General features: G+C 44.1%; 4 protein-coding genes and 1 pseudogene across 4 annotated transcripts; all 5 read right to left on the bottom strand.

Moving 5' to 3' along the window:
* Window positions 1-14,667: 14,667 nt before the first annotated feature.
* LOC148121042 (olfactory receptor 1f45-like) lies at window positions 14,668-15,606 on the bottom strand. The gene has a single exon (XM_087910788.1). The coding sequence runs from the start codon at window positions 15,604-15,606 to the stop codon at window positions 14,668-14,670; it is 939 nt and encodes a 312-aa protein (XP_087766914.1).
* A 9,845-nt stretch (window positions 15,607-25,451) lies between these two features.
* Window positions 25,452-26,390, bottom strand: LOC148121041 (olfactory receptor 1f45-like). Its single transcript, XM_087910790.1, has one exon. The coding sequence runs from the start codon at window positions 26,388-26,390 to the stop codon at window positions 25,452-25,454; it is 939 nt and encodes a 312-aa protein (XP_087766916.1).
* A 7,943-nt stretch (window positions 26,391-34,333) lies between these two features.
* On the bottom strand, window positions 34,334-36,671 carry LOC146892840 (olfactory receptor 1f45-like). The gene has a single exon (XM_085694671.1). The coding sequence runs from the start codon at window positions 35,304-35,306 to the stop codon at window positions 34,368-34,370; it is 939 nt and encodes a 312-aa protein (XP_085550797.1). The 5' UTR covers window positions 35,307-36,671; the 3' UTR covers window positions 34,334-34,367.
* Window positions 36,672-45,900: 9,229 nt separating this feature from the next.
* LOC148121040 (olfactory receptor 1f45-like) lies at window positions 45,901-46,964 on the bottom strand (annotated as a pseudogene).
* Window positions 46,965-63,267: 16,303 nt separating this feature from the next.
* Window positions 63,268-64,206, bottom strand: LOC146892837 (olfactory receptor 1f45-like). Its single transcript, XM_085694673.2, has one exon. The coding sequence runs from the start codon at window positions 64,204-64,206 to the stop codon at window positions 63,268-63,270; it is 939 nt and encodes a 312-aa protein (XP_085550799.2).
* Window positions 64,207-72,089: the final 7,883 nt, after the last annotated feature.

The following is a 72,089-nucleotide window of genomic DNA, read 5'->3' as shown; positions in this document are numbered from 1 at the left end:
ATTCACTCTGAGGATTTTGTATAGGTAAGAACTAGTGACTGGCTGCTCTGCTTCTTTGATTTTTCAGCTTCCACGTCCTAATATCTGACTTCAGGTTTTTATTAAGACCAATTAGAAATCACACAACTTACAATTCTCAGTTCTACTTTGTTGGGGACAAACATCCTGTCCAGGAACATTTGGTGAATCACATCCAAATTACACAACAAAGGTCTTCAGCTTAGAGAGGAGCCCTTACTATACAAAAGGTTCAGTTTACCCACACCTGCTCACACACTGTGGGTCCCCAGGAATGGACCCAGTGCACACACACCTGCTCACAGGCTGCTGTTCTTAAGCAAAGGGCTCAATGCATCGGCACCTGCTCACATGCTGCAGTCCCTAGTCAATCTTACTTTTTTAGAGGATATCTAGATTGGAAATCATACTTGGCTAGTCTGTCTCTATCCCTAGAAGTGGGAGCCTGGAATCCCAAGAGCCCATGACCCAGCCGAACTGCAAATCAGGAAGCCAACGGGGCAGAACCCAAAGGATGTAGGACAGGTGGAGTGGAGAGGGCTCATGGAACCTGTTGGTTAACCGGGTTGGTGGTCACAAGCTGCTGTACTGAGCCTCACTTCACGCTGGGATTCCGATCCTGCGGTACTTCAGAGAAGAGGGTGGAGGCTGGAGTGTTGTCTCCTTGGTGGAGGCAGGGTCTTCTTTCCAATAGGGGCTCTAGGCTCTAGCTTTTCCCATTTAACAATACCACCTTGAAAGCGCCCAATCTCATCTGATTTCTGAAGCTAAGTAGGGATGGGACCACCAGTCTAAGGGATGACTTCATTCGTGGTACTGTTGAGGATCTCTTCATCACCAGCGCTGATCACTGCCCAGGTCACTTGCTGAGGTTAGTGTAGACTCCTCTGGGCAGCAGCCGGAACCAAGAGGGTCAGGATGACCAGTAGCTGGAATACCGCCATCTGCACCATCTGCAATTGTTAGAGAGCATAACAGGTTCTCAACGGCTGGGTGCTCTTGGGAGGGGTGAGTTTTTATCTTCTGGGCTCTCCCCTTTTTAAAAATGAAATGTGATCACCATGGCCGTTTTTTCTCTTTATTGGTCATTTTGTCCTTGGGCATCTTCCTGTATAGAAGTAAGGGGTAAGAACTTAACATTCCTAGCTGGAAGCCAAATTGGGGCTGTCTCCCCTGTGGAGAAGGTGCATCCGAACCCTCTATTCATGATGATTAGGGAATCTGGTTCTCTCCTTTGTTATGTCAAAGGGTCCTTCCATCTAACTTTGACTTGGGGTCTGGGGTTCAATTGACTCCAGTGTTTTTGAAATCTAGATTCAGTTGCCCCTTTGGAGAAATTTAGAATATTGATGGCAAACATGGCCATTTGTAGTTGAATATGGGGGCGAATTCCCCCTTTTTGTTTTAAAAGTTGTTCCTTAAGGCATTGATGATTTCTTTCTACAATTGCTTGGCCTTGGGGGTTATAAGGAATTCCTGTAATGTCTTTAATATGCCATTTATTAAAAAAGTCTGATATCATTTTTCTAATAAAACAGGGTCCATTGTCTGTCTTAACATGTGCTGGCAGGCCTAAAGTGGTAACACATTGGAGGGAGTGTGTTTGTGAATGTTTAGTTTTTTTATCCTGCATGTGCTGTGGCCCAACAGGCCCCTGAGCAAGTATCTTTAGAGACGAAAATATATTTGAGCTTACCAAAGACTGGAAAATGAGTAACATCAGTCTGTCAAAGAGTGTTGGGTTTGAGGTCAACTCCAGAGTTTACCCTCTGTACTTGTAAGGGAGGCACCTTCAAAACTGGCTGACGTGTTTTATAAGTGTGTACTATCCTTTTGAGGTCTTTCATAGGGATCTGGGGGAATCTGTGTTGTAAGCCCCTCCAATCGATATGAGTCAGATACTGTAGTTGGGTGGCCTCTTGGAGGGTCAGTGCTTGTGGACCATTAGCTAGTTGATCAGCCCAATTATTTTCCATTGATAGGAATCCGGGGAGTTTTGAGCGTCTTCTTAAATGTTGGATATGAATGGGAGCCCCTCATACTTTCAGCAAGTCTCTGAGGGTAAACATAAGGGGGAAGATAGGGTTATTATCCAGTTTAACATGTGTTTGGGGAAGGTGAGGAAGTAAATTAATCATATATAAGCTATTAGAATATAAACTATAGGGCTCTTGGATATCCTGAAAAACCTTGATTAAAGCAAGCATCTCTTTATATTGAGCTGACCCCTGACAAGGCTAGAACCCTTGGTAGCTTGGTGTTTCTTGTTGGTCCCTAAAGGCTGCATATGCAAAACCTGCCAACCTCCATCAGTAAAAACATGAAAAGCACCAAGAATAGGTTAAGTGAGAACAGAGAAGACTTCTTCAAGGGAAGTTGCCATAGCATGATGGTCCATTTAGATGGTACATAATGGCAATCAATGTGCCCTAGAAACCCCTCCAGTGAGAGAGCAAGATGAGTATTGGCCTGGGTAAGCCATTCAACACCTGCCATTCCAAAGGGAAAGATAATGGAATGGGGGTTGAGGTCATAGTGCCTCTGGGCTTGAGCTCTGCCTTTAGTTATTGCATCAGCAAGCTCACCAGATTGGGAGTACACCAAGCTGTGCCTCCCAGGGGGTGTGGATTCATTCAGTGGTTCCCCTTCTTGGGTTAAGACTGCAGAGATTAGAGTAATACCAGCAAACAACCAGAGAGAAAGGAGCCAAGAAGCAGAATATGTCTTTAGGGAGACTTTAACTAGAGCTTCTGGGGACTGTAGGAATATTGCCTGATGATCATCTGTAATTGTGACAGTGTCTTGTGGCCTCTTATCCTTAAGCAGAGCAAATAGAAGCACAAGACTGTCCTTAGGAACAGGAGTCCATGGTAGTAGATAATTAATTTCTCCCAGGAGACTCTAAAAGTTTATGGATGCTGGGATATCCATCAAGGGCTTAAGGGGACCGGCTTGAGTCAAGGTAAGATGAGACCCAAGCACCTTAAATGGGGGGGGTACTTTTTGGACCTTATTGGGGGCAACATTAAATCTGTCTTTTCTAAGTATTGTGAGGACCTGGGTTAAAAGACCCTCCAGATAGGTAGGGTCCCTGTGCCCCAAGATGATATCATCCATATAGGCATAGGCAAGAGAGGTATCAGACCCTCCAGATAGGTAGGGTCCCTGTGCCCCAAGATGATATCATCCATATAGTCATAGGCAAGAGAGGTATCAGAGCCCAGCACAGGCCCCAAGAACATAGACAGGTATTGTTGGCAGAAGGATGGACTATTGGCCATCCCTTGGGACAGTACTGTCCATTTGAATTGTCAATCAGGTTGGGGAAAATTAAGGGAAGGAATGGAGAGGGCAAATTTTTCACAATCATTCAGATGTGATAGGATAGATAGACTTTAATATCAATCATAACTAGGGTATACTCTGAGGGTATAGCAGGGGTCTAGAGCATGCCCCTTAAGGGAGCGTCCACTAGCTCCATTATCTCATTTACTTTGCCTAAGTCCTGAAGCATACGCCAGGCTCCAGACACCTTTTGAATAGCAAATACCAGCATGTTCCAGGGGCTCATGGAAGGGCATGTATGTCCAAGGGTTATCTGTTCTTCCACCAGAATAAGGAACATCATAAGTTTAATTAATGGCCACTGCTCCACCCAAATGGGGCTTCCCAGCTTCAACCTGATAGGGGTCCCGGTGTCAGTGGCCCCTCAGATTGGGTGTACACCTGAGTGGGCTTTTTGGGTTCATCCCAGTAGTTGTTGAAAAACCCTTTTAAGTCACATCTTTGACCCCTTTTAAGTCACATCCCTACCTTTGTGTTTCTTTCTCATCTGAAATGTCCTCATAAAAGGCCCGGTGATCCGTGGTGACATCATCCATTAGTCCTAGCATGTCCTGTCCCAAGAGGTCGGCTGTGCGGTTTTTGGCCACCAGGGGATGTATCTTTTCTCACTTTCTATCTGGCCTAGTCCAACTCATGAGGGTAACCGTTTCCTTGGATCAGGAGTTGCCTCCTATCCCCAATATTGGGGTCCAGCTGCAAGCTCCCAGTCAGGAGATACCTACTCTTCTCAGAGCACTGTTCTATATGCCCCAGGTCAATTATACAGTGAAACCTTTTTTCACCTATGAAGGCACTCATTTCAGGATGGAGTCCCTCCACCAGGGGGACAGTTCAGTTAGCCTGGGTCACCCTGGTATGGGCTGCTCTTGTCCTCCCTTAGGAGGGGATTCATCCTTGAGTTGACAGGGCTGGAGGATGTCCCTCCTCTGGTTTAAAGGCTTTCCCTCTAGACCAAATTTGGACAGACAGTCCTTTTTCCAATGATACCCCTTTCTGCATCTAGGGCAGGGGGTGGGGGTGGCTTTGATCCCCCGGCTGACTGGCAGGAGAGTGTTGTGGGCATTCTCTCTTCAAATGCCCCTCAGGTCCTTCTCCCCAAAGGCTAATGCCTGGGTAATAGCCTCAGTCATCGCTGATGTCTGGGCTTGTAGGGCCAGGGTCAGTGATTGAGATTGAAGCTGTTTGTACCCATATCCTGGGAGGCAACTACCCATCTGCTCAAGGAGCCTTCCCTCAGTCCTGCACAAGCCGTGCCGTGGTCTGTGTTCATACCTTCCCAAACGAACAGCTTCACAAATTGGTCCCGGAGGTCTCCCACCAACAATTCATGGTGGATCCTCTGCTGGTCTGGTCTTGATGTCTGTTAAGGAACCACCAGGTTTCTGCCTCACTCCAACTATGGGGGACTTGGTCGGCTCTTCATCCCATTTGTATCATGAATTAAGTCTGGCCTGTCTCACATGATCATGATATGGGCCAGGTATGGCTGCCTACTGCAGCCCAGTGGAGTATCCCTCCCCCGTCCCCGCCAGCATAACATAAATGATGAGTATCATGGGCTGGGCTTGCCGGTTGGCCGCCACCTGTACCTTGCACTCCTCTTTAAAGAAGGCTTAACATTTGATAAACTGAGAGCTAATGAGGATGACCTTAGCCACATCCAGCCAGTCCTTCAGGGCACATGGATGGTAGGCAATGTTTTGCAGTAGGGTCTGGGCCCAAGCAGAGTTTAGGCCATCCTCAGTTACTGCTTTACAGAGCTCTTTGAGATCTTTAGCCCCCCATGGATACCATTCTAGAGGCCTACCAGCTCCTGGAGCCAGGTTAACTGGATAAACTTGGGGGATTAGTCACATGGTCCAAGATTTGAGTACCCTCATGATTCCCCCTTAACAAGATAAGCCTCTTCATAGGTCACCTCTCCCACTCCCCATCCCTTGGTCGAAGGCCGGTCATAGGAGTCCAGGTCATGCAGGTCCCTCCGCAAGGCCGCATAGAGCATTCTCCCTCCCAAGTCCCAGGCACGTAAGGCAGGGGCCTGGGATCCTTTGGGGAGCAAGAATCGGGAGGAGTGATTTTTGCTTCTATCTTAATCTCCACAGTGTGCACTTCAGTTTGGTTACTGCACTCTCTGTTGAATTTAGTCCATTCCTTTTCTTCTTTGTCTTTTGTGTTTTCTCTTATCTCCCACGGGCCCTGCACTGTCCTCTTTCCCTCTGTGGGTCCCCGGGGTGGGGGGTCCTGGAGGTGGTATTATATCTGGGTGGAAGGACATTCTAAGGGCAGTGATGGTGGGATAGAACCTCAGGGGTGGCTCAGTACCAAAACGTTTTTCCTTTCTACAGCTATCTTCTCCACCCGGGCCCAGGTAGTCCAGGAGAAAAGGTTGGAGCTTGAGACTCAGGGGGCCAGGGTAACAATAGGGTACCAGGTCTTTACAGCCTTACTATCAGATAATTCAAGACCTCTGGCCTTTAGCATGACCCGCAAGGCCTTCAAGCTGGCTCTTCTTTAGGTGAAATAGAATTACCCATACTAAGGGTTTCACTTTGGTATAGGAGGATCTTCTTTCTATGTGCTGCTTTCATTGGTTGAATAAAGAAAACTGCCTTGGCCTTTTGATAGGGCAAACCTTAGATAGGCGGGGAAAAGAGAACTGGATGCTGGGAGGAAGAAAGGCAGTGTTGCAGATGCCATGGTTCTCCTCTCGGAGACAGATGCTGGTTAGACTCATGCCGGTAAGCCACAGTCAAATGGCGATACACATTAATGGAGATGGGTTAAACAAATATGTAAGAGTTAGACAATAAGAGATTAGAATTAATGGGCCAGGCAGTGTTTAAATGAATACAGTTTCTGTGTAATTATTTCAGGCATAAGTTAGCCGGGCAGCAGGATGCAGGCCCGCCCCTCATACTACATCACTTACCCTGAGAGACCGCTGAACCTGGCAGAAATATTATTCTGCATGCCCCACATTGGGTGCCAGGTGCTGAGTCTTAACCTGAGGAAAGGTTAAGTGGACTGCTCGCCCATTCCCCAGCCTCCCTCGATCCTGGAGACAGTCAGACACAGAGGGGAGTTGAGTCAAGTAGGAACTCATTTATGTTTGTGCAGTAAACATCTTTTAAAGCAAAAAAACTGCAGGGCCAAAGGGGGTGGAAAAGGAGCCAGCCAATCATTTTAAAGGTCAACCTATCACACACTCAGGAATCCTACATTTACTCTCTCATCCACGAACTGTTCACAAGCTGACATCATCTTGCCTGGTTCTGGTGTCTAGTCGGGTCTTGGTGTAAACAACTCAGGGTCCACCTATCTGACTTTCAATCGGCACCATCCTGGATGCCCATGTGCCCTTCACTTCAGAGAAGAGGGTGGAGGCCGGAGAATTGTCTCCTTGGTGGAGGCAGGGTCTTCTTTCCATCAAAAGATGTTATGTCAGGAAAGACATCATAGAGAAGTCCCTGGCACTGACAACAACACCAGCTTCTCAAGTCGCAGAACTCAATGAGAAAGAATAGGCAAGAGAGGGCCTGCTGAACTCGGCCCATAGGAAGGCCAGGAAGGCACACTGCTCCTGAACAATTAAAACGTATCAAAGTCAGGTAGACCATGCTGCACCTATAACTCATAAGCAGATGCATGACTTTCACAAAATCCTAACATGGTTCCATTGACAAATGAGTGCAGGGACCTCTGTCAACAGCTGACGTGAGACCCCACAGCAGCAAAGCCGGTGCGACTTGGTGGAGATAGCTGGTTTGAGGGCTATGACTCGGTTTCTACCCCTGCTGTGAAGGCGGCTCACAGCTACACCAGCTGTCTATGGCAGTGTTGATGTGTGCACCGTCCTGTAAGCCTGATGTTTTACTGCAGAGTAATACATGCTTGTAGGGGGAACAGAATTTGTTCAAGGTTGGGAATCAGTCAAAAAAAAAGTATAATGCATATCATGGAATACTGGACAATAATAAACACCACACTACTAAGATGGAAAACAAAGAAGTAGAAAAATCAGGATGCAAGACTGTAGCAACCAGGCTGGAGATGGAGTTTGGGTGACACACACTTGCTTCATTGCACGAGGCTCTGGGTCTAATGCCCAGCACCACATACATCAGGCAAGATGACTCACACTTGTAACCTCAGCCCTTTAGCAGTGAAAGGAAGGGAATCAGAGTGTAAAATCAAGGTGGAGTCAGCCTGGGATACACAAGACCCTGTGTCATACACACACAAAAGAATTGCAGTGACAGCCAGACAGGTGGCACATGCCTGAGGCAGAGACAGGTGGATCTCTGTGAGTTTGAGGCCAGCCTGGTCTACAGAGCTAGTTCCAGGACAGTCAGAGCTACACAGAGAAACCAAAACAGAACAAGGAAAGCAATGCAGTTATAGCATGTATTCATTTCCTTTCTGCTGCTATGACAAACACCACGGCCAAGGCGACTTATGGAAGAAAGGCCTTATTCGAGCCTACAGTTCCAGAAGGATAGGGCTCATTTTGGCAAGGTACAGCAGCAGGTAGCAGGCACAGCAGCAGGGGCAAGTATCTGGGAGCTCACAAACATGAAGCAGAAAACATGAACTAGAAGTAGGCGAGGCCCTGCCCCACTGAGCCTCCCTCCAAGAGACACACAGCAAGACTGAACCTCCTAAGCTTCTCCAAACACCACCGACTAGAGACCAAGTTACAAATGTCTGCGTCTATAGGGAGCATTTCTCATTCAGACCATCATACAACCTGAGGCCAACGTTATTTAAAATAACTTTCATAATATTTTATATGTTTTCACAGCTTACTTTCATTTTCTTCCTGTATCTTATAAAAATATTTTACTTTGTATATTATATTGTGATCCTAAAAATGGATTTTACCTTTTCAGCATTTTTTTATTAGATAGTAAATTAAGCAGCAAACTCTGTCAACCTTGTCTTTTTTATTAGGCAGTTTAACAGTTAAGGGCATTCACAGTTTTGAGTGTTTATCTTCAGGATTTTTTTCATTTTCATTACTGAAATTTTATTCCAATTAAGCAACGCTACATTCAGGAACCCTAAAGGAGGGAAAGGTCAGTTAGTCTTGGTAAGAGGTCTCTGAACCCTTAGGCTGTCAACATCTTGGGGGAGGAAGTAACAGTTGCTAGTCTCTGTGCATACTCATACTGAGACTCCCAAGGGCTCACACTGATCAATAAACACTCATACTGAGACTCCCAAGGGCACACACTGATCAATAAACACTCATACTGAGACTTCCAAGGTTTGGCATCCCTCGTGAGTGCAGACCATATGGGTAACAGTTTTGTCAATTGTTCATGGGTCAGTTGACCTTGGAGTCCTCTGCAAGCAGAACTCACGTCAAAATGCACACGACTTCTTTGGGGTTTCCTCCAATCCCTATAAGTAACAAATGTTTATTTCCCTCTCCTTGGTCATTGCATTCTGTTTCCTATCATGAGTTTGACTACTGTAAGCCCCTCACATAAAGGCAGTTATGTGGTATCTGTCTTTTTGTGACTGGCTTATTTTCCTCACCATGATGTCCTCAGGGTTATTTGCCTTGTAGCACATTGTCGAGGCTGAATGATATTACATTGTATGTTTGGGCCACACTTTCACATTTTGTTTGATTTGATCATTCATTAGTGAACATTGTGTATGGTGTGTGTGTCTGTATGTCTATGTGTCTGTGTGCATGTGTGTGTTTGTCTGTGTGTGTAGGTGTGTGTGTGTGTGTGTGTACCAGTACCATGGAACTCATGTTGAGGTCAAAGCATAACCCCAGGTGTGGACCATTGCCTTCTATCTAGTTTGAGACAAAGTCTTTGACACGTGTTCTCCAGACTAGCTGATACAGGACCTCCTGGGGATTCACCTGCCTCCATCCCCTGTAGGCAGAAGTTTCTCTCTCACCCAGTCCTGCAGCTGTTCAGTCACAAAGAAACACACAGAGGCTTATGTTAATTTTAAACTGTTTGGTCAATTAGCTCAGGCTTATTATTAACTGTTGTCTGGGTTTCTGTCCTCCTACCAGGTCCCACAGCCATTTAGTCCTAAAGAAATCACATAGAGGTCTATATTAATGATAAACTGATTGGCCCATTAGCTCAGGCTTCTTATTAACTCTTAAAACTTACATTATTCCATTTTTCTTATCTGTGTTAGTCACATGGCTTGGTACTTTTTTCAGCAGGGCAGGTCACACCTTTCTTCTTCCGTGTCTGGACAGGACTGTAGAGAGAGCTTCCCTCTTCCCAGAATAACTCATTGACCCACCTCTACTTCCTGTCTGATTGTCCTGCCTATACTTCCTGCCCGGCTACTGGTCAATCAGCGTTTATTTAAAACATAATTGACAGAGTATAGACAATTGTCCAGCACCAATTAACTAGCTCTTACAACTTAAATTAACCCATAATTCTTGTCTATGTTTAGCCACGTGGCTTGTTACTTTTTTCAGTAGGCATACTCTTCTTGCTTTCTCTGCATCTGATTGGTGACTGCATCTTTATCTTTTCTCTTTCCAGAATTCTCCTAGTCTGGTCACCCTGCCTATAATTCCTGCCTGGCTACTGGCCAATCAGAGTTTCATTAAACCAATACAAGTGACAAATTGTTACAGAGTACAAGAACATTATCCCACAGCAATGGGATATCTCACTGCACTGGCACTGTAATTGCAGACTCGTGCTACTGCATCCAGCATTACACGGTTTATTAGGATCTGAACCAACGTTCTCAGCCTGTGTGGTAAATGCTTTAACCACGAAGCAATCTCTGAAGCCAAACAAAGACAGTGAAATTATTGTTATTATTATTGTTGTTGCTAGTAATGCTAAAAATACAAGTACATGAACATGCCCTCGAGACTGTGCTCCCAGACTTTCATGCTTAAACCTTTAAGTTAATGGTTGGAGTATTCAATCCTTCTATTTGTTTTGAAAACCACTGTGGTGTTTTCATGGTGGCTTCATGATGTGCCACTGTATTGTCCTCTCATTATTTTTAACATATACCCCTGGATTAATTTCTCTACACCCCCCCCACACAACATTCAGCATTTTTTTACAGCCATTTGAGGAACACAAAGAAGTTCTCTATTATTTATTTGCTGGTGTGTCACTATAAATTTTAAAAATCTTAATGAACAGAGAAGCTAAATAAGAAGGCGAACCTGAAGAAAATCATATAGCTATCCTCCTGGATATTGGAAGTAGACAAGATTGCCAGGCAAACTTGGGTGCACGGGGAGTGGGGGGGTGGAAGTAAGGGAAGATGGTTAGAGTGAAGGGAGAAGGGGAGGATTGGGGGTAGCTTGGGGGAATGGGATGGGGGGAGGAAGGATGGATATGGGAGCAGGGAAGTATATATCTCAACTAAGGGAGCCATTTTAGGATTTGCAAGAGCCTTGATTCTAGAGGGATTCCCACGTCCAAGGAGAGGTCCCCAGATTGTTCCCTGGGCAGCAGAGGAGAGGGGGCCTGAACTGGCCTTGACCCATAACCATACTGGTGAATATTTTGCATATTACCATAGAACCTTTATCTGGCAATGGATGAAGATAGAGACAGACATTGGAACACTGGACTTAACTCCCTAGGTCCAAATGAGAAGCAGAAGGAGGGAGAACGTGAGCAAGGAAGGCGGGATCAGAGGGAACCTTCATCCAACGATGGATGGAGATAGAGATGGAGACCCACATTGGAGCACTGGACTGAGCCCCCAAGGTCCAAATGAGGAGCAGAAGGAGGGAGAACATGAACAAGGAAGTCAGGACCACGAGGGGTGCATCCACCCACTGATACAAGGTGACTGATCTAATGAGAGCTCACCAAGGCCAGCTGCACTGGGACTGAACGAGCATGTGATCAAACCGGATTCTCTGAATGTGGCTGACATGGGGGCTGACTGAGAAGCCATCGACAATGGCACTGGGTCTTGTTTCGTCTGCATGTACTGGCTTTTTGGGATCCTAGTCTTTTTGGATACTCACCTTCCTAGACCTGGAGGGAGGGGGGAGGAACTTGAACTTCCCACAGGGCAGGAAACCCTGACTGCTCTTAGGACTGGAGAGGGAGGAGGAGAGGGAGTGGGGGGAGTGGGAGGGTATTGGGAGGAGGGGAGGAAGTGGAAATTTTTATAAATAAATAAGTAAATTTTAAAAAATCTTAATGAACAATAAAAATGCTTTTATTTTCTTTTTGGTGAATGTATGGTGTATGTACATGTGTGTACATGTGCATGCGTGTATGTGTGTGTGTGCCCATGTGCCTGTGGGTTCCATGCAGAGATCAACTTCCTGTGTCTCCCTTCATCACTCTCTCCCTTAACTTTGAAGCTATTCCACCTGTGTCCGACTCTCCCCCCAGCACTTTGGTCACAGATGTGTGCCACTCTGCCTGGCTTTTATAAGGGCGTTGGGGAGTCACACACAGGTCCTCATGTTTATATAGCAGGAACTTTATGGACTAGCTTTCTCCCCAAGCCCCCTCCCCCAAAAAGGTCTCATTTTCTTTTTTTTCTTTTTCTTATCTTTCTTCCTTTCTTTCTTTGTTTCTTTCTTTTTTTTTTTGAGACAGGGTTTTTTTGTAGCTTCGGAGTCTGTCCTGGAACTAGCTCTTGTAGACCAGGCTGGCCTCGAACTCACAGAGATCCTCCTGCCTCTGCCTCCTGAGTGCTGGGATTAAAGGCATGCACCACTGCCGCCAAACTTAGGTTTTATTTTATAAAAATGGACTAAAAGCATAACTTTTCCTAAACCTAGCATTGTTTTCTATTATAGAACATGATGTAATTATTTTGGATGCAATAGTAATTTTGCTCAAAATATACTCTTTCCCACTCAAAAGAAATTAAAAGAGGGCACTCATTTGTGTACTTGTTTACCGAAATCATGTCTCCAATATAACCTGTGTCAGAATCCTAGCTTTGCTGAGGGCACCCAAGGTGCGCAGTGTTGGCCTACGAGTCCCAAACAACTCATGTCTGAAGTGGACGCAGCGGGAGTCTGGGAAGGCCTACAGCGGACTCCGTGGCCTCCCGTGCACAGTGACGCCAGGGATTTTCTCAGAGGGTGGGGAAAGAAGGGGAGACTTGCTTAACCTAAAAGACTCCAAAAAGCTGAGAAGTGGTGGTACAGGTCTTTAATCCCAAGCACTCAGAAAGCAGAGGCAGGTGGCTCTCTGTGACCCCAAGGCCAGCCAGGCCTATAGAGAGAATTCCAGGACAGCCAAGGACACACAGAGAAACCCTGTCTCAAAAACCCACAGGAAAAAAGGTTCCAAAGAGAGGGAGACTTTGACTTTTGAGGGAAGTTTGAGTGCCTAAGAAGAGGCACGCAGCCATCTTAGGCACATGGACCTCTCCAATAGAGCAATGCCCTCAAACTTAAAGGCACATCTTCTACTGACGAAGCCCCATAAGGTGGAGCTATCTAATTTATGACAAGAGACTGGAACAGTCCCGTGTAACCAGGATTCCGTGCGAAGCCTGGACCAGCCTTTCCAGCAGGAGTTTCAGGTGTTAGCCCACAGAGAATGCTCAGCGGCACCGCTCAGCCCCGCATATACAGGAGTTCGGATTTGCCCGGGACTTTCCAGCGTACTTCGTGACACTAAAACGCTAATTAACCCAATTAAAAAATGGGGTACTGAACTGAACAGAGAATTCACAACAGATGAACTTCGAATGGTCAGAAGACACTTAAGGTCATGCTCAACCTCCTTAGCGATCAGGGAAATGCAAATCAAAACCACTTTGAGATACCATCTTACACCTGTCAGAATAGCTAAAGTCAAAAACACCAACGATAGCCTATGCTGGAGAGGATGTGGGGTGAGGGGAACACTCATCCATTGTTGGTGGGAATGCAAACTTGTGCAACCACTGTGGAAATCAGTGTGGCGGTTTCTCAGGAAACTGGGAGTCAACCTCCCTCAGGACCCAGCAATTCTACTCTTGGAAATATACCCTAAAGATTCCCTAACATACTACAAAAGCATTTGTTCTACTATGTTCATAGCAGCACTATTTGTAATAGCCAGCACCTGGAAACAGCCTAGGTGCCCCTCAATAGAAGAATGGTTAAAAAAGGTGTGGAACATATACACATTAGAGTTTTACTCAGCGATAAAAAACAATGACATCTTGAATTTTGCATGCAAATGGATGGAAATAGAAAATGCTTTACTGAGTGAGGTAAGCCAGACCCAAAAAGAGGAACACGGTATGTATTCACTCATAAGTGGATTCTAACCATAATTAAAGGTCTTTGAGCCTATTATTCATGATCCTAGAGAAGCTAAATAAGAAGATGAACCTGATGAAGATTATTTAGCTATCCGCCAGGAGGTAGGAAATAGACAAGAGTCCCAGGTAACCTCGGGTGCATGGGGGGGGGGGGTGGGAGGGTTGTTGGAAGGGGAGAGGGTTATAGAGAAGGGAGTAGGGGAGGAATGGGGAAAGCTCGGTGGCCTGGGATGGGGGAAGGGAGGGAGGATGAATATGGGATCAGGGAAGAATATATTTCAACTAAGGGAGTCATTTTAGGGTTTACAGGAGACTTGATTATATATGGGATCCCAGGTCCAAGGAGAGATCCCCCAGATTGTTCTCTGGACAGAGGAGAGGGTGCCTGAACTGGCCTTGGCCCATAACCATACTGATGAATATTTTGCTTATCACCATAGATCCTTCATCTGGCGAAGGACGGTGATACAGACGGAGACCCACATTGGAGCACTGGACTGAGCCCCCCAAGGTTCAAATGAGGAGCAGAAGGAGGAAGAACATGAAAAAGGAAATCAGGACTGCGAGGGATGCTATCACCCACTGATACAAGGGGACGGATCTAATGAGAGTTTACCAAGGCCAGTTGGACTGGGACTGAACGAGGACGTGATCTAACCAGATTCTCGGAATTTGGCCGGATTCTCTAAATGTGGCTGGCCCGAAGTCTTTCTGAAAAGCCATTGACTATGATACTGGGACTTGTTTCCTCTGCATATACTGGATTTTGGGGATCCAGTCTGTTTGGATACTCACCTTCCTGGACCTGGAGGGAGGGGGGAGGAACTTGAACTTCCCACAGGGCAGGAAACCCTGACTGCCCTAAGGGACAAAGAGGGAGGAGGAGAGGGAGTGGGGGGAGTGGGAGGGTGTTGGGAAGAGGGGCAGAAATGGAAACTTTTATAATTTAATAAAATTGACTTTAAAAAAAATAAAAATAAATTGTACCATGCCCATGATGTAGAAATTATCTACTTACATGGGAATGATCGTAGACCCAGTATCCATTAATCAGAAAGAGAGTATCTTCCTATGAACCACTTTGTAGAGAGCCCCCTTCAGGTCCCTGTTCCTCAGGCTGTAGATGAACGGGTTCAGCATGGGGGTCACCACTGTGTACAGCACGGTGGCTGCCGTGTCCTTCTCAGATGAATGTGCAGATGTGGGGTTAAAATACACGGCGATGATGGTGCCATAGAAGAGGAAGACCACAGCCAGGTGGGAGCCACACGTGGAGAAGGCTTTCCATCTTCCCCTTGGGGAAGAGACTCTCAGGACAGCAGATGTGATGTGGATGTAGGAGATCAGGATGCACACAAATGGGGTGACCGTGGTAACAGTTCCCTCTTTAAGAATCAGCAACTCATTGAGGTGTGTATCAGAGCAGGACAGTTTCAGGAGGGGAGTCAGGTCACAGAAAAAGTGGGGGATGATATTGTCCCCACAGAATGAGAGCCTAGCCATTAGCAAGGTGTGAAACAAAGCATTCAGGCTGGCTACCACCCATGACCCGAACACAAGGAGGGCACAGAGCTGATGGGTCATCTTTGTTGTGTAGTGTAAAGGGTGGCAGATGGCCACATACCGGTCATATGCCATCACAGCCAACAAGAAATTGTCCATGTCTGTAAGTTCAAAAAGAAAATACATCTGTGTGAGACACCCAGAGAAAGAAATGGCTTGAATACCAAGTATGTGGTTGGCCAGCACCTTGGGGACAGTGGTGGAGGAGAAGCAGACATCCACGAAGGACAGGTTGCTGAGGAAGAAGTACATGGGGGTGTGCAGGCGGGAGTCTGTGCCTATGGCCAGGATGATGAGCAGGTTCCCCAGGACAGTGGCCAGGTACATGGTGAGGAAGAGCAGAAAGAGGAGCCGCTGCTGCTGGGGATCCCTGGAGAGTCCCAGGAGGAGGAACTCGGAGACACTCGACTGGTTGCTACCTACCATTGGACTATGAGCAGGCAAAGATGATTAAATCCTCAAACGTGTGAATGCTGGTGAAGTTGGACAACTAGAATTACAGAGAAATAGGTCAGAGGTCTTGGCAAAATCACAAACGTTTTGTTCGCCACAGTGGCTTCAACTCTTCGCTGGCACAGCAAGCAGGCTTGTGAATGGATTGTGTGTGGTGTCTCAGGAAGGATGCTGAACAGTTCATGGCAGTGAGGTTCTGGTCAGCCATGTGTGCTGCTTGCACTTTCTGCCATTGTTTTCCCTTTGGATCTGTGAGACAGGGTCTCCATGTGTTGACTAGAGTGACCTTGAACTTAGAATCCTCATGACTGGCTATCCATAGTTCATGGGTGACATGATCACAATGCCTGACCAGCTAATGTTTTTAAAAGTGTAATTTTCTATTATGTTTATTTCGTGTACATTCGTGTTTTCCTGCATAAATGTCTATGTGAAAATTTCCAATACCCAGGAACTGAAGTGAAAGACAGTTAAGAGCTACCCTATGGATACTGGGCTAATGGACGAACAGCCAGTGCTCTTAACCACTGAGCCATCATTCCACTTTCATAAAATTAAAAAAAGCGTCATTTATTAAAAAACAATACAGACATATCCTGGAGGTGCTGGTACCCACTTTCAGTCCCAGCAGTTGAAAGGCTGAGTCAGCAGATCTCTGAGTTCAATACTGCCTTGATCTATAAACCAGATCAAGGACAGTCTACATGGCTACACAAAGAAACGCTCTCTCCATAACAAAGATAAATTACAGACATAAGAATCCTAGCAGACTTAGGAGGGAGGGTGTAGCAGTAGATGCCTTGAATCTCGGTGTTGAGAAGGTAGAGGCAGGAAGAGCAAGAGTTTACGGTCATGAGCTACACAGTCAGTCTGAGGATAGCATGCAATTTCGTTTAGATGTCTCTCAGTGGATTCACGGCTAAAAAAAAAATTGTGTGTGCGGGGGTTCTTTATTTAAAAGTACAAATATTAGATAATTTGAAGGAGAATTGATGGGAATTATATTAACTTGATAAGTGAAATATGCCAGACTCAGAAAAACAAAAACACAGTATTTCTTTTTGGTTTTTTGCTTGCTTGTTGCTTTTGGTTTCTGGGGGTTTTTGATTTGTTTTGGTTTGTGAGATTTGATTTCTCTGTGTAGCTCTGGGTAGTGAGGAACCTGCATTGAGGACCAGGCTGGCCTCAAACTCATCGAGATCAACCTGACTCTGCTTCCCGATTGCCTTCTACTGCCTGACTACATTTCTTTCAATAGGGAAATATTGAAAATTTTTAATAAAGCGTAATAAAGAAACATGCTCCAGATTGGTTGCAACATCTACAATCACACTAATCAAAAGGAAGAGGCTGGAGGATCTCTGTGAGTTTAAGGCCAGTTTCATACATAGAGACTATCTCCATAGAAATTCTCAGCAGCTGGAGGGATGACTCAGCGTTAAAGACAAGGCTCACAACCAAAAATGTAAGAGTCTCAGGACAGCCAAGATATAGAGAGACTGTACCTGTTTTTTCAATTTTAATTAAATAACATTATTTTTAGTAATTAATACATAATAATAAAAAAACCATTAAGGTATAAGGGGACCTACTTCCAGGGAGAACAAAACCAGAAGGGAAGCCAAAGACAGTAAAGGATGAGATGAGTTACATGGGATCACAAAATTTACATATGTGTGAAACTGCCATGATAAAACCATCATTATGTACAATTAATCTATATTGACAAAAGATATAAACCCATCAAAGCACACAAACACACCGAGATGCTAACACCCACAAGCATTTAATACCCAGTATTATAGACATCATCACCATGATTAACAATGTGGCTTTGGAGGAAACATGGATTCTCCATTCTCTCCAATCTGAACAAATCACATATTCCTGTTTGCTCTGTGGGCCAAATTAGTCCTCATCCAAAGCCACCCCCAGAGTGATAATCACAGTGTGCTGCTCTCTAGACTCATACAGAGCTCACCTCGGAGTTCTAGACCACGACTTCTTGGCTAGGTGCCCTGAGCTGAACTTGTAGAACTAAGGCAGAAAGGATGAACTTGTAGAACTAAGGGCAGACACTTAGCCATCCTGGACTCCCCACAGCCAGGATGTCAGAACCTGGCAAGACAGGCGGTGGTTATAATAGATAATTACAAAGAATGGTCTGTGAGCTCAGAACTGTTTATGTTGCTCCATTTAAGAGGAAAAGGTGTCTTTAGAAGGTGTCACCTATAATATGCAATATGTAGTCCTACTGACCTGACTTTGAGAGCAGATGGCAGTCCTCGATGTCACCAGAAGTGTTGGGTTTGCTTCACATTTCTTTTCCTTGGCCAGAAGTTGTTATTCTGAGGGAGGAGAAATGTCATTGGTGTTGTTGGGCTGTATGCAGGATGCTCTGGAGCCTGGGCTCAGCCCTCAGGAGCAGAAGGACATCTGGGGAGTCACAAGTCAAGCTCTTCAGAGGAAGTGTCATGACCACGAGGGCCATAGTCCCTGAGAGCCTCATTAGAGACAAGCAGAGAGCAATTTGTCCTTTCTCCTACTTGGTGTCTTTGGGGTCCAACACTAACAATAAAGACTGTCACCTGCTTCTCTTCCTCAGGACTTAAACTACACTGAAAATTGTGGAGTAATGATTGCAACTACAGGCAACACCCTTCTGGTACAGAGAACGTCAGAATCCAGCATATTCTCCTCCTCACACCCAGTTCCAGTTAATATCACTGTTGAGAATGTAAAGTGTTGTAAGAATCAAGAAACTGACTTCAAGAGCCTATGAGATAGCTCAGTTATGGGCACAAACCAGCAAGCGTGATGACCTCAGCTGATCCCCTAGGACCCACAAAGTCCAACTGGCTCTAGCAGGATGTTCTCTGACATCCACAAGTGCTCTATAGGTCCCCGGTGCAACACATACACACACACATACACACAAACTGTGCTGGTAGGAGTGAGAATTATCTTTATTGGCTCATATTTGAATATGCGGCTCCTGGTTGGTGAACTGTTTTGGGAAAGATAAGGAGGTGTGGTCTTTGAAGGAAGTGTGTCACACGTGTGTCACACTAGGTTCAGTCTTTTACCCTCAGCCTCCAGTTTATGGATCAGATGTAAGCTCTCAGATGCGGCCCCAGTGCCATGCCTCCCACCCGCTGCCAGGCTACCCACCGTGATGGTCATGGACTCACCCTCGGATGTCATAAACAACCTCCCAATTAAATGCTTTCTTTTATAAGTTGTCTTGGTCATGGTGTCTCCACACGGCACTATAAAAGAAACTAAGACAAGTACATTGTAATTTATAAATTTAATCCCAGCACCAGGGAAGCAGAGGCAGATAGATTTCTGTGAGCTCCAGACTAGATTGTCCTATATAGTGAGTTCAGGGCAGCCAGAAATACATAGTGAGATCATGTCTCCAAAAGAATACAAATAAAATAAAATAGGAAGATAATAAGCTTCTTAATTTCACGGAGCTGTGCACACTTTCTAATCCACTGCTCCCAGTTTGCTGACTTTGGGAAGCATCTGACCTCCTTCCTTAGAGTTCCAAATCCTCATCCTCTGCTTAGTGAGGAGGGAAGTCCCCTCAAGGAGTTGTGACACATGACTAACTGAAACAAATTGTATTAAATGTCTCATGACTCTTGACTTTGTCAGAGCTCTTGTCCACCATGCAGAGCCTGTGTATCAAGTCATATTCCGTCCTTCACTCTGTTTAGTCATCTGTATCCGGGTGGATATCACCTAGAGATCATGCCCCGTGCACATGCAATTCATATGCTATTAATCAGTTTGAAAAGGGGTAGTGGGATAAGTAATATGTTTTTTTTTTCCATTTTATAGAAAAAGAGAAATTGAAACCATTGAAGAATCTATTTACAAACTGGTAAAAAGGGGGTTCTATTAGGTAAAATTCTTGAGACCCATGGATTCTTTAAGAATTTTTGTCAGGGCTGGAGAGATGGCTCAGGAATTAAGAACTCTTCCTGCTCTCTCACAGGCACCAGGTTCGAATCTTAGCACCCACCGGTGGTGGCTCACCCGAATGGTGGATCACAATCATCCATGAATCTAATCCCAGGGATTTCAATGCTTTCTTCTGGCCTCTGCAGACACTAGGTATGTGTCAGGGAATCCACTCATACACTTAAATACTTTTTTTAAGTTTAAAAAAAAGGAAGCTTTCTGTATAAAAGAGGCACGGTGGAAAATTCTGTAAGCTCAACACTTGGGAGGTGGAGGAAGGAGGATCAGGTTTTCAAAGCCAGCCTCAGCCACATAGAGGAGCCAGACTTAGTCACAGGAGACTCTGTCTACACACACAAACTCACACAAAATACACATAGACGACGATGAATTCAGTAACAGTGTGAGCTCTATAGAAAGACCGTATCTCAAAGCCAAATAGAATGAAATCTCTAATTTTTATGAAGTAACCATCCTTGAGGAGCACAGCCATTTTGGGTTTCCAATGCAAGAACTTCTATCCTCTCCTGTTCATTGGCCTGCATATCACCTGTGTCACCAGGACTTGGCGTCCCCTGCTGTCTCTCATACTCCCTCTTGTGTTCCTCTTGGGTCTCAGCAGGCAGGGTCTGCCTCTAGGGAGTAGGCTCTACTGGGAGCATCAGCAGGCAGAATCTCAGGACTCACAGCACATCTTCCCTTTGTAACTTATGTGGCCAAATACAAGGTAAAGGGTCAAGAAAGGAAAACATTTATCAGGATCCACAACAGACATGGAGACATTGTTATACAGGGCAGTGCAGCAGAGAGGTCTATGTGTCAGTTTACTGTAAAAACTAACAGCAGCAGTGCCGGAGAAATCACAGACTAGAGCTGGAGAGTTGGCTCAGCTAATAAAGGCATGGCTCACAACCAAATATAAGAGAAATCACAGACCTCGATTGCACTGTTTACAAATTGGAAATGTTTTGTAATGGGAACTCATGCAGCAGAAGTGGCCTCAATCATGATGAAACTGCAGCTGAAAAAAGCTCTTAATCCTTCTGCATTTGCCTTATCAGGCCTGGGACTACAGGTAAGGATCATCACACATCTTTTTTTTAAGGCAAACATCAAAGTGTCATGGCACAAGACTGCAATCCCGGTAATCAAGTGACTAAGGGAAGAAAATCATGGGTGTAAGGGCAACATGCAATGTACAGAAAATGCAACTGAGAGGTTGGGGAGGAGAAAGTAACATTATGAAAGGATAATTATAACAGTGGGCTGGAATGTAAGTCCTGGGCAGAGTGCTCAGCACACCCAAGCCCTTGCGTTTGAACAAAGCCAGGGTTTCAGTCAGACTTCCGGGCTCAGCTTCTCTTACAGTGTCAGATCTCACTGCAGTCAAAATGTTAGATGTGGGCTGGAGAGGTGTCTCCATGGTTACAGCACTTGTTGTTCTTGCAGAAGACCTGGATTCATCTCCTAGATACAGATGGTGGCTAACAACAGCCTGTAACTCCAGGTCCAGGTTCACATACATATATGCAGAAAGAAAACTTGAACAAGTAAAGTAAAAAATTCCCCGAAAGATTTTGTTGAAAACAAATATATAATAAAATATTAAGTGGAAAAAGTAAGTGGATACAGAAGTTATTTTATGTACAGAATTATTTTAGAAAAGCAGAAGAAGTTGTAATATGAGTGATGGGTTTGCTTTCTGTTTCTCCTCCAAATGATCCAAGATGAATATATTATTTTCATCGACAGTGGTCATATGGACATCATCCTAGGACACACAATTTTTGAAGAAATTTCAAACTCACTTCTCTAATGTTAAGCAGACGTGAGTTGTTCTTCTTTTTGGTCAAGAAGAAGAACAAGGGGGTGAGTCTGTGCTATCCGGGGTGGACTGTCCTGGTAGAGAGCACAGTAACCTGCCCAGCTTCTACTGCAGGGTCTTCTGTGTTCCACTTGACTCTACCCTGCCCCCATGGTCGCACTTTTGTCTCCTGTGTCCTTGGAATACCAGCAATCAATATTTCAGTGCCGAGGAGTTCCATCCAGAGGGCTTTCCTTGTGTCTGTGTTGAGGAGTTCCATCCAGAGGGTGCTGAGGAGTACCATCTAGAGGGACAGAAACAGTTCCTGCTCCTGTACTGAAGAGATCCATCCAGAGAGTCAGTCACAGCAAAAACTGAACCAAGACACCAAGACTCTCCGGGATTCATTTAAAGGAAGAGATGGGCAGGCGCCAATGCAAGAATTCCTCCAACAACCTGAAAGGCAACATGACATCACCAGAATCCAGGGATCACCAAACTAGAAATTGAACACCCTACTCCAGAAGAAATAGAAGAAATCGACTCTAAGTGGAACTATATGAAAACAATAGAGGAACTTAAACAGGAGGTGAAAATCTGCCATAAAGAAATGGAGATAACAAACAAAAAAGTAGATGAAATGAATAAATCAAACTTTCATTATTTGCAGATGATATGATAGTGTACATAAGCGACCCCAAAAACTCTACCAAAGAACTCCTACAGCTGATCAACACCTTTAGTACTGTGACAGGATACAAGATCAACTCCAAAAAATCAGTTGCCCTCCTATACACAAAGAACAAAGATACAGACAGGGAAATCAGAGAAACATCACCTTTCACAATAGCCACAAATAGCATAAAGTATCTTGGGGTAAATCAAACCAAGGAAGTGAAAGATCTATTTGACAAGAACTTTAAGGTTTTGAAGAAAGAAATTGAAGAGGATACAAGAAAATGGAAAAATCTCCCATGATCTTGGATTGGGAGGATCAGCATAGTAAAAATGTCAATTTTAACAAAAGCAGTCTATAGATTCAAGGCAATCCCCATCAATTCCCAGCGAAATTCTTCACAGACCTTGAGAGAACAATAATCAAGTTTATATGGCAAAACAAAAAAAAAACAGGATAACCAAAATAATCCTATACAATAAAAGTACTTCCGGAGGCTTTACCATCCCTGACTTCAAACTCTATTACAGAGCTACAGTAATGAAAACTGCTTGGTATTGGCACAAAAACAGAGATGTTGACCAATGGAATCGAATCAAAGACCCAGATCTTAATCCACAAACGTATGAACACCTGATTTTTGACAAAAGAGCTAAAATTATACAGTGGAAGAAAGAAAGCATCTTTAACAAATGGTGCTGGCATAACTGGATGTCAACCTGTAGAAGAATGAAAATAGATCCATATCTATCACCATGCACAAAACTCAAGTCCAAATGGATTAAAGACCTCAACATTAATCTGACCACATTGAACCTGATAGAAGATAAAGTGGGAAGTAGTCTACATGACATGGGCACAGGAGAGCACTTCCTAGGTAGAACCCTAGTAGCACAGACAATAAGAGCAACAATGAATAAGTGGGACCTCCTGAAACTGAGAAGCTTCTGTAAAGCAAAGACACTGTCTTTAAGACAAAAAGGCAACCTACTGATTGGGAGAAGATCTTCACTAACCCCTCATCAGACAAAGGTCTGATCTCCAAAATATACAAAGAACTCAAGAAACTAGACACTAAAACTCTAATTAACCCAATTAAAAAATGGGGTACTGAACTGAAGAGAGAATATTCAACAGAAGAAGTTCGAATGGCCAAAAGACACTTAAGATCATGCTCAGCCTCCTTAGTGATCAGGGAAATGCAAATCAAAACAACTCTGAGATACCATCTCACACCTGTCAGAATAGCTAAACTCAAAAACACCAATGATAAACTATGCTGGAGAGGATGTGGAGTGAGGGGAACACTCATCCATTGTTGGTGGGAATGCAAACTTATGCAGCCACTGTGAAAATCAGTGTGGCGGTTTCTCAGGAAACTGGGAATCAACCTACCTCAGTACCCAGCAATTCCACTCTTGGGAATATACCCTAGAGATTCCCCAACACTTAATAAAAGACAGGTATGAAACCAGGGGAAAAAAAGAAGAAGAAGAACACAATGAGAAGAAACACAAGGACACGCAACTTGGCTCTGGGACTTTACAGCACCGTTTGCCCTTTGCTCATTAAGAGGTCTTCATTTTCTACAGAAGATCATTCAGTGAACATTCTCAGGAGCTGGGAGAGGACAGATGAAGCTCAGAAGCAGAGTGTGTGCCGACACGGCCATCTGAGCTGTCCTCAGCATGAAAGCAAACTAAAGCTCAGTCCAGACTCTTTCATCCCTTGGCCTTTCTCCTGCTGTTTCTCCTCTTCTCTCTAAAGCTGATTGTTGCCTTTGCTCAAGGACAAGGAGGAGGGCAACTCATCAGCTGAAGAAAGTCTTAAGGGGAAAATGAATAACTCCAAGAATAATCGAGATGAAAGAACACAAAAGAAGAAATGTCACAGAGAAGAAGAGCTTGGTTCACAAGGGATTAGGAAGAGACCTGGCAGTGGGTCTAAGCAGAGGGAGCATTGAATGTAGGTTTCCTGACCACATGCCACACTTAAATTCATGCACACTCCAAGGTTACATAGAGCCAATCAGAATTCCCCTAAAGGGTCCAGAGTTTGTTCAGCTCATCCCTGGGAGTCTGAAGCCCTGTCTGCTCTAAAAGCTTTTCCTGAAGGTAGCAGTCACATTTCACAGAGGACCTTTTGTGGACCAACCTCCAGAAAGACTATCATGGGGGACAATAAGAACACTGCTCATCGGAGACAACTCAGATGTTTTCTTCATCTCCATGTCACCCCACCCTCCAGAGCTCCCTTACCTGTTCTGTATGGAGATTTTACACTACAGTAGGTTCCTAGGTGATCACAATGTTCAAATGCATGTGTTACCACATCTTCCTACAGACTCTTAAACAAGGACTTCTCTTAGGGGAAGGTGGGATGGCCCAGGGGAGAAAGGCACTTGCCACAGTCTTGTCTGTGAGTTGGTTCCTGGATCTCACAATTCAAAAGAGATAATTCACTCCTGAAAGTTGTCCTAGATCCCCACTTTACATACTGTAACATGCATGTGCACACACACACACGTACGCTCATACACACATACACCAAAAACCACATTTAAATATAAACAAATTTAAGCATTTTTTACTTGTTGGTTCTTGGGGCAAGGTTTCACTATGTAGCATTGATTGCTCCGGGACTCTCTATAGACCAGACAGGTCTCGAAGTCACTGAGATCCACCTGCCGCTGCATACAGAACCAATCTTGGCTCACAAATACATCTTTTTTTAATTGGGAGATGGTTCAGTCTATAAGGTGCTTGCCTTCTAAGTGTGAGGGACTGAGGAAAACCCTCAGAACCAATGCAAAAACAGGACACAGTTGAGGGAATTTGTAATTCCAGTGCTTGGCATGAAAACTAGAGGATTCCAGGGGCGCACAGGCCAGCCAATCCAGACTAATTCATGAGCCTAAGGTCCCATGAGTGACATTGTCACACAAAAGTAAGGTGTATGGTTCCTAAGAAATGACACCCAAGAATGACTTCTGTCGTCTGTTCACTCATTCACAGACATACACCATTATATGAGCAGGAAGTTGACAGACCGACAGACAAAATTAACAAGTTGAAGGGCACATAGAATAGTTTTAAAGTCAGTATGAATGGATGCAGAATATACTACAGAGTAGAGATCTTACTTAGCATGGGCTGAGACCGGAGTTCATCCCTTGAACAAACAAAACAATCAAAACAAGGCAAGGTGGAGTCCCATTATTTGGTAACTCCATTATGGCAACTGTTGAATCAGAATCCCCTAACTAGAAAGAAAGAATTGTGTTGTAACTTAGCATAACACACACAGTTCAGTTGCTGAATTGTGCTCAACTCTGAAACATGACCTGGAACAGTACAAATCTACTGGTTAAACAGAAAAGGTCCTTCTGTGGAACACTTTGTAGAGAGCCCCTTTCAGGTCCCTGTTCCTCAGGCTGTAGATGAACGGGTTCAGCATGGGGGTCACCACTGTGTACAGCACGGTGGCTGTCGTGTCCCTCTCAGATGAATGTGCAGATGCGGGGTTGAAATAAACGGCAATGATGGTGCCATAGAAGAGGAAGACCACAGCCAGGTGGGAGCCACAAGTGGAGAAGGCTTTCCATCTTCCCCTTGGGGAAGAGACTCTCAGGACAGCAGATGTGATGTGGATGTAGGAGATCAGGATGCACACAAATGGGGTGACCGTGATAACAGATCCCTCTGTAAGGATCATGAGCTCATTGAGGTGTGTGTCAGAGCAGGACAGTTTCAGGAGGGGCGTCGCATCACAAAAGAAGTGGGGGATGACATTGTCCGCACAGAATGAGAGCCTAGCCATGAGCAGGGTGTGTAATAGGACATTCAGATTGGCAGTGACCCATGATCCGGCCACCATCAGGACACAGAACTTTTGGGTCATCTTTGTTGTGTAGTGTAAAGGGTGGCAGATGGCCACAAAACGGTCATAGGCCATCACAGCCAGCAGGAAATTGTCCATGACAGCAAACATGAAAAGAAAATACATCTGTGTGAGACACCCAGAGAAGGAAATGGCCTGAGTCCCGAGTGTGTGCATGGCCAGCACCTTGGGGACAGTGGTGGAGGAGAAGCAGACATCCACGAAGGACAGGTTGCTGAGGAAGAAGTACATGGGGGTGTGAAGGCAGGAGTCTGTGCCGATGGCCAGGATGATGAGCAGGTTCCCCAGGACAGTGGCCAGGTACATGGTGAGGAAGAGCAGGAAGAGGAGCCGCTGCTGCTGGGGATCCCTGGAGAGTCCCAGGAGGAGGAACTCGGAGACACTCGACTGGTTACTGCCTCTCATTGGACTATGAGCAGGCGAAGATGATTAAATCCTCAATCTTAGGAATGCTGGTGTTGTTGGACAACTAGAATTACAGAGAAATAAGTCAGAGGCCTTGGCAAAATCACAAACGTTTTGTTCTCCGCAGTGGCTTCCCCTCTTCAGTAGCACAGTGAGCAGACTAGTGGATGTATTGTGTGTGGTGTCTCAGGAAGGATGCTGAACAGTTCATGGCAGTGGTGTTCTGGTCAGCTATGTGTGCTGCTTGCACTTTCTGCCACTGTTTTCCTTTTGGATCTTTGAGACAGGGTCTCCATGTGTTGACAAGAGTGACCTTGAACTTAGAATCCTCCTGACCCTGCCTACCGAGTTCATGGGTGACATGATCACAATGCCTGACCAGCTAATGTTTTTAAGAGTGTGATCTTTATATTGTTTTTATTTCTTGTGCATTCATGTTTTCCTGCATAAATGTCTATGTGACGGTTTCCAATACCCAGGAACTGAAGTTAAAGACAGTTGAGAGCTACCCTATGGATACTGGGCTAATGGACGAACAGTCAGTGCTCTTAACCACTGAGCCATCATTCCAGTTTCATAAAATAAAAATACAGTGTAATTTATAAAAACAATTATAGACATATCCTGGAGGTGCTGGTACCCACTTTCAGTCCCAGCAGTTGGATGGCTGAGTCAGCAGATCTCTGAATTCAGTGCCGCCTTGGTCTATAGAGCAAAATCAAGGACAGCATAATTGGCTACACAAAGAAATGCTCTCTCGATAACAAAGATAAATTACAGACATAAGAATCCTAGCAGACTTAGGAGGGAGGGTGTAGTAGTAGATGCCTTGAATCTCGATGTTGAGAAGGTAGAGGCAGGAAGAGCAAGAGTTTAAAGTCATTAGCTACACAGCCAGTCTGAGGATAGCATGCAATTTAGTTTAGATGTCGCTCAGTGGATTCACGGATAAAAAAAAAAAGTGTCTGTGTGTGTGTGTGTGTGTGTGTGTGGTGTGTGGGGTGGTTCATTATTTATAAATACAAATATTAGATAATTTGAAGGAGAATTGATGGGAATTATATTAACTTGATAAGTGAAATATGCCAGACTCAGAAAAACAAAAACACAGTATTTCTTTTTGGTTTTTTGCTTGCTTGTTGCTTTTTTTTTCTGGGGGGTTTTTGATTTGTTTTGGTTTGTGAGATTTGATTTCTCTGTGTAGCTCTGGGTAGTGAGGAACCTGCATTGTACACCAGGCCGGCATCAAACTCATCGACATCAACCTGGCTCTGCTTCCCGATTACCTTCTACTGCCTGACTACATTTCTTTCAAATGGGAAATATAAGTTAATAAAGAAACACGCTCCAGATTGGTTGCAACATCTACAATCACACTAATCAAAAGGAAGAGGCTGGAGGATCTCTGAGTTTAAGGCCAGCTTCATACATAGAGACTATCTCCATAGAGATTCTCAGCAGCTGGAGGGATGGCTCAGCGTCAAAGGCAAGGTATGCAACTAAAAATGTAAGAGTCTCAGGACAGCCAAGATATAGAGAGACTGTACCCATTTTTCAATTTTAAATAAATAACATTATTTTTAGTAACTAATACATAATAATAATAAAAACATTAAAGTAGAAGGGGACCTACTTCCAGGGAGAAGAGAACCAAAAGGGAAGACAAAGACAGTAAAGGATGAGATGAATTACATGGGATCACAAAATTTACATATGTGTAAAAATGCCATGATGAAACCATAATTATGTACAATTAATCTATATTGACAAGAGATATAAAACCACCAAAGGACACATACACACCCAGATGCTAACACCCACAAGCATTTAACACCCAGTATTATAGACATTATCACCATGATTAACAATGTGGCTTTGGAGGAAACATGGATTCTCCATTCTCTCCAATCTGAACAAATCACATATTCCTATTTGCTCTGTGAACCAAATTAGTCCTCATCCAAAGCCACCCCCAGAGTGATAATCACAGTGTGCTGCTCTCTAGACTCATACAGAGCTCACCTCGGAGTTCTAGACCACGACTTCTTGGCTAGGTGCCCTGAGCTGAACTTGTACAACTAAGGCAGAAAGGATTAGTCAGAGGGATGGGCAGACACTTGGCCATCCTGGACTCCCCACGACCAGGATGCCAGAACCTGACAAGACAGGCGCTGGTTATAATGGGTGATTACAAAGAATGGTCTGTGAGCTCAGAACTGTTTATGTGGCTCCACTTAAAAGGAATGGGTGTCCCTAGAAGGTTTCACCTCCAGTATGCAACATAAAGTCCTACTGACCTGACATTGAGAGCAGATGGCAGTCCTCGATGCCACAAGAAGTGCTGGGCTTGATTCACATATTTTTTCCTTTGCCAGAAGTTGTTACTCTGAGAGAGGAGAAATGTCATTGGTGTTGTCGGGCTGTAAGCAAGATGCTCTGGAGCCTGGGCTCAGCACTCTGGAGCAGGATATCTGGGGAGTCACAGAACAAGCTCTTCAGAGGAACTTCCATAGCCACGAGGGCCATAGTCCCTGAGAGCCTCAATAGAGACAAGCAGAGAGCAATTTGTCCTTTCTCCTTCTTGGGATCTTTGGGGTCCAACACTCACAATAAAGACTGTCACCTGCTTCTCTTCCTCGGGTCTTAAACAACACTGAAAATTGTGGAGTGTTGAGTGTAACTACAGGCAACACCCTTCTGCTACAGAGAACATCAGAATCCAGCATATTCTCCTCCTCACACCCAGTTCCAGTTAATATCACTGTTGAGAATGTAAAGTGTTGTAAGAATCAAGAGAGTGACTTCAAGAGCCTGTGAGATAGCTCAGTTATGGGCACTAACCAGCAAGTGTGATGACCTCAGCTGATCCCCCATGACCCACACAGTCCAACTGGCTCTAGCAGGCTGTTCTCTGACATCCACAAGCGCTCTATAGCATCCTGGTGTGCAACACATAAACACAAACTGTGTTGGTAGGGGTGAGAATTATATGAGGTTCTCATATAATGAATATGAATATGAGGTTCCTAGTTGGTGAACTATTTTGGGAAAGATTAGTAGGTGTGGTCTTTGAGGAAGTGTGTCACACGTGTGTTACACTAGGTTCAGTCTTTTACCCTCTTCCTCCAGTTTATGGATCAGATGTAAGCTCTCAGATGCAGCTCCAGTGCCATGCCTCCCACCTGCTGCCAGGCTACCCACCGTGATGGTCATGGACTTGCCATCTGACATCATAAACAACCTACCAATTAAATGCTTTCTTTTATAAGTTGTCTTGGTCATGGTGTCTCCACATGGCAATAGAAAAGAAACTAAGACAAGCACATTGTAATTTATAAATTTAATCCCAGCACCTGGGAGACAGAGACAGGTAGATTTCTGTCTGCTCCAGTTTAGATTGTCTTACATAGTGAGTTCAGGGCAGTCAGAAATACATAGTGAGACCATGTCTCCAAAAGAATACAAATAAAATCAAATAGAAAGTTAATAAGCTTCTTAATTTCATGGAGCTCTGCACACTTTCTAATCCACTGCTCCCTGTTGTCTGACTTTGGGAAGCATCTGACCTCCTTCCTTAGAGTCCCAAATCCTCACCCTCTTTTTAGTGAGGAGGGAAGTCCCCTCAAGGAGTTTTGACACATGACTAACTGAAACAAATTGTATTAAATGTCTCATGACTCTTGACTTTGTCAGAGCCCTTGTCCACCATGCAGAGCCTGTGTATTAAGTCATATTCCGTCCTTCACTCTGCTTGATCATCTGTATCCGGGTGGATATCACCTAGAGATCATGCCCCATGCACATGCAATTCATATGCTATTAATCAGTTTGAAAGGGGGTAGTGGGATAAGTAATATGTTTTTTTTTCCATTTTATAGAAAAAGAGAAATTGAAACCATTGAAGAATCTATTTACAAACTGGTAAAAAGGGGGTTCTATTAGATAAAATTCTTGAGACCCATGGATTCTTTAAGAATTTTTGTCAGGGCTGGAGAGATGGCTCAGGAATTAAGAACTCTTCCTGCTCTCTCACAGGCACCAGGTTCGAATCTTAGCACCCACCGGTGATGGCTCACCCGCATGGTGGCTCACAATCATCCATAAATCTAATCTCAGGGATTTCAATGCTCTCTTCTGGCCTCTGCAGACACTAGGCATGCACGAGGTACACAGACATGTAGCAGGAAATCCACTCATACACTTAAAGGTTGTTTTAAGGTTAAAAAAAGAAGAAGTTTTCTGTATAAAAGAGGCACGGTGGAAAATTCTGTAAGCTCAACACTTGGGAGGTGGAGGAAGGAGGATCAGGTTTTCAAAGTCAACCTCAGCCACATAGAGGAGCCAGACTTAGTCACAGGAGACTCCGTCTACACACACAAACTCACACAAAATACACATAGACAATGATGAATTCAGTAACAGTGTGAGCTCTATAGAAAGACCGTATCTCAAAACCAAATAGAATGAAATCTCTAATTTTTATGAAGTAACCATCCTTGAGGAGCACAGCCATTTTGGGTTTCCAAAGCGATTACTTCTAGCCTCTCCTGTTCATTGGCCTGCATGTCACCTGTGTCAGCAGGACTTGGCACCTGCTGCTACCTCTCATACTCCCTCTTGTGTTCCTCTTGGGTCTCAGCAGGCAGGGTCTCACTCTAGGGAGTAGGTTCTACTGGGGAGCATCAGCAGGCAGAAAGTCACAGCTCACAGCACATCTTCCTTGTAGTTCATGTGGCCAAATACAAGGTCAAGGGTCAAAAATGTAAACCACTTGTCAGAAGCCACAACAGACGTGGAGACATTGTTTTACAGGGCAGTGCAACAAAGAGGTCAATGTATCAGTTTACCGTAAAAACTAACAGCAGCGGAGAAATTAGAGACTAGAGCTGGAGAGTTGGCTCGGCTGATAAAGGCAAGGCTCACAACCAAATATAAGAGAAATCACAGACCTGGATTGCACTCTTTACACTAAGCAATTATCATGTTGCAGGAATTTGTTCAGTAGAAGTGGACTCGATCATGTTGTAACTGAGGCTGGAGAAAGCTCTTAATTTTCTGCATTTGCCTTCTGAGTCCAGAGACTACAGGTATGAATCACCACACATCTTATTTTAAGGCAAACACCAAACTGTCATGGCAATGCTTGCAATCCCGGTGATCAGATGACTAAGGAAAGAAAATCATGGGTGTAAGGGTGTATGCAATGTACACCATATCCAACTCAGAGGGAGGGGAGGAGAAAGTAACATTTTGAAAGGATAATTATAACCATGGGCTGGAATGTAAGTCCTGGGTAGAGTTCTCAGCACACCAAAGCCTTTGGAATTGAGCAAATCCAGGGTTTCAGTCAGTCTTCCGGGCTCAGCGGCTCTTACAGTGTCAGATCTCACTGCAGTCAGAACGTCAGACGTGGACTGGAGGGGTGGCTCCATGGTTAGAGCGCTTGTTGCTCTTGCAGAAGACCTGGGTTCATCTCCTAGATGCAGGTGGTAGCTAGCAACAGTCTGTAACTTCAGGTTCAAGTGTCCCTGGACACCAGGCACACAAGTAGCGCACACACATATATACAGGCAGAATACTTGAACAAGTAAAATGATCAAGTCCCTTACAGATTTTATTAAAAATGCATGTATAATAAAAATATTAGGTGGAAAAAGTAAGTTGATACAGAAGTTATTCCTTGTGCAGAATTATTTTAGGACAGCAGAAGATGTTGAAATATGAGTGATGGGTTTGCTTTCTGTTTCTCCTCCAAATGATCCAAAATGCATATATTCTGTACATAGACAGGGGTCACAAGGACAAACAATTTTGAAAATTTCAAACTCACTTCTCTAATATTAAGGAGACATGAGTGACGTTGTTGTTCAGGAAGAAGAACACAATGAGAAGACACACAGGGCAGGGTGACTTGACTCTGGGACTTTACAGCACCGTTTGCTCTTTGCTCTATATGAGGTCTTCGTTTTCTGAAGGAGCTCATTCAGTGAACATTCTCAGGAGCTGGGAGAGGACAGATGAAGCTCAGAAGCAGGGTGTGTGCCAAGGGGACAGGGCCCTCCGAGCTGTCCTCAGCATAAAAGCAAACAAAAGCTCAGGCCACACACTTTCATCCCTTGGCCTTTCCCCTGCTGTTTCTCCTCTTCTCTCTAAAGCTGATTGTTGTCTTTGCTTAAGGACAAGGAGAAGGGGGTGTGGGACCAGGGCAGCTCATCAGCTGAAAAAAGTCTTAAGGAGAGGATGAATAACTCCAAGAATAATCAAGACTAGAGAACACAAAAGAAAAGACTTCATGGGGAAGAAGGGCTTGGTTCAAAAGGGATTAGGAAGAGACCTGGCAGTGGGTCTAAGCAGAGGGAGCATTGAATGTAGGTTTCCTTACCACATGCCACACATGAGCTCATGCACACTCCATTGTACATACAGCCAATCAGAATTCCTCTAAAAGGTTCAGAGTTTGTTCAGCTCATCTCTGGGTTCCTGAAGCGCTGTCTGCTCCGAAAAGCTTTTTCTGAAGGTAGCAGTCACATTTCACAGAGGGGCTTTTGTGGACCAACCGCCAGCAAGACTATCATGGGGGACACATAAGGACGCTGCTCATCGGAGACAACACAGATGTTTTCTTCATCTCCCTGTCACCCTACCCTCCAGAGTCCCCTTACCTGTTCTGTATGGAGATTTTACACTACAGTAGGTTCCTAGGTGATCACAGTGTTCAAATGTGTGTGTTATCACGTCTTCCTACAGAATCTTAAACAAGGACTTCTCTTAGGGGAAGGTGGGATGGCCCAGGGGAGAAAGGCACTGGCCACAGTCTTGACTCTGCGAGCTGGACTCCTTTCTCCCCTCCCTTTAAAAGAGATAATTCACCCCTTAAAGTTGTTCATGAATTCCACCTTACATACTGTTACACGCATGTGTGTGCATGTGCTTGTGTATGCATATGCACACAAAAAATGCATTTGAATAAAAACAGATGTAAACATTTTGCTTGTTTATATTTGAGACAGGGTTTCACCATTTATCCATGGCTGGCCTGGATCTCTCTACATTGGCCTGGTTATACTAGAAATCACTGAGATCCACCTGCCTCTGCATACATGACCAAACTGGGCTCACAAATATATCTTATTTTAAACAAGATGGTTCAGTCTGTAACGTGCTTGCCTTCCAAGCATGAGGGACTGAGGTAAACCTTCAGAACCAATGCAAAAGCAAGACACAGTTGAGGGAATTCGTAAACCCAGAACTGGGACCTGAAAACTGGTGAATTCCAGGGGCGCACAGGCCAGCCAGTTTGATTCATGAGCCTAAGGTCCCATGATTGTCATTGTCACACAAAAATAAGGGGTATGATTCCTAAGAAAAGTGATCCAAGATTTTCTTATATTTCTGGTCACACATTTACAGACATACACAGAACACATGAACGTCAACTCGACATATGGACAGACAAAATGTACCAAGTTGCTTGCACATAAAATAAATTTAATTAGTATGAATGGCTACAGAATAAAGTACAGGGTGGAGCGCTGACCTAGCATGCAGAGAGACCTAGGTTCAATCACAGGAACCCAAAAAAACAATCACAGCAGGCTGTACTGGTACAGGCCTTTATTGCCAGCACTCAGGAGGCAGAGGCAGGCAGATCTCTAGGAAGTCGAGGCCAGTGTTATCTATAAGAACAACTTTCTGGACCGGTTTCAAAGCTTCAGAGACACCCTGTCTTGAAAAACAAAAACAAAAAACAAAAAAAAACGACCAAAACCCAACAAAAACAAAAAAAGACAATCATGACAAAGTTCATGTCATAATATTTAGGATCTCCTTTCTTGCAACTGGTGATGAGATTCACCTAAAAGGAAAGAAGCAATCGTTTCTGCCTGAGCTTAAAACAGTCATAGAATTAAAACAGTCACAAAATTATACTCAACTCTGAAACGTGATGGGGAACAAGGAGAACTACAAATTTTCTCATTAAACAGAAAAGGTCATTCTGTGGACCACTTTGTAGAGAGCCCCTTTCAGGTCCCTGTTCCTCAGGCTGTAGATGAACGGGTTCAGCATGGGGGTCACCACTGTGTACAGCACGGTGGCTGCCATGTCCTTCTCAGATGAATGTGCAGATGCGGGGTTGAAATACACGGCGATGATGGTGCCATAGAAGAGGAAGACCACAGCCAGGTGGGAGCCACACGTGGAGAAGGCTTTCCATCTTCCCCATGGGGATGAGACTCTCAGGACAGCAGATGTGATGTGGATGTAGGAGATCAGGATGCAAACAAATGGGGTGACCGTGACAACAGCTCCCTCTGTAAGGATCATCAGCTCATTGAGGTGTGTGTCAGAGCAGGACAGTTTCAGGAGGGGAGTTGCATCACAAAAGAAGTGGGGGATGGCATTGTCCCCACAGAATGACAGCCTAGCCATGAGCAGGGTGTGTAATATGACATTCAGATTGGCCGTGACCCAAGATCCAGCCACCATCAGGACACAGACTTTATGGGTCATCTTTGTTGTGTAGTGTAAAGGGTGGCAGATGGCCACAAAACGGTCATAGGCCATCACAGCCAGCAGAAAATTGTCCATGTCCACAAACATGAAGAGAAAATACATCTGTGTGAGACACTCAGAGAAGGAAATGACCTGAGTCCCGAGTGTGTGCATGGCCAGCACCTTGGGGACAGTGGTAGAGGAGAAGCAGACATCCACGAAGGACAGGTTGCTGAGGAAGAAGTACATGGGGGTGTGAAGGCGGGAGTCTGTGCCGATGGCCAGGATGATGAGCAGGTTCCCCAGGACAGTGGCCAGGTACATGGTGAGGAAGAGCAGGAAGAGGAACCGCTGCTGCTGGGGATCCCTGGAGAGTCCCAGAAGGAGGAACTCAGAGACTCCAGACTGATTGCTGCCTCTCATGGTCTGAGCCCAAGTGAAGAGGAGACAGTAAATTCAAAACCTAAACAGGCATGGACATGAGGTAATAGGGCACCAGGCAGGGTCCCATCTGCAAATCAGTTCACAGAGTTGTAACCCAGGATGTGCCCAGGCCATCTACGCATCTGCTTTCCAACTCTCCGCCACGGTGTGTTTCCTACCTGAGCATCCCAGTGGCCACACAGCCTCTAAGAATAGCTATGCCATGTTTATACCTCTGCTTTCCTTCTGCCTCCTTCCTAGCACAGAGCAGCAGAAATGTCCTGTTAGTGCTGTGCTGTCACGAGCAATAACCAATGGATTTGAGCTTCTACGTCGGCTTCTTGCTGCTGGAAGAGTTGCAGGGGGTGTTTCTCAAGTAAATTCACCCCGAGTCAGCAAATGTGTGTGTCTTCTCTGCTGTAACCCTACCTGGGAGGGCAGTTGGTGCTATCTGACGCTGTTCATCTCACACTAACTGCAGAGTTAGTGATATCTTGGGAACACGGTCAAGTCCTTAGCTAGAGAGGAGCAGGTGTATAGGGTCTCAGTCTTCTGAGCAGGAAAGATGTTCAGAACAACCACAGAACAGTCATTTATGGGAGGGAGTCTCTTTGGCTACTGGGACCAGAATCCCTCAGGGCCTCATTATAGACAGAAAGAGAAACTCCTATATACATATTGGGCCCCTTTGGACCAAACCACATGACAGAGAATAGCACCAAAGTTTACATGCAATGGTTGGATCAAGATATATAGACTTCAGAAAGGAGTCCATGCCGGTGACACAGATCCCCGATGATATTGTTTATGATGTCAAATCTAATTGCTTTTATGATCTCAGCCTGTCGGTGTGAAGATGAAATTTTTGTATTCCCGTATGTTCAACGTAATCTTTGCTTTCCTATGTCTGGTCACTTTCAGCAATGATCCGTGATGTCATAACGTCTTCAGTTTGAGGCAGGAATATTAAGGGCAACATCTAGGAGGAATTTGGTCTTCATGGAAGATGCCTTTTAAGGTGCCTTTCCAAATCACATGATTTACTCTTGTCTTGGATGGAACCCCTATTGCACATAGGCTCAGCGTGGTGAGGCTGGGTAGCACGATTAATCAAAACTGACAGACAGAAATTGGGGTTCAACCTGAAGGTCAGAAAAACAAAACAGTCAGCCACTGGTTCTCACCTCTACCTCAGTCTGAAATGGCAATCCTGCCTCCAGGAGTCAAAGAATGAGTCTGTGTGTGAGAGCTGTCTCTTCCCATCTTATATTCCTATTTAGGGGTGGGATTAAAGGAGTGCACCACTACCACCCGGTTTCTATGGCAAACTAGTGTGGCTATTGGGATTAAAGGTGTGTGTCACCACTGTCTGGTCTGTAAGGCTGATAAGTGTGGCTGTTTGAGTCTCTGAACTTCAGCAAGCTTTATTTAATAAGATACAAATGACATACCACTACAGGGCTGGAACGCCATGTTCCTACCACACACGCACCCTTCTCCACAGCAGATGGAAGCAGGATGAGGCTCCATCTGACTCTACCACTGTGAGGACAGCCATAATGTGCAACTCCAACCTTCGCTGCCTCCCTGAGAAGCAGACAGGGACTGAAGAAGAAAACAAGCAGATCTGACTCCGGGCGGGGCGGCCCCAGTAGCCAGACTGACCGACTCAGCTGCCACCCAGCCCCACACCCAGGGTCTTAGGTCGCCCACCCTAACATCTCCCCCTTCTGTGTCCCTCTGGAGCTCATGAAGGACAGAATGACACCTGCAGGATCTCTGTGACTCAGAGCAGCAGCAGAATGGCCAAGAGGAGTTTCTGTGAGGGCCCAGTAATGGTGGAGTAGCAGAAACCAGAGGTCTTAAACCAGACCGATGAGTCATGAAAGTGAACGTTTGCAGGGAAAGCTGATAGGACAAAACGGTCTCCTGTGTGACACACCAAGGCGGACATGCCGCCAGGACGAATGAGTAGAGGTTGGGGAAGTGAGAGAGATGGAGGGGCAAAGAGATATTTTGTTTGTTTGTTTGTTTGTTTGCTTTGTGTGCTGGATGTTTGATTGTTTGGTTGGTTTGGTTTAATTGTGTGTTTTAATTTTCTTTTGGGGGGATAATGCAAGGGTGAGGGGCAGATATTGGATAACTGTGAGATGAGCAGAATTGGGATACATGATGTGAAATTCCCAAGAATCAATAAAGAAATTATGTTTTAAAAAAGAGAGAGATAAATAAAGAGAGAAAGAGAGGGAGGAGTGAGGGAGGCAGAGATGAAAGGAGGAAGGACGGAGAGAATAGAGCAAAAGAATGAAAGAAAGAAAGAAAGAAAGAAAGAAAGAAAGAAAGAAAGAAAGAAAGAAAGAAAGAAAGGAAGGAAGAAAGAGACAGAGAGAAGAAAAAGCAGGCCAGCTTTTGGTTTACACTTGTAGTTCTGCTGCTGTGGAGAGTTGAGGGAGAATTCAAACAATATGGAGATTTCATATCAGAGAAGGCGAGGCAAAGAGTAGAGGGAGAGGAGGAAGAGGAGGGAATTATTTTAAGAAAGCCCCTCCTGGTTTGGGAGATCTAGGTTTGAGTCATTTCTTGATTATTGGCTATCATTTTTTGCTAACGATTGATAGTTTGAAATCACATGAACATTTCATACATGGTTTAAAGCAGGAAGGATTCATGTGTGTATATGGGGTGAGTGATTGTGTGTAGAAGTGCATGTTTGTATGTTAGTGTATGTGCCTGTGTACGTGTGTGTGTTTGTATGTGTCTAGGTTTGTCCATGTGAGTACATGTATATGCTGGTGTGTGCCTATGTGAGAGGTATTCCTGTCTGTGTATGTATGTATGTATGTTTGTATGTGTACGTGTTTGTCCGTGTGAGTTCGTGGGCATGTTGGTGTGTGCATATGTGGAGGGTGTTCCTCTGGTGTATTGTGTGTTTGTATGTGTCTCTGTGTGTATTTCGGTTTGTGGGTTTGTATGTGTACATATAGGAGGTGTATATATGTATGTATGTACAGGAGGTTTGTATTTTATTGGAGTATATATATGTATGTGTTATTTGTATGTGTATGTTTAGGGGGTATTATGTGTGTTGGGTGGATGTGTATGAATATTGGAATTATCATATATGTGTGTGACATACACATGGTGCACATGTGTATGGAGACCCAAAGTTGATGTCAGGTGTCCTAGTTACCGCTCTGTTGCTGTGAGGAGGAACCATGGCCAAAGCAGTTCTTACACAAGAAAGCATTTAATTGGGACCTTGCTTGCACTTTCAGAGGTTGGTGTATGATCATCATACTGGGAGGCAGACAGACATGGAGCTGAAACAGTAGATGGGAGCTTTACATTCTGATCAGCAGACAGCAGGCAGAGAGAGACTGAGCCTGGTGAAGATGTTTGAAACCTCAAAGCCCACCCCCAGGGACACACGTCCCCAAACAAGGCCACACCACTTTCTCCTTCTCTAAACAGTTCAGCAACTAGGGATTAGACATTCAAATATATGAGCTATGGGAACCATTCTCCTTCAAACCAGCACATTGGATGTCGTCCTCAATTGTTCTTCACCTGATGTCTCTTGCTGAGGTCAACTCTCCCCTATTCCAGCTAGTTTAACTAGCTAGCTTCCCATAGGAATCCACATCTCTGTCCCCCTAGAGTTAGGATTACAGATGGCCACCATCCCACCCTGGTTGTCACAGGGGTGTAGGGATCTGGACTCAGATCACATACTTGCATGGTAAGCATCAATACACTGAGCCTTTTCAAAATTCCCAACAGAAAGAACTTTAATAAATGAATCTTGATTCACCAGTGGGTGAATGTCTGATAAACCACTACTGAGTGTAGCATCAAAATGCTAGGAGAAGTGGGGGAAGGGGCAGCAGCTGGTGTAAGTAAGAGTTCCTTGGGAGGAGGGGTTTGAACGACAGCACCAGCACTTGGTTCCATTATCCAGACCTGGGTTACCAAATCAATGCTCTTCCAACGTGGGGCTCAACATCCATCCAGGGAAACAGATCCGATCTCTGTTTGTTCTCTCTCTCTCTCTCTCTCTCTCTCTCTCTCTCTCTCTCTCTCACACACACACACACACACACACACACACACACACACAAAATGGTGACTTCTGGGACAGTCTAAACTCCATAGGAAGACCATTTCTCAGAACAAAATAGAATGAACTCTGTCATTTTTCCTTAGTAACTATCATTAATGAGCTCAGCGACAGTGAATTTCAAAAACAAGAACTTCTAGCCTCCCCTGTTCATTGGCTTGCATGTCACCTGTGTCACTACGATTTGGCGTCCCCTGCTGATTCTCATACTCGTTCTTTTGTTCCTCTTGGGTCTCAGCAGGCAGGGTCTACCTCTAGGAAGTAGGCTCTACTGGGGAGCATCAGCAGGCAGAATGTCACAGCCAACAGCACATCTTCGCTTGTAGTTCATGTGGCCAAATACAAGGCCAAGGGTCAAGAATAGAAACCATTTGTCAGAAGCAACAACAGACATGGAGACATTGTTATACAGGGCAGTGCAGCAGAGAGGTCTATGTGTCAATTTATTGTAAAAACTAACAGCAGCAGTGCCTGAGAAATCACAGACTAGAGCTGGAGAGTTGGCTCAGCTGATAAAGGCAAGGCTCACAACCAAATATAAGAGAAATCACAGACCTGTATTGCACTGTTTACATTTTGCAAACGCTTTGTAAAGGGAAATTGTGCAGCAGAAATGGCTGCAACCTTCTGATGTAGCTGAGGCTGGCATGACTCTTGATCCTTCTGTGTTTGCCTTATGAATCTTTGGTCTACGGGTATGGATCACCACACATCTTTTTTAAGGCAAACACCAAACTGTCATGGCAATGCCTGCAATACCGGTGATCAGGTGACTAAGGGAAGAAAATCATGGGTGTAAGGGCAACATGCAATGTACAGCATATCCAACTGAGGGGGAGGGAAAGAGAAAGTAACATTTTGAAAGGATAATTATAACCATGGGCTGGAAAGTAAGTCATGGGTAGAGTTCTCAACACAACGAAGCCCTTGGGTTTTGTAGTGAGGAGCTACGGGCAGGCCTGCTTTTCATCCCGCCCGGCTCCTGCATGGCTAGCTTAGTCCCAGAAATAACAACACACCAATTGTATTCATTTAAGCACTGCCTGGCCCATTATCTCTAGAGAGTTAGTTACTGACTAACTCTCATATCTTGATATTAACCCATTTCTAATAATCTGTATAGCCCCACGAGGTGTGGCTTACCGGGAAAGATTCAGCATGTCTGACCTGGTGGCTGGCTCCATGGCTTCTGCCTCATAGTCCTCTTCCCAGCATTTTGTTCTGTTTACTCCGCCTACCTAATTTTCTGTCCTATCAAGGGGCCAAGGCAGTCTCTTTATTGACCAATGAAAATAACACAATAGACAGATAACCCTCCTCCATCATTTCCCCTTTTTCTGTTTAAACAAAAAAGAAAGGCTTTCATTTTAACATAGTAAAATTACACATAACAAAACAGTTATCAAGCAAGAATTACAGTCACAATATTTATAACTATATCTTTATCATAATAATGGAAAACTATAACTACGACTATCCATTCTTTAACTCCATCAAAGACTCCAGAAGGATATATTACCTAAGTAAACAAGAAGTAAGCAACTTCCAAAACTCTAGAAATGACAGAGACATCTCACTGCCTGGACAGTCACCCAAAGTTCCTCTGTATCGTTGGGGCACCCATCTTCAGCCTTCAGGCCCATAATATCCAGAGACATTTCCATGAAGCAGGAAATTTCAAAGGCAATTCAGTCACTATCTGCCGTGTCCTGCAGAATGTCTCGCAGACTCTTTCATGAATCAGGAACCCCGAAAGATCATCTCACCTTTAGGCAAGTTCAGCAGTCCTCTCTCTGCGGGTTCTCTGTGTCCAGTTTATATAACAGTCCAGGCAAGAGCAGTTTCTTGCCCAAATGGCTAACCAACTCCATAAGGAGCCTCTTCGATGCCCATCTTCCACTTGAAGTAGATTGGTGCTGCCAGGAGCAGACGTGTCTCATTGTCATGAAAAGTCCTAAGTTATTAAAACATTAAATGCCATGTTCTGTAGTCTTTGAAAGATATGAATGTCTATCTGAAATATATCTATGCACTTCTAGAAAATCAGACTAACATTGCTACAAGCTAGTATTATCCATTAACAACCTATATTTTTAATTATACATTGCATTTTTATATGAACTACACAATCAAAATCAGAAATATATACACATATAACAAAATTGACCTTAAAATCCATACCAATGCAAATTATTCATATCTATATCATATCCCCCTTTAAATGTAAAAGAACATTTATAAACAATATCTGGGAATATGGACGTAGTTGTTTCTCTCCAAACTTCTTCCTGCTGAATAGGGGCGCTGTTAATCAGGTCTTTCATGGTAAAACCTGTCTGCCAGGTTCCTCTCAGTTGGCAGTTGAGTGAAGTAATTTCTTGAGGGTTTTCACAGCAACCTTTCAGGAGGACGTGGTCTATCATACCATATTGGGATAGAAGCAATCCACAGGGTCTCATCCTCTGTGAAAACAAAAGAAGAACCTCCTTTCCAAAGTATCATATCCTTAGATCCAAATTCAGAAGTCAAGGTATTTTCAAAATATCTATCCTGGATTAATTCTGCAGCATTTATAAGCAAATGTCTTTTGGCGACTGTTGCTTTTTCCTCAGCATTCAAACAATTAAAAGAGAGCATAACAGCATACAGTATCAAGATTCTCTGTGTATTTTCCATCTTTATGATGGCTTTATTTTAACCTCTATTTCTTTTATTTTTACTTTTACTTTTTGAGACTGGTTCTCTGTATATCTTTGTCCTGGAATAACTCTGTAGACAAGGCTGTCCTTGAACTCAGAGATCCACTTGTTTCTGCCTCCCAAGTGTTGGGCTCAAAGGTGTATGCTACCACACCTTGAACTCACAGAGATCTGTCTGTCTCTGCCTCCCAGGCACTGGATTAAAGGTGTGTACTACCACACCTTGAGGTCACAGAGGTCAGTCTACCTCTGCCTCCCTTGTGTTGGGATTAAAGGTGTATACCACCACACCCAACTACTCTCTTTCTTCCTTTTTTACCCTAAGAACTTTAACCTTTAGCCTACATATATTTTTAACTCATAGTAAACCATTTAGAGGTTTTCCTTCCTCTTTGAATCTCTCTTTACTGTATATTTTTCTTTTTCTGACCACATGAGCCATTAATTTACTAAGCAATATGGAGAGCCGTGGCTTTGACAGCTAGATCCAGCTCATTCCTTAGCATTTCAGCCTCAAGGCTGAGGTACCAGCCAGAGCTGTGTTCACTGCCACAACTCTATGGCGTTTCAAAGTCCTTGTCAGCAAGCAAGCTGCAGCATTCTGCTCACAGACCACACTCAGTCGGACTGCCTTACTGAAAGAGTCAGAGTTTGCCCTGGCAGGACGGCCCAGAAAGCTGGCATTTTAAAGCAGCACAGCTTTTTTCCTGCTATGGCTGAAAACCGAAAAGCGTGCATTCAGCTTTTCATCAACGTTTAAGTGTTTCGTGGCAGGACCTCTTAAAAGAGCCACAAAGTTTTGCAGCTAAAGCTGAGTCAGGAAGCCTCTCTTAGATGAAAGCCTTGCTTGCCTCTAGCAAGCAGAGCAGACCCGAGAAATTGCTGCCACCAAGAAAACATGCTTTACTCCATTCTTTCCCAAACTTTCTCAGGCTTTCTGTGGATGCAGTTATCCACGTGGGCGCCATCTGTAGTGAGGGGCTGTGGGCAGGCCTGCTTTTCATCCTGCCCGGCTCCCGCACAGCTAGCTTAGCCCTAGAAATAATAACACACAAATTGTATTCATTTAAGCACTGCCTGGCCCATTATCTCTAGAGAGTTAGTTACTGACTAACTCTCATATCTTGATATTAACCCATTTCTATTAATCTGTATCACACCACGAGGTGTGGCTTACCGGGAAAGATTCAGCATGTCTGACCTGGTGGCTGGCTCCATGGCGTCTGCCTCATAGTCCTCTTCCCAGCATTTTGTTCTGTTTACTCCTCCTACCTAATTTTCTGTCCTATCAAGGGGCCAAGGCAGTCTCTTTATTGACCAATGAAAATAACACAATAGACAGATAACCCTCCTCCATCAGGGTTTGAGCAAATCCAGGGTTTCAGTCAGTCTTCCGGGCTCAGCAGCTCTTACAGTGTCAGATCTCACTGCAGTCAGAACGTCAGATGTGGGCTGGAGAGGTGGCTTTGTGGTTAAAGCACTTGTTGTTCTTGCAGAAGACCTGGGTTCATCTCCTAGATACAGGTGGTGGCTCACAACAGCCTGTAACTGCAGGTCCAGGCATCCCTGGACACCAGGAACACACGTAGTGCACATACATACATCTAGACATAATACTTGATCAAGTAAAATGAATAAGTCCCCAAAACATTTTGACAAAAATAAATGTACAATAAAAACATGAAGTGAAAAAGTAAGAAGGTGAAAAGTTATTTCATGTTTAGAATTATTTTAGGAAAGTAGAATTTGTCCAAAGATGAGTGATGGGTTTGTAAAATTTATATAATGCCTTCCCTTCTGTTTCTCCTGCAAATGATCCAATATGTACAAATTCTGTACATCTACAGGGATCACATGGACATCATCCTCAGGACAAACAGTTTTTGAAAAGAATTTCAATCGTACTTCTCAATGTTAAGCAGACATGAGTGACCGTGTTGGTCAGGAAGAAGAACACAATGATAAGACACACAGGGCTGGGCGACTTGCCTCTGGGACTTTACAGCACCGTTTGCTCTTTGCTCTATATGAGGTCTTCATTTTCTGAAGGAGCTCATTCAGTGAACATTCTAAGTAGCTGTGAAGAAGGCAGATGAAGCTCAGAAGCAGAGAGTGTGCCAAGGGGACACTGCCCTCCAAGCTGTCTGCAGCATGAAAGCAAACAAAAGATCAGGTCACACTCTTTTGTCACTTGACCTTGCCCCTGCTGTTTCTCCTCTTCTCTTTAAAGCTGATTGTTGCCTTTGCTTAAGGACAAGGAGGAGGGGTGTGGGACCAGGGCAGCTCATCAGCTGAGGAACTTCTTATGGAGAGGATTAGTAACTCCAAGAATATTCGAGATTAGAGAACACAAAAGAAGAGGCTTTGTGGGGAAGAAGGGCTTGGTTCACAAGGGATTAGGAAGAGACCTGGCAGTGGGTCTGAGCAGAGGGAGCAATGAATGCAGATTTCCTTACCACATGCCACACATGAGCTCATGCACACTCCAATGGTACATACAGCCAATCAGAATTCCCCTAAAGGGTCCAGAGTTTGTTCAGCTCGTCTCTGGGTTCCTGAAGCCCTGACTGCTCTGAAAAGCTTTTCCTGAAGGTAGCAGTCACATTTCACAGAGGAGCTTATGTGAACCAACCTCCAGCAAGACCATATTGGGGGACACATAAGGCCGCTGCTCATTGGAGAGAACTCAGATGTTTTCTTCATCTCTCTGTCACCCCACTCTCCAGAGCCCCGTTACGTGTTCTGTATGGAGATTTTACACTACAGTACGTTCCTAGGTGATCACAGTGTTCAAATGCATGTGTCACCACATCTTCCTACAGACTCTTAAACAAGGACTTCTCTTAGGGGAAGGTGGGATGGCCCAGGGGAGAAAGGCACTTGCCACAGTCTTGTCTGTGAGTTGGATTCCTGGGTCACACACAGTTGAAACAAGATAATTCACTCCTAAATTTATCCAATAACCTCCAACTTACATACCATGACATGCATGTGCACACACACAGGCACAGATATACACAGACACACACACACATCCAAAACACATTTAAATAAAAACAAAATAAGCATTTTTTGTTTGTTTGTATTTGAGGCAAGGTTTCACTATGTAGCCTTTACTGCTCCGGGACTCTGTATGTAGACCAGACAAGTCTTGAAATCACAGAGATCCACCTGCCTCTGCATACGGCACCAAACTGAGCTCACAAATACATCTTATTATAAACAGGAGATGGTTCAGTCTGTAACATGCTTGCCTTCCAAGCATGAGGGACTGAGGTAAACCCTCAGAACCAATGCAAAAGCAGGACACAGTTGAAGGAATTTGTAATCTCAGTACTGGGGCCTGAAAACTGGTGGATTCCAGGGGCGCACAGGCCAGCCAGTCAGATTCATGAGCCTAAGGTCCCATGAGTGTCATGGTCACACAAAAATCAGAGGTATGGTAGCCAAGAAATGACACCCAAGAATGACCTCTGTCATCTGTTCACTCATTCACAGACATACACCGAACACATGAACCGGAAGTTGACAGATGCACAGATAAAAGGAACAAGTTGACAGGCACATGAAACAATTTTAAAGTTAGTACGAATGGTTGCAGAATGTGGTCAAGGTTAGAGCTCATACCTAGAGTGGTCAGAGTCTGGATCCTTTCCCAGGAACCCAAAAGAACTATCAAGCCCTGCAGTGGCCCAACCCTTTAATCAGGGCATTCAGGAGGCAGAGGCAGGCTTGAATTCTGTGAGTTCAAGACCAATGTGGTCTACAATACTAGGTACAGGACAGGTTTGAAAGTTACAGAGAAACCCTCTCTTTAAAAAAAGAGAAAAAAAATTCAAGACAGAACTAGATGGTGACACGTGATTTGATAATTCCAATTGGCACCTGGTGAATGAGGGTCACCTCATAGGAAAGAAGCAATTGTTTTTGGCTTAGCTTAAAACAGTCTAGTTACAAACTTATACTCAACTCTGAAACGTGATGAGAACTACACATAGGAGAACTACAAATTTTCTCATTAAACAGAAAAGGTCATTCTGTGGAACACTTTGTAGAGAGCCCCCTTCAGGTCCCTGTTCCTCAGGCTGTAGATGAACGGGTTCAGCATGGGGGTCACCACTGTGTAGAGCACGATGGCTGCCGTGTCCTTCTCAGATAAATGTGCAGATGTGGGGTTGAAATACACGGCGATGATGGTGCCATAGAAGAGGAAGACCACAGCCAGGTGGGAGCCACACGTGGAGAAGGCTTTCCATCTTCCCCTTGGGGATGAGACTCTCAGGACAGCAGATGTGATGTGGATGTAGGAGATCAGGATGCACACAAATGGGGTGACCGTGGTAACAGTTCCCTCTGTAAGAATCATCAGCTCATTAAGGTGTGTGTCAGAGCAGGACAGTTTCAGGAGGGGAGTCGCGTCACAAAAGAAGTGGGGGATGGCATTGTGTAGTGTAAAGGGTAGCAGATGGCCACATACCGGTCATAGGCCATCACAGCCAGCAGGAAATCGTCCATGTCCACAAACATGAAGAGAAAATACATCTGTGTGAGACACTCAGAGAAGGAAATGACCTGAGTCCCGAGTGTGTGCATGGCCAGCACCTTGGGGACAGTGGTGGAGGAGAAGCAGACATCCACGAAGGACAGGTTGCTGAGGAAGAAGTACATGGGGGTGTGCAGGCGGGAGTCTGTGCCAATGGCCAGGATGATGAGCAGGTTCCCCAGGACAGTGGCCAGGTACATGGTGAGGAAGAGCAGGAAGAGGAACCGCTGCTGCTGGGGATCCCTGGAGAGTCCCAGGAGGAGGAACTCAGAGACTCCAGACTGATTGCTGCCTCTCATGGTTGGAGCCCAAGTGAAGAGGAGACAGTAAATTCAAAACCTAAACAGGAATGGACATGAGGTAATAGGGCACCAGGCAGGGTCCCATCTGCAAATCAGTTCACAGAGTTGTAACCCAGGATGTGCCCAGGCCATCTACACATCTGCTTTCCAACTCTCCGCCAAGGTGTGTTTCCTACCTGAGCATCCCAGTGGCCACACAGCCTCTAAGAATAGCTATGCCATGTTTATACCTCTGCTTTCCTTCTGCCTCCTTCCTAGCACAGAGCAGCAGAGACGTCCTGTTAGTGCTGTGCTGTCACAAGCGATAACCAATGGATTTGAGCTTCTACATTGACCTCTTGCTGCTGGAAGAGTTGCAGGGGGTGTTTCTCAAGTAACTTTACCCCCAAGTCAGCAAATGCGTGTGTCTCCACTGCTGTAACCCAACCTGGGAAGGCCGTTGGTGCTATCCAACGCTGTTCACCTTACACTAACTTCAGAGTTAGTGGTATCTTGGGAATACGGTCAAGTTCTAAGCTAGGGAGGAGCAGGTGTATAGGGTCTCAGTCTTCTGAGCAGGAAAGATGTTCAGAACAACCACAAAACAGTCATTTATGGGAGGAACTCTCTTTGGCTACTGGGACCAGAATTCCTCAGAGCCTCGTTATAGACAGAAAGAGAAACTCCTATTTACATATTTGTCCCCTTTGGACCAAACCACAGTGACAGAGAATAGCACCAAAGTTTACATGCAATGGTTGGATCAAGATGTATAGACTTCAGAAAGGAGTCCCTGCCAGTGACACAGATCCCTGATGGCATTATTTATGACATCAGCTTTAATAGCTTCTGTGATCTCAGCCTGTGCCTGCCGGTGTGGAGATGAAATTTTTGTATTCCTGTATGTTCAAGGTAATCTTTGCTTTCCTGTGTCTGGTCAATATCAGCAATGATCCGTGATGTTAACGTCTTCAGTTTGAGGCAGGAATATTAAGGGCAACGTCTATGAGGAATTTGGCCTTCATGGCAGATGCCTTTTAAGGTGCCTTTCTAATAACGAATCAATCCCACATCAATTATGTTTTAAGGGGGTATTTATTTTGGGGGGTAAAACTTACATAGACCATAAACCGTCAGAAAGGGAGCCTAGTCGCTGGAGCAGGAGCCGGGAGCAGGAGCCGGAACCACACACCGGAACCAAGAGGCCCGAGCCGAGACCTGCAGCTCTTTTTAAAAGAGAAATATACCACACCCCAGTGGGCTGGTATTTCAGTGGCTATTGGCTGACTGAGCGGAAGGCGTTCCCGCAGCACCGTGGGCTCGTGCTTCAGCGACTATTGGCTGAAGCAGCGGAAGATACTCCCACAGCAACTCCCCCTTTTGTTTAAGTAAGAGAGTTCTAAGCCTACTACGAAATTATATACAGTAAGTACAAATCTACACAATTATGTACAATAAGTACAAATATCCTATTCCAACTAGCTAAAGTCTTGTATAATAAATAACTTGGCCAAGTCATGAGAGGAAAGTAGCTACATTTATCTAGTCTTCAACCCCATAGAAGATCCGAGAAGGGAAATAATGTTACCTGAGTAATTAGGAAGTGCAATCAAAGAACTTCCAAAACATGCAACAAATCACAGAGACAACTGGCTACCTGGGCAATCACCAAAGACCTGTTTGCAGCGTTGAAGCAACCAACTTTGACTAAGGCCTAGAATAACTGACAGATTATTTTTAACAGGCAAGAGATTTTTCAAAATCATCTTACCCTGTCTTGGCAAGATTTAACAGTTCTGTTTATCCATTTCCGGATTTTATTCATTTCCAGATTTTAACAGGCAAGAGATTTTTCAAAACCATCTTACCCTGTCTTGGCAGGATTTGACAGTTCTGTTTATCCATTTCTGGATACCGTGTATTTGTCAGTAGTTGAGGTATGGGCAGTTTCTTGTCCAGAGGCCAGTTTTGTCAAGAAGACAAGCTCCAAGTGGAGTGTCTTTGGTGCTCAACAATCTCTCGGGAATAGGTCGGTGTTGAGAGGAGTGATTGTGTCTCACTACACAGAACTCTAAGATTAAATTAAATGCCATTTTCTACAGCTCTTCAAAGAGGTTGAAGACTATTTATATATAATTTCTATGTATCTAAAGAACCTGATTAGTCTAACCATAGATGACTATTGATCTACAATTCTAACTTAAAGACTAAGAGAATAAACAACTGTGCAATAAATGAGGACAATGACCTCCAAATGTAAACAATAAATATCAATACATAAACAATATATGAGTATCTTAATCAGAGGAAGAAATGTACACTGCAATATGGTATACATATATCAATACAATATATGTCAATACATAAAAAATGTTTTAAACAGGTAGAAGCATGTATACATACAATATTCAATATATGCTGATGTAATTATCTATAAACAATAACTCATAAATACCATTATTATCTATCCAAATTATCCCCCCCCCATTCTTTTTTCAAAAGATACCTGAGCTTATAAAATTCCTTTACCAACTCTTGACCGTATACTAATTATAATCAATCCCTAACTTTGCTGAGAGAGGGGACATCGTCCTACAGAATTACTTCCAGCTGTCATGGGGGTAAGGTTCTTTCTGGAGGATCCTGTGAAAGTAAAATGATGGTTAAATTTCAAGGTCAATGTCTTTTAAAATTGCAAACAGTCTCTGAGTATTTTGTGGAGGTCTGGCCAGAATGTTGTTCAAGATGTGCACCATTTCAGCTAACCAAGTTGGAATCATCTGTGCAGCTGATACTCGGAACAGGACTTGTAGTAGCACTATCAGTATCATGACGTCATATCAACCGAGTGGAGTTGTTGTTATGGGGATCCCATCTTCTTCCTGGAAACTTCAAAAGTCAGTGCACAAAAAACTCATTGTTCATTGTGGAAAACTTAAACATTAATTATATAGACATATACAAACATATATTCAATGAAAGGTATGATAGACATATTCAATGAAAAGTATGATAGATATGAAGAAAAGCAAAGATGTTTTCTAAACTCATATTTCTTTCTGTCTCATATTGGCTCTTGACATAAGACAGAAACTCCAGAAACTCTGGGGTTTTCTCTTAACAACAGGCTTGGAATTAGAGAGGGACCAAGCCAAGAGTCCAACTCCAAAACCAGCTCTATAAATTCAGAAATATGATTTAGTATATTCCAGAGCTTCATACTCACAGAACCTATTCAGTTTTCTTGATAATCCATATTGGGTAGTTATTTTTCCATCTGTCAGTATTCAAACATCCAGGGTCCTTGAATTTTTCAAAAACGAGTGTTTTCCTGTGGAGACAAGAACAGAACCCTGCCCCCATTTTATGTTTTTCTTACCACGTGTATGGTCATCATCATTGTAGATGCTGCCATTTCCCCTTTCCAAGAGGTTTCTTCTCTTCAGATCTAACCTTTATTAATTTTGATGGTATCCACAATTTTTCTTCTCCTGTGGAAACAAGAGCAAAACCCCTTCCCCAGCGCAGCACATCTCCTTGTGAGGTCAGCACATCCTTGAAATAAATTGATTGATTTAATTCAGCAGACTTTTCCAATATCCAATGTCTTTATGCAGCCATTGTCCCCTTCTCATTAGCACTGAGAAAATTCAAGGTTAATAAAGATTATGTTACCTATTCCTGGAGGTATTTTTCACCCCTTTCTGTTTGTTCAACATATCTTTTATAGTTCAATTTGATCTTTCTATAACTGCTTGACCTGTAGGATTGTATGGTATACCTGTAACATGCTTAATATTATAATAAGCAAAAAATCGTGTCATTTTCCTAGAAACATAAGCTGGACCATTATCTGTCTTTATCTGTGTAGGTATACCCATGATGGCCATAACTTCTAATAAATGAGTGATTACTGAATCACCTTTTTCTGAGCTTAAAGCAGTTGCCCATTGGAAACCTGAGTATGTGTCAATGGTGTGATGTACATATTTTAATTTGCCAAATTCTGGAAAGTGAAACACATCCATCTGCCAAATTTCATTCCTTTTAATACCCTTTGGATTAGTCCCTGCAGGCAATGGTGTTTGGCTATAAAAAGAGCAAGTAGGGCATTTCTTTACAATCTCCTTAGCTTGTTGCCATGTAAAGAAAACTCGTTTTTCAAGCCTTTGCTATTGACATGATGTTTTTTATGAAATTCAGATGCCTGCAGCACACTACCAATCAATAATTGATCAATATCTGCATTACCTTGTGCTAGAGGACCTGGCAGACCCGTATGGGATCGGATATGTGTTATATACATAGGGCAGAGCCTGTTCCTGATCATGTCTTGTACTTGGATAAACAATGAGGTCAGTTCTGTATCATCAGGTATAAATTCAACAATTTCAATATGCAAAATAACTCTTTCTGCATATTGTGAGTCAGTAATTATATTAAGATGTTCTTTAAAATCCCTAAGCACCATAAGGATGGCATATAATTCTGCCTTCTGGACAGAATCATAAGGACTTTGTTCCACTTTACTCAATTCTTCTTATTTGTAACCTGCTTTCCCTGATTTATTAGCATCAGTATAAAATGTATGGGCTCCGGTTATTGGAGCATCACAGACAATTCAAGGGAGGATCCAAGAAGTTCTCTTTATAAAGTTAAGTCTCTTGCTTTTTGGGTAATTGTTATTGATTTCTCCCAAAAAATTAGCACAAGATCTTTGCCATGGTTCATTGTCTTCCCACAACTTTTTTATCACATCAGCAGTGAAAGGCACTATAATTTCTGCTGGGTCTATACCTGCTAATTGATGAAGTCTCAGTTTTCCTCTTATAATCAATTCAGAGACTTTTTCCACATAAGTTTTTAATTTTTTACTTGGTTTGTGTGGTAAAAAGATCCATTCTAAAATAGTATCTTCCCTCTGCATTAAAATTCCCGTAGGAGAAATTCTGGAAGGCAATATGACTAGAATGCAACTAAGATTTGGATCCACCCTATCTACATGTGCCTCCTGTAATTTTTCCTCAACCATCGTCAGTTCCTTTTCTGCTTCAGCTGTTAACTCTCTGGGACTATTCAAATCTTTGTCACCATCTAAGGTTTTGTTTAAATGAATTATTAGATCAGGTGTTATCCCAACAGCTGGCCATAGACTGGAAATGTCTCCTAATAATCTTTGAAAGTCATTAAGAGTTCATAACCGGTCTCTCCTGATTTGTGCCTTTTGAGTCTTAATTCTTTGTAAACCTATTTTATAACCTAAATAATTAACAGAATCTCCTCTCTGAATTTTTTCAGTAGCAATTTGCAATCCCCATTTAGGTAATACTATTTTTACTTCTTCAAACAGCCTTTCTAAGGTGTCTTTGTTTTGATCAGATATCGGGATATCATCCATATAGTGGTATATTATGGACTTAGGAAATTGTTTGCATAAAATTTTCAATGGTTGGCTTACAAAATATTGACACAGGGTGGGAGAGTTTAACATTCCCTGTGGGAGGACGGTCCACTGGTACCTCTTTGCAGGCTGAGAGTTATTATAGGTAGGCACTGTGAAGGCAAACTTTTCTCTATCTTTTTCTTGTAATGGTATAGTGAAGAAACAATCTTTCAGATCAATAACTATAAGAGGCCATCCCTTTGGTAACAGGGAGGGCAGAGGAATTCCAGATTGCAGAGGGCCCATAGGTTGAATAACCTTGTTGATAGCTCTAAGATCTGTCACCATTCTCCATTTACCAGATTTCTTCTTAACAACAAATACAGGAGAGTTCCAAGGGCTGGTAGATTCTTCTATATGTCCAGCATCTAATTGCTCTTGTACCAGCTGTTCTAAAGCCTGTAACTTTTCCTCAGCTAAAGACCACTGTTTAGGCCATATTGGTTTCTCAGTCAACCATTGTAGAGGCATGGCTGTTGGTACCTCTGAAGGGCCATCAATTGTGTTGTGTTCTTGTATAGCTGTAATGGCTGGTTTCCGCCATCTGTATTATCTTGTAATATTGTCCTCAGAAATATAGGCTCTGGAAGCAGCAGGAATGTTAATTTGCGTATTCCATTGCTGCAATAGGTCACAGCCCCATAAATTCACTGCAATATTGGCTACATATGGCCTTAGTTTTCCTATTTGTCCATCTGGACCTATACAATTGACCCATCTCATGCTTTGTCTTACTCGAGATAGGGTTCCAATTCCTAAGAACTGAATATCTACCTCCTGAAGAGGCCAATGCGGATGCCAAGATTCTGGAGTAATGATACTTACATCCGCATCTGTGTCCAGTAAGACAGTAATAAATTTGCCATTTATACACACTCTTAGCTGTGGTCTTTGTTCATTTATAGAAGTCTGCCAAAATATGCATTTACTCTGTCCTCTTAGATTTCTTGATTCATTCACCACATTTAACTCATCCTTCAGGCCGTTATTGCTTTTAACAGCAAGCATGGGGCATTCTAATTTCCCTGAAGAGGCATGCTCTCTGCAGTGATCGGAAATGACTGGACCACATTTGCCATGGGGGCCTTCGAGAGGCCCCCTATTGAGTTTCCTGATGGCAACGGGTTGCCCTGTTTATCTCTTGTTGACCTACACTCATTCGTCCAATGCCTTTGGACATTTCCACATCTCCTACATAAACCTGAAGGCTGAGTTCTCCTATTCCTGTTATTCCTAGAAGAGGCATTATTCCTGGAATTCCATTGTCTGCAGTCCCTTTTCATGTGTCCCATTTTGCCACAATGAAAGCATTTTGTAATCTGATGTCTCCTTTTACCTTTGGAAATTGCTTCTTGCACCCATGTTTTCATTGTCATAATCAAATGTATCAACATTCATTGTATGTAAAACCCATTCATCCAAAGGCACTGATCTGATCTTTAAAGGTCCCAGGATCCTTTTGCATTCTACATTGGCATTCTCATAAGCCAAAGACTCAATTACTATATTTCTTGCTTCTGGATCAGGTATCCCTATTTGTACAGCCTTAGTTAGTCTTTGTAAAAAGTCACTAAAGGGTTCTCTCTGACCCTGTTTGACCCTGATATACGATTCTACTCTCTGACCTGAGTCTTGAACCCTATCCCAGGCCCTTAGAGCTGCTATAGCACATATGGATAAAATGTTTTCATCATAAAGAGCTTGTTCCTGAGGATCAGAGTAAAGTCCTTCCCCTAGAATTTGATCTAGCGAAACCTCAATTCCTTTCACTGATTCTTGTTGTTGTAAAAGTCTGGCCTCTTGTTTGAATAGGCATTTGAAATGCCATAAAGTCCGTTCTCGAGGACAGCTGACGTGAACTGGTTTCAATCTTGAGGGGTGGCCCTGCTGCTCAGAGCCCAAGATTTTAACATCTCCCTAACAAAGGATGAATGTAGTCCATAATTCACAATTGCTTATTTAAATTCTTTCAGATCATTCATACGTATAGGCTCCCATGTATGTTCTCTAATGACCTTAGGGTTTTTGGAGCCGGTTATCTTTTCTGGTGTTATTACTGGAAAGGCAGGTATAACTCTATGTAGACTGAGAGTTTTTTGAGGTGAATGTTGCCTTTCTACCTTTTGCTCCTGTTCATCAGAGTCTATGATTTCCTCAATCTTATTAAATCTGCTCACCATTGCCTTCTGTAAGTCCTGAATCTCCTGTCCAGTATTATGCTCCAAAGCCTTCATTAATGATTCTAAGGCATGGAGCTTGTCCATCAGAGACACCATTTCCTCCTTGGACACAATCGCCTTCATTGGTAATTCTAAGGCGTGGAGCTTGTCCGTTAGAGATACCATATCCTCCTTGGACATAATCCTCATGGCATGTACTGTGCCTTCTTGTATGGAAATCCTGTCAATTAATCTATCATACCCTTTTGATAAAGTCCGATTTTCACATTCAATGGTTATAATCCTCTCAGCTAATGTTTCAGCACTTACAGTCATGGACTGGAGGTTACAAGTCATTTTGGTTGTCCCCTCCTTCAGAGCAGTGAAGCTCCCTTCTAAAGAAGCAATATCAGACTATACCTTCTTGATATTTTGGTCAGGGAACCGAGTCATATCAGACAAAGATCTAGTCTCCTCCTTGAGAACTCCAAACTCTGATCTAGTCTCCTGCTTGAAAACTCCAAACTCTGATCTAGTCTCCTCCTTGAAATCTCCAAACTCTTTTTTGAGGTTGGTGTCAGTCTGAATTGTCCTTAAGGTTTTAATCTCTGCCCTCAGCATTGCTGATTCAATCTTGAAGAACTGCATCATCCTTATTAAATATCCAAACACCAGAAAAGCGACAAGTCCCAGAAATAACCAAGTAAGAGGAATATCAGAAACCTCATGGAGGATATCCTCCATGGCGCAATTAAAAAGGCCATTGAATTTTTGGATAGTAATATTTTCTGACATGTTCAATCAAAAGAAATTGTATTTATTTGTTTTCAACGGAAAAGAAAATTCTTACCTGTAATGACCCTTGCCTGCCAGTAAGTGGCGGGGGCGCATCTGAATACACGTTGCAATGGCGCCGACCCAGAAAGATTCTGAAATACATATACACTCAAATCCAGAGGTTACTTTCAGGCTAGCAGCGCAAGCCAAACTCAGCCGGGGCTGCAGGGAATACACTGCCTGAGTTGGGGGAGAGTTGCCACTTGCCCGAGTTCCGCGGTGTTTGCAGAAGCCGGAAAGTCCCCAGCCCGATTCTATTGAACGGAGCTGGGATCCAATGCAGGCTTTAAGGGCCCACGTCCAGGCGCCAAACAATGGTGAATCAATCCCACACAAATTATGTTTTAAGGGGGTATTTATTTTGGGGGGGTAAAACTTACATACACCATAAGCCGTCAGAAAGGGAGCCTAGTCGCTGGAGCAGGAGCCGGAACCAAGCACTGGAACCAAGAGGCCCAAGCCGAGACCTGCAGCTCTTTTTAAAAGAGAAATACACCACGCCCCAGTGGGCTGGTATTTCAGCGGCTATTGACTGATGGAGCAGAAGGCGCTCCCACAGCACCGTGGGCTCATGTTTCAGCGACTATTGGCTGAAGCAGCAGAAGATATTCCCGCAGCACCTTTCCAACTCACATGATTTTCTCCTGTCTTGGAATGGGACCCCTGTCTCACATAAGCTCAGCGTGATGAGGCTGGGTAGCACGATTAATCAAAACTGACAGACAGAAATTGGAGTGCAACCTGAAGGTCAGAAAAACAAAACAGCCAGCCACTGGTTCTCATCTCTACCTCAGTCTGAAATGGCGATCCTGCCTCCAGGAGTCAAAGAATGAGTCTATGTGTGAGAGCTGTCTCCTCCCGTCTTATATTCCTCTTTAGGGGTGGGATTAAAGGAGTGAACCACTACTGCCCAATTTCTATGGCAAACTAGTGTGGCTACTGGAATTAAAGGTGTGTGTCACCACTGTCTGGTCTGTAAGGCTGATCAGTGTGGCTGTTTGAGTCTCTGAACTTCATCAAGCTTTATTTAATAAGATACAAATGACATACCACTACAGGGCTGGAACGCCATGTTCCTACCACACACGCACCCTTCTCCACAGCAGATGGAAGCAGGATGAGGCTCCATCTGACTCTACCACTGTGAGGACAGCCATAATGTGCAACTCCAACCTTCACTGCCTCCCTGAGAAGCAGACAGGGACTGAAGAAGAAAACAAGCAGATCTGACTCCGGGCAGGGCGGCCCCAGTAGCCAGACTGACCAACTCAGCTGCCACCCAGCCCCACACCCAGGGTCTTAGGTCGCCCACCCTAACATCTCCCCCTTCTGTGTCCCTCTGGAGCTCATGAAGGGCAGAATGACACCTGCAGGATCTCTGTGACTCAGAGCAGCAGCAGAATGGCCAAGAGGAGTTTCTGTGAGGGCCCAGTAATGGTGGAGTAGCAGAAACCAGAGGTCTTGAACCAGACCGATGAGTCATGAAAGTGAGCATTTGCAAGGAAAGCTGATAGGACAAAACGGTCCGGTCTCCTGTGTGATACACCATGGCGGACATGCCGCCAGAACGAATGAGTAGATGTTGTGGAAGTGAGAGTGATGGAGGAGCAAAGAGATTTTTTGGTTGGTTGGTTGGTTGGTTGGTTGGTTGGTTGGTTGGTTGGTTGGTTGGTTGGTTTTGTGTGCTGGATGTTTTGTGTGCTGGATGTGGTTGGTTGGTTTGGTTTAATTGTGTTTTAATTTTCTTTTGGGGTGGATGATGCAAGGGTGAGGGGCAGATATGGGAGGACTGTGAGAGGAGCAGAATTGGGGGACACAATGTGAAATTTCCAAGAATCAATAAAGAAATTATGTTTAAAAAAAGAGAGAGATAAATAAAGTGAGAAAGAGAGGGAGGAGTGAGGGAGGCAGAGGGAAAGGGAGGAAGGAAGGAGATAATAGAGAGAAAGAATGAAAGAAAGAGAGAAAGAAAAAAGAATGAAAGAAAGAAAGAAAGAAGGAAGGAAGGAAGGAAGGAAGGAATTAAGAAAGGAGACAAGGAAGGAAGGAAGGAAGGAAGGAAGGAAAGAAAAAAGGAAGGAAGGAAGGAAGGAAAAGCAGGCCAGCTAGGTGGTATACACCTGCAGTTCTGCTGCTGTGGAGAGTTGAGGGAGAAGAATTCCAACAATATGGAGATTTCATATCAGGGAAGGGGAAGCAGTGAGCAGAGGGAGAGGAGGGAAAGGAGGGGAATTATGTGAAGAAAGCCCCTCTTGGTTTGGGAGGTCTAGATTTGAGTCATTTCTGATTATTGGCTTTTTCAGTCATATTTTGCTAACGATTGATAGTTTGAAATCACATGAACATTTCGTCATGGTTTATAGTAGGAAGGATTCATGTGTGTATATGGGATTGTGTGTAGAAGTATGTGTTTGTATGTTAGTGTATGTGCTTGTATATGTGTGTGTTTTTTTATTTGAATGTGTTTGACTGTGTGAGTACATGTGTATGCTAGTATGTGCATATGTAAGAGGTGTTCCTGTGTGTATATATATGTGTGTTTGTATGTGTATTTGTTTGTCTGTGTGAGTACGTGGGTATGCTGGTGTGTGCATATGTGGAGGGTGTTCCTGTGAGAGTATGTGTGTGGGCTTGTATGTGTCTGTGTGCATATTGGGTTGTGGCTTTGTATGTATACTTATAGGGGATGTATATGTGTATGTATATACAGGAGGTATGTATTATATTGGGGTATATATATATGTATGTGTGTGTTTACATGTGTATGTATAGGGGGTATTATGTGTGTTGGGTGGATGTATATTCGTATTGGAATTAACATGTATCTGTTGTGATATGGACAGTGCACTTGTATATGCAAACCCAAAGTTGATGTCAGGTGTCCTAGTTACCACTCTGTTGCTGTGAGGAGGAACCATGGCCAAAGCAGTTCTTACACAAGAAAGCATTTAATTGGGACCTTGCTTGCACTTTCAGAGGTTGGTGTATGATCATCATACTGGGAGGCAGACAGACGTGGAGCTGAAACAGTAGATGGGAGCTTTACATTCTGATCAGCAGACAGCAGACAGAGAGAGACTGAGCCTGGTGAAGATGCTTGAAACCTCAAAGCCCACCCCCAGGGACACACCTCCCCAAACAAGGCCACAGCCCTTCCTCTTTCCCTAAACAGTTCAGCAGCTAAGGACAAGACATTCAAATATATGAGCTATGGGAACCATTCTCCTTCAAACCAGCACATTGGATGTCGTCCTCAGTTGCTCTCCACCTGGTGTCTCTTGCTGAGGTCAACTCTCCCCTATTCTGGCTAGTTTAACTAGCTAACTTCCCATAGGAATCCACATCTCTGTCCCCCTAGGGTTAGGATTACAGATGGCCACCATCCCACCCTGTTTATCACAGAAGTGTAGGGATCTGGACTCAGATCTCATACTTGCATGGTAAGCATCTATACACTGAGCCTTTTCAAAATTCCCAACAGAAAGAACTTTAATAAATGAATCTTGATTCACCAGAGGGTGAATGTCTGATAAATAAATTTCAGTAACCACTCCTGAGTGTACATCGTAAAGCTAGGAGCAGTGGGGGAAGGGGCAGCAGCTGGTGTAAGTAAGAGTTCCTAGGGAGGAGGGGTTTGAACGACAGCACCAGCACTTGGTTCCATTATCCAGACCTGATTACCAAATCAACGCTCTTCCGAGGTGGGGCTCAACATCCATCCAGGCAAACAGATCCAATCGCTGAACATGCTCTCTCTCTCTCTCTCTCTCTCTCTCTCTCTCTCTCTCTCTCTCTCTCTCACACACACACACACACACACACACACACACTGATGACTCGGGGACAGGCTGAGCTCCACAGGAAGACCATTTCTCAGAACAAAGTAGAATGAACTCTGTCATTTTTCCTTAGTAACTATCATCAAGAAGCCCAGACACAGTGGATTTCAAAAGCAGGAACTTCTAGCCTCCCCTGTTCATTGGCCTGCTTGTCACCTGTGTCACCAGGACTTGCCATCCGCTGCTGTCTCTCATACTCCCTCTTGTGTTCCTCTTGGGTCTCAGCAGGCAGGGTCTGCCTCTAGGGAGTAGGCTCTACTGGGGAGCATCAGCAGGCAGAATGTCAAAGCCCACAGCACATCTTCCCTTGGTAACTCTTGTGGCCAAACACAAGGTCAAAGGTCAAGAATGGAAACCACTTGTCAGGAGCCACAACAGATGTGGAGACATCGTTATACAGGGCAGTGCAGCAGAGAGGTCTATGTGTCAGTTTACTGTAAAAACTAACCACAGCAGTGCCGGAGAAATTACAGACTAGAGCCGGAGAGTTGGCTCAGCTGATAAAGGCAAGGCTCACAACCACATAAAAGAGAAATCACAGACCTGTGTTGTGTTGTTTACATTGTGCAAATGTTTTGTAAAGGGAACTCATGCAGCAGAAGTGGTCAAAACCTTCTGATGTAGGTTGGGCTTGCATAAACTCTTGATCCTTCTGTGTTTGCCCTCTGAATCCTGGGAATAGGGGTATGGATCATCACACATCCTTCTTAAGGCAAACACCAAACTATCATGGCAATGCCAGCAATCCCGGCAATCGGGTGACTTAGGGAAGAAAATCGTGGGTATAAGGGCAACATGCAACGTACAGCATATCCAACTCAGAGGGAGGGGAGGAGAAAGTAACATTTTGAAAAGATAATTTTAACAGTGGGCTGGAATGTAAGTCCTGGGTAGAGTGCTCAGCACACCCTGGCCCTTGGGTTTGAGCAAAGCCAGGGTTTCAGTCAGTCTTCCGGGCTCAGCTGCTCTTATAGTGTCAGCTCTCACTGCAGTCAGAACGTCAGATGTGGGCTGGAGAGGGGGCTCCATGGTTACAGCACTTGTTGTTCTCGCAGAAGATCTGGGTTCGTCTCCTAGACACAGATGGTGGCTCACAACAGCCTGTAACTGCAGGTCCAGGCATCCCTGGACACCAGGAACACACGTAGTGCACATACATACATCTAGACATAATACTTGAACAAGTAAAATGAATAACTCCCCAAAACATTTTGACAAAAATAAATGTACAATAAAAACATGAAGTGAAAAAGTAAGAAGGTGCAAAGTTATTTCATGTTCAGAATTATTTTAGGAAAGCAGAATTTGTACAAAGATGAGTTATGGGTTTGTAAAATTTATATGATGCCTTTCCTTCTGTTTCTCCTGTAAATGATCCAATAAGTATAAATTCTGTACATCTACAGGAATCACATGGACATCATCCTCAGGACAAACAGTTTTTGAAAAGAATTTCAATCTTACTTCTCAATGTTAAGCAGACGTGAGTGACCTTGTTGGTCAGAAAGAAGAGCACCGTGAGAAGACACACAGGGCCAGGCAACGTGCTCTGGAATTTACAGCACCATTTGCTCTTTGCTCTTTATGAGGTCTTCATTTTCTGAAGGAGCTCATTCAGTGAACATTCTCAGGAGCTGTGAAGAAGGCAGATGAAGCTCAGAAGCAGAGTGTGTGCCGAGGGGACACGGCCCTCTGAGCTGTCCTCAGCATTAAAGCAAACAAAAGTTCAGGCCACACTCTTTCATTCCTTGGCCTTGCCCCTGCTGTTTCTCCTCTTCTCTCTAAAGCTGATTGTTGCCTTTGCTTAAGGACAAGGAGGAGGGGTGTGGGACCAGGGCAGCTCATCAGCTGAAGAACCTCTTATGGAGATGATTAGTAACTCCAAGAATATTCGAGATTAGAGAACACAAAAGAAGAGGCTTTGTGGGGAAGAAGGGCTTGGTTCACAAGGGATTAGGAAGAGACCTGGCAGTGGGTCTGAGCAGAGGGAGCAATGAATGCAGATTTCCTTACCACATGCCACACATGAGCTCATGCACACGCCAATGTTACATAGAGCCAATCAGAATTCTCCTAAAGGGTCCAGAGTTTATTCAGCTCGTCTGTGGGGGTCTGAAGCCTTGTCTCCTATTAAATGTTTTTCCTGAAGGTAGCAGTCACATTTCACAGAGGAGCTTATGTGGACCAACCTCCAGCAAGACCATATTGGGGGACACATAAGGCCGCTGCTCATTGGAGACAAGTCAGATGTTTTCTTCATCTCCCTGTCACCCCACCCTCCAGAGCTCCCTTACCTGTACTGTATGGAGATTTTACACTACAGTAGGTTCCTAGGTGATCACAGTGTTCAAATGCAGGTGTTACCACATCTTCCTACAGACTCTTAAACAAGGACTTCTCTTAGGAGAAGGTGGGATGGCCCAGGGGAGAAAGGCACTTGCCACAGTCTTGTCTGTGAGTTGGATTCCTGGGTCACACACAGTTGAAACAAGATAATTCACTCCTAAATTTATCCAATAACCTCCAAGTTACATACCATGATATGCATGTGCACACACACAGGCACAGATACACACAGACACACACACACACACATCCAAAACACATTTAAATAAAAACAAAATAAGCATTTTTTGCTTGTTTGTATTTGAGGCGAGGTTTCACTATGTAGCCTTTACTGCTCCGGGACTCTGTATGTAGACCAGACAAGTCTTGAAATCACAGAGATCCACCTGCCTCTGCATACGACACCAAACTGAGCTCACAAATACATCTTATTATAAACAGGAGATTGTAGCTTCCAAGGTTTTTCCCTTCTCCTGGGGATTTGCAGGGCCCTGTGACCTCTGGCTCCCTGGAGACTCTGCACTAGCTCTGGCTTGAGGGGATAACTTAGCAAGAACCTGGTTCTCTTTGTTATGGTGATTCCACTTGTATTCAAGGTCTTAGCAATGGACCCATAGCCTGGCTCCCCAGCTGACTCTGCCCAAGGGGCTGGGAAGCTTTAATCTTCTCCTCCTGCTTCTGGTTGGGAGGAGGCCTTGCATTTTCGATCCCTCTAGCCCACTGGTATAAATACCCGACTTGAGTTTAATAAAGTGGCCATTTACTCTGGTAAATGAACAAAGGTCTCTTTTATGTGTGTGTCTCTTTTTCAACCCTCAGGACGATCATCCATTCTCGTGGGCCCAAGTTCGGGAAAGCACGCAGCCTAAACCGGATGTGGGTATCCATTGGAAAGTGCAGACTCTTACAGGAGATGGTTCAGTCTTTAACGTGCTTGCCTTCCAAGCATGAGGGACTGAGGTAAACCCTCAGAACCAATGCAAAAGCAGGACACAGTTGAAGGAATTTGTAATCTCAGTACTGGGGCCTGAAAACTGGTGGATTCCAGGGGCGCACTTGCCAGCCAGTCAGATTCATGAGCCTAAGGTCCAATGAGTGTCATGGTCACACAAAAATCAGAGGTAAGGTAGCCAAGAAATGACACCCAAGAATGACCTCTGTCATCTGTTCACTCATTCACAGACATACACCGAACACATGAACAGGAAGTTGACAGATGCACAGATAAAAGGAACAAGTTGACAGGCACATGAAACAATTTTAAAGTTAGTACGAATGGTTGAAGAATGTGGTAAAGGGTAGAGCTCTTACCTAAGGTGGTCAGAGTCTGGATCCCTTCCCAGGAACCCAAAAGAACTATCAAGCCCTGCAGTGGCCCAACCCTTTAATCAGGGCATTCAAGAGGTAGACGCAGGCTTGAATTCTGTGAGTTCAAGACCAATGTGGTCTACAATACTAGGTACAGGACAGGTTTGAAAGTTACAGAGAAACCCTCTCTTTAAAAAAAAGAGAAAAAAATTCAAGACAGAACTAGATGGTGACACGTGATTTGATAATTCCAACTGGCACCTGGTGAATGAGGGTCACCTAATAGAAAAGAAGTAATTGTTTTTGGCTGAGCTTAAAACAGTCTAGTTACAAACTTATACTCAACTCTGAAACGTGATGGGGAACAAGGAGCACTACAAATTTTCTCATTAAACAGAAAAGGTCATTCTGTGGACCACTTTGTAGAGAGCCCCCTTCAGGTCCCTGTTCCTCAGGTTGTAGATGAACGGGTTCAGCATGGGGGTCACCACTGTGTACAGCACGGTGGCTGCCGTGTCCTTCTCAGATGAATGTGCAGATGCGGGGTTGAAATACACGGCGATGATGGTGCCATAGAAGAGACAGACCACAGCCAGGTGGGAGCCACAAGTGGAGAAGGCTTTCCATCTTCCCCTTGGGGATGAGACTCTCAGGACAGCAGATGTGATGTGGATGTAGGAGATCAGGATGCACACAAATGGGGTGACCGTGACAATAGCTCCCTCTGTAAGGATCATCAGCTCATTGAGGTGTGTGTCAGAGCAGGACAGTTTCAGGAGGGGAGTCAGGTCACAGAAAAAGTGAGGGATCACATTGTCCCCACAGAATGAGAGCCGAGTAAGGAGCAGGGTGTGTAATAGGACACTAGGACTGGCTGTGATCCATGATCCTGCCACCATCAGGACACAGACTTTTGGGGTCATCTTTGTTGTGTAGTGTAAAGGGTGGCAGATGGCCACATACCGGTCATAGGCCATCACAGCCAGCAGGAAATTGTCCATGAGAGCAAACAGGTAAAGAAAATACATCTGTGTGAGACACCCAGAGAAGGAAATGGCCTGAGTCCTGAGTGTGTGCATGGCCAGCACCTTGGGGACAGTGGTGGAAGAGAAGCAGACATCCACGAAGGACAGGTTGCTGAGGAAGAAGTACATGGGGGTGTGTAGGCGGGAGTCGGTGCCGATGGCCAGAATGATGAGCAGGTTCCCCAGGACAGTGGCCAGGTACATGATGAGGAAGAGCAGGAAGAGGAGCCGCTGCTGCTGGGGATCCCTGGAGAGTCCCAGGAGGAGGAACTCAGAGACTCCAGACTGATTGCTGCCTCTCATGGTCTGAGCCCAAGTGAAGAGGAGACAGTAAATTCAAAACCTAAACAGGCATGGACATGAGGTAATAGGGCACCAGGCAGGGTCCCATCTGCAAATCAGTTCACAGAGTTGCTAACCCAGGATGTGCCCAGGCCATCTACACATCTGCTTTCCAATACTCCGCCAAGGTGTGTTTCCTACCTGAGTATCCCAGTGGCCATACAGCCTCTAAGAATAGCTATGCCATGTTTATACCTCTGCTTTCCTTCTGCCTCCTTCCTAGCACAGAGCAGCAGAGACGTCCTGTTAGTGCTGTGCTGTCACAAGCGATAACCAATGGATTTGAGCATCTACATCGGCTTCCTGCTGCTGGAAGAGTTGCAGGGGGTGTTTCTCAAGTAACTTCACCCCCAAGTCAGTAAATGTGTGTGTCTCCTCTGCTGTAACCCTACCTGGGAGGGCGGTTGGTGCTATCTGACGCTGTTCATCTCACACTAACCTCAGAGTTAGTGATATCTTGGGAACACGGTCAAGTCCTTAGCTAGAGAGGAGCAGGTGTATAGGGTCTCAGTCTTCTGAGCAGAAAAGATGTTCAGAACAACCACAGAACAGTCATTTATGGGAGGGACTCTCTTTGGCTACTGGGACCAGAATTCCTCAGAGCCTCGTTATAGACAGAAAGAGAAACTCCTGTCTACATGTTTGGCCCCTTTGGACCAAACCATATGACAGAGAATAACACCAAAGTTTACATGCAATAGTTGGATCAAGATATCTAGACTTCAGAAAGGAGTCCATGCCGGTGACACAGATCCCCGATGACATTGTTTATGATATCAAATCTAATTGCTTTTATGATCTCAGCCTGTGCCTGCTGGTGTGGAGATGAAATTTTTGTATTCCTGTATGTTCAATGTAATCTTTGCTTTCCTATGTCTGGTCACTTTTAGCAATGATCCGTGATGTCATATCGTCCTCAGTTTGAGGAAGGAATATTAAGGGCAACATCTAGGAGGAATTTGGCCTTCATGGCAGATGCCTTTTAAGGTGCCTTTCCAAATCACATGATTTACTCTTGTCTTGGATGGAGCCTCTATTGCACATAGGCTCAGAGTGGTGAGACTGGGTAGTACGAATTATCAAGACTGACAGACAGAAATTGCGGTTCAACCTGAAGGTCAGAAAAGCAAAACAGCCAGCCACTGGTTCTCACCTCTACCTCAGTCTGGAATGGCCATTTTTTCTCTAGGAATCTCAGAATGAGTCTGTTTGCGAGAGCTGTCTCCTCCCATCTTATATTCCTCTTTAGGGCTAGTATTAAAGGTGTGCACCCCTACCGCCCGATTTCTATGGCAAAATAGTGTGACTACTGGGATTAAAGGTTTGTGTCACCACTGTCTGGTCTGTAAGGCTGATCAATGTGGCTGTTTGACTCTCTGAACTTCATCAAGCTTTATTTAATAAGATACAAATGACATACCACTACAGGGCTGGAACGCCACGTTCCTACCACACACGCACCCTTCTCCACAGCAGATGGAAGCAGGATGAGGCTCCATCTGACTCTACCACTGTGAGGACAGCCATAATGTGCAACTCCAACCTTCGCTGCCTCCCTGAGAAGCAGACAGGGACTGAAGAAGAAAACAAGCAGATCTGACTCCGGGCGGGGCGGCCCCAGTAGCCAGACTGACCAACTCAGCTGCCACCCAGCCCCACACCCAGGGTCTTAGGTCGCCCACCCTAACATCTCCCCCTTCTGTGTCCCTCTGGAGCTCATGAAGGGCAGAATGACACCTGCAGGATCTCTGTGACTCAGAGCAGCAGCAGAATAGCCGAGAGGAGTTTCTGTGAGGGCCCAGTAATGGTGGAGTAGCAGAAACCAGAGGTCTTGAACCAGACCGATGAGTCATGAAAGTGAACGTTTGCAAGGAAAGCGGATAGGACAAAACAGTCTCCTGTGTGACACACCATAGCGGACATGTCACCAGGACGAATGAGTAGATGTTGGGGAAGTGAGAGAGATGGAGGGGCAAAGAGATTTTTTGTTTGGTTGTTTGGTTGGTTTTGTTTGCTGGTTGTTTGATTGTTTGGTTGGTTTGGTAATTGTGTTTTAATTTTCTTTTGTGGTGAATGATTCAAGGGTGAAGGGCAGATATAGGAGTACTGTGAGAAAAGCAGAATTGGGGTACATGATGTAAAATTCCCAAGAATCAATAAAGAAATTATGTTTAAAAAGAGAGAGATAAATAAAGAGAGAAAGAGAGAGAGGAGTGAGGGAGGCAGAGAGGAAGTGAGGAAGGAAGGAGAGAATTGAGAGAAAGAATGAAAGAAATAGAGAGAAAGAAAGAAGGAAGGAAGGAAGGAAAAGCAGGCCAGCTTGGTGGTATACACCTGCAGTTCTGCTGCTGTGGAGAGTTGAGGGAGAAGAATTCCAAAAATATGGAGATTTCATATCAGGGAAGGGGAAGCAGCGAGCAGAGGGAGAGGAGGGAGAGGAGGGGAATTATGTGAAGAAAGCCCCTCCTGGTTTGGGAGGTCGAAAATTGAGTCATTTCTAATTATTGGCTTTTTCAGTCATATTTTGCTAACGATTGATAGTTTGAAATCACATGAACATTTCGTCATCGTTTATAGTAGGGAGGATTCATGTGTGTATATGGGGTGAATGATTGGGTGTAGAAGTATGTGTTTGTATGTTAGTGTATGTGCTTGTATATGTGTGTGTTTTTTTATTTGTATGTGTTTGTCCGTGTGAGTACATGTGTATGCTAGTATGTGCATATGTAAGAGGTGTTCCTGTGTATGTATTTATGTGTGTTTGTATGTGTAGGTGTTTGTCCGTTTGAGTACGTGGCATGCTGGTGTGTGCATATGTGGAGGGTGTTCCTGTGAGTGTATGTGTGTGGGGTTGTATGTGTCTGTGTGCATATTGGTTTGTGGCTTTGTATGTGTATGTATAGGGGTGTATAAATGTATATATATATATACAGGAGATATGTATTGCATTGGGGTAAATATATGTATGTGTGTGTTTACATGTGTATGTATGGGGGTATTATGTGTGTTGGGTGGATGTATATTCGTATTGGAATTAACATGTATCTGTTGTGATATGGACGATGCACTTGTATATGCAAACCCAAAGTTGATGTCAGGTGTCCTAGTTACCACTCTGTTGCTGTGAGGAGGAACCATGGCCAAAGCAGTTCTTACACTAGAAAGCATTTAATTGGGGCCTTGCTTGCAGTTTCAGAGGTTGGTGTATGATCATCATACTGGGAGGCAGACAGATGTGGAGCTGAAACAGTGGATGGGAGCTTTACATTCTGATCAGCAGACAGCAGGCAGAGAGAGACTGAGCCTGGTGAAGATGTTTGAAACCTCAAAGACCACCCCCAGGGACACACCTCCCCAAACAAGGCTACACCCCTTCCTCCTTCTCTAAACAGTTCAGCAATTAGTGATTAGACATTCAAATATATGAGCTATGGGAACCATTCTCCCTCTGCCTCCAGTTTATGGATCAGATGTAAGCTCTCAGATGCGGCTCCAGTGCCATGCCTCACATCCGCTGACAGGTTACCCACCGTGATGGTCATGGAATCGCCATCTGACATCATAAACAACCTTCCAATTAAGTGCTTTCTTTTATAAGTTGTCTTGGTCATGGTGTCTCCACATGGCAATAGAAAAGAAACTAAGACAAGTACATTGTAATATACAAATTTAATCCCAGCACCTGGGAAGCAGAGGCAGATAGATTTCTGTGAGTTACAGACCAGATTGTTCTACATAGTGAGTTCAGGGCTGCCATAAATACATAGTGAGACCATGTCTCCAAAAGAATAGAAATAAAATATAATAGAAAGTTAATAAGCTTCTGAATTTCACGGAGCTGTGCACACTTTCTAATCCACTGCTCCCAGTTTGCTGACTTTGGGAAGCATCTGACCTCCTTCCTTAGGGTCCCAAATCCTCACCCTCTGCTTAGTGAGGAGGGAAGTCTCCTCAAGGAGTTGTGACACGTGACTAACTGAAACAAATTGTATTAAATGTCTTATGACTCTTGACTTTGTCTGAGCCCTTGTTCACCATGCAGAGCCTGTGTATTAAGTCATATTCCGTCCTTCACTCTGCTTGGTCATCTGTATGCGGGTGGATATCACCTAGAGATCATGCCGCGTGCACACGCAATTCATATGCTATTAATCAGTTTCTAAAAGGGTAGTGGGGCAAGTAATATGTTTTTTTTCCATTTTATAGAAAATGAGAAATTGAAACCATTGAAGAATCTATTTACAAACTGGTAAAAAGGGGGTTCTATTAGGTAAAATTCTTGAGACCCGTGGATTCTTTAAGAATTTTTGTCAGGGCTGGAGAGATGGCTCAGGAATTAAGAACTCTTCCTGACCTCTCAAAGGCACCAGGTTCGAATCTTAGCACCCACCGGTGATGGCTCAACCGCATGGTGGCTCACAATCATCCATAAATCTAATCCCAGGGATTCCAATGCTCTCTTCTGGCCTCTGCAGACACTAGTTATGCACATGGTACACAGACATGTAGCAGGGAATCCACTCATACACTTAAAGGTTGTTTTTAAGTTTAACAAAAGAAGAAGCTTTCTTTATAAGAGAGGCACGGTGGAAAATTCTGTAAGCTCAACACTTGGGAGGTGGAGGAAGGAGGATCAGGCTTTCAAAGTAATCCTCAGCCACATAGAGGAGCCAGACTTAGTCACAGGAGACTCTGTCTACACACACAAACTCACACAAAATACACATAAATGATGATGAATTCAGTAACAGTGTGAGCTCTATAGAAAGACCGTATCTCAAAACAAAATAGAATGAAATCTGTAATTTTTATGTCGTAACCATCCTTGAGGAGCACAGCCATTTTGCGTTTCCAAAGCGATTACTTCTAGCCTCCCCTGTTCATTGGCCTGCTTGTCACCTGTGTCACCAGGACTTGGCACCTGCTGCTACCTCTCATACTCCCTCTTGTGTTCCTCTTGGGTCTCAGCAGGCAGGGTCTGCCTCTAGGGAGTAGGCTCTACTGGGGAGCATCAGCAGGCAGAATCTCAGGACTCACAGCGCATCTTCCCTTTGTAACTTATGTGGCCAAATACAAGGTAAAGGGTCAAGAAAGGAAAACATTTATCAGGATCCACAACAGACATGGAGACATTGTTATACAGGGCAGTGCAGCAGAGAGGTCTATGTGTCAGTTTACTGTAAAAACTAACAGCAGCAGTGCCAGAGAAATCACAGACTAGAGCTGGAGAGTTGGCTCAGCTGATAAAGGCCAGGCTCACAACCAAATATAAGAGAAATCACAGACCTCGATTGCACTGTTTAGAAATTGGAAATGTTTTGTAATGGGAACTTGTGCAGCAGAAGTGGCCTCAATCATGATGAAACTGCAGCTGAAAAAAGCTCTTAATCCTTCTGCATTTGCCTTATCAGGCCTGGGACTACAGGTAAGGAATCATCACACATCTTCACACATCTTTTTTTTAAGGCAAACATCAAAGTGTCATGGCACAAGACTGCAATCCCGGTAATCAAGTGACTAAGGGAAGAAAATCATGGGTGTAAGGGCAACATGCAATGTACAGAAAATGTAACTGAGAGGTTGGGGAGGAGAAAGTAACATTATGAAAGGATAATTATAACAGTGGGCTGGAATGTAAGTCCTGGGCAGAGTGCTCAGCACACCCAAGCCCTTGCGTTTGAACAAAGCCAGGGTTTCAGACTTCCAGCTCAGCTTCTCTTACAGTGTCAGATCTCACTGCAGTCAAAATGTTAGATGTGGGCTGGAGAGGTGTCTCCATGGTTACAGTACTTGTTGTTCTTGCAGAAGACCTGGATTCATCTCCTAGATACAGATGGTGGCTAACAACAGCCTGTAACTCCAGGTCCAGGTTCACATACATATATGCAGAAAGAAAACTTGAACAAGTAAAGTAAAAAATTCCCTGAAAGATTTTGTTGAAAACAAATATATAATAAAAATATTAAGTGGAAAAAGTAAGTGGATACAGAAGTTATTTTATGTACAGAATTATTTTAGAACAGCAGAAGAAGTTGTAATATGAGTGATGGGTTTGCTTTCTGTTTCTCCTCCAAATGATTCAAGATGAATATATTATATTCATCGACAGTGGTCATATGTACATCATCCTAGGACACACAATTTTTGAACAAATTTCAAACTCACTTCTCTAATGTTAAGCAGACGTGAGTTGTTCTTCTTGTTGGTCAAGAAGAAGAACACGGGGGTGAGTCTGTGCTATCCGAGGTGGACTATCCTTTAGAGAGCACAGTCTCCCTGCCCAGCTTCTACTGCAGGATCATCTGTGTCCCACTCGACTCTGCCCTGCCCCAACGGTCGCCCTTTTCTCTCGTGTGTCCTTGGAATACTAGCTATCCCTAATTCAGTGCTGAGGAGTACCATCCAGAGGGCTGTACCTATTTCAGTGCTGAGGAGTTCCATCCAGAGGGCTATTCCTGTGTCTGTGCTGAGGAGGACTTCCATCCAGAGGGTGCTGAGGAGTACCATCTAGAGGGACAGAAACAGTTCCTGCTCCTGTACTGAAGAGATCCACCCAGAGAGTCAGTCACAGCAAAAACTGAACCAAGACACCAAGACTCTCGGGGATCCATTTAAAGGAAGAGATGGGCAGGCACCAATGCAAGAATTCCTCCAACAACCTGAAAGGCAACATGACATCACCAGAATCCAGGGATCACCAAACTAGAAGAATTGAACACCCTACTCCAGAAGAAATAGAAGAAATCGACTCCAAGTGGAACTATATGAAAATAATAGAGGAACTTAAACAGGAGGTGAAAATCTGCCATAAAGAAATGGAGATAACAAACAAAAAAGTAGATGAAATGAATAAATCAAACTTTTATTATTTGCAGATGATATGATAGTGTACATAAGCGACCCCAAAAACTCTACCAAAGGACTCCTACAGCTGATCAACACCTTTAGTACTGTGACAGGATACAAGATTAACTCCAAAAAATCAGTTGCCTTCCTATACACAAAGAACAAAGATACAGACAGGGAAATCAGAGAAACATCACCTTTCACAATAGCCACAAATAGCATAAAGTATCTTGGGGTAAATCAAACCAAGGAAGTAAAAGATCTATTTGACAAAAACTTTAAGGTTTTGAAGAAAGAAGTTGAAGAGGATACAAGAAAATGGAAAAATCTCCTATGCTCTTGGATTGGGAGGATCAACATAGTAAAAATGTCAATTTCAACAAAAGCAGTCTATAGATTCAAGGCAATCCCCATCAAAATCCCACCGAAATTCTTCACAGACCTTGAGAGAACAATAATCAAGTTTATATGGCAAAACAAAAAAAACAGGATAGCCAAAATAATCTTATACAATAAAAGTACTTCTGGAGGCTTTACCATCCCTGACTTCAAACTCTATTACAGAGCTACAGTACTGAAAACTGCTTGGTATTGGCACAAAAACAGAGATGTTGACCAATGGAATCGAATCAAAGACCCAGATCTTAATCCACAAACCTATGAACACCTGATTTTTGACAAAAGAGCTAAAATTATACAGTGGAAGAAAGAAAGCATCTTTAACAAATGGTGCTGGCATAACTGGATGTCAACCTGTAGAAGAATGAAAATAGATCCATATCTATCACCATGCACAAAACTCAAGTCCAAATGGATTAAAGACATCAACATTAATCTGACCACATTGAACCTGATAGAAGAGAAAGTGGGAAGTAGTCTACAAGACATGGGCACAGGAGAGCACTTCCTAGGTAGAACCCTAGTAGCACAGACAATAAGAGCAACAATGAATAAGTGGGACCTCCTGAAACTGAGAAGCTTCTATAAAGCAAAGACAC

The sequence above is a fragment of the Myodes glareolus genome, chromosome 9, assembly GCF_982192425.1.
Source record: "Myodes glareolus chromosome 9, mMyoGla1.1, whole genome shotgun sequence".
In the NCBI taxonomy this organism is placed as follows: Eukaryota; Metazoa; Chordata; class Mammalia; order Rodentia; family Cricetidae; genus Myodes; species Myodes glareolus.
This window is presented reverse-complemented; position numbering and strand designations above follow the sequence as displayed.

What these genes read in the sequence shown, in the direction of transcription:
- LOC148121042 (XM_087910788.1), bottom strand. Translation starts at nt 15,606, where the DNA reads ATGGTAGGTAGCAACCAGTCGAGTGTCTCCGAGTTCCTCCTCCTGGGA.
- LOC148121041 (XM_087910790.1), bottom strand. Translation starts at nt 26,390, where the DNA reads ATGAGAGGCAGTAACCAGTCGAGTGTCTCCGAGTTCCTCCTCCTGGGA.
- LOC146892840 (XM_085694671.1), bottom strand. Translation starts at nt 35,306, where the DNA reads ATGAGAGGCAGCAATCAGTCTGGAGTCTCTGAGTTCCTCCTTCTGGGA.
- LOC146892837 (XM_085694673.2), bottom strand. Translation starts at nt 64,206, where the DNA reads ATGAGAGGCAGCAATCAGTCTGGAGTCTCTGAGTTCCTCCTCCTGGGA.